General features: G+C 39.1%; 2 protein-coding genes across 2 annotated transcripts; one reads left to right on the forward strand and one right to left on the reverse strand.

Moving 5' to 3' along the window:
• Nucleotides 1–13,070: 13,070 nt before the first annotated feature.
• LOC104230702 (kirola-like) lies at nt 13,071–14,506 on the reverse strand. Its single transcript, XM_009783567.2, has 2 exons — nt 14,274–14,506; nt 13,071–13,675 (listed from the first exon to the last, which is right to left on the reverse strand). The coding sequence occupies exons 1-2, from the start codon at nt 14,458–14,460 to the stop codon at nt 13,416–13,418; spliced, it is 447 nt and encodes a 148-aa protein (XP_009781869.1). The 5' UTR covers nt 14,461–14,506; the 3' UTR covers nt 13,071–13,415.
• A 43,002-nt stretch (nt 14,507–57,508) lies between these two features.
• LOC138889408 (uncharacterized) lies at nt 57,509–58,198 on the forward strand. The gene has a single exon (XM_070172713.1). The coding sequence runs from the start codon at nt 57,509–57,511 to the stop codon at nt 58,196–58,198; it is 690 nt and encodes a 229-aa protein (XP_070028814.1).
• Nucleotides 58,199–72,089: the final 13,891 nt, after the last annotated feature.

Here is a 72,089-nt window from a genome sequence, read left to right on the forward strand (position 1 = left end):
AACACTCAACTGTGGTGGGGCGGCAGCGTCCTCAGCATCCTCACCATCATCATCATCATCATCAACCACCACTACCGGTTCTCTCCCAACTATGATTTTGCTAGCTCGAAATGGGGCTTTCTATGGCAATTTCCCATCTACTTTGGGATTTTCAGGAACTCGTGCAGCACGACACAACTTGGTAACTAGATAGGGGAAGTAAAACCCTTTGAGTACTTCTGGGGAGCTAATGAACATCTCATCGTGAAGGAGCTTGGCCACATCAAAGTCATGGTGGGTCATAAAATAGTAGATAGCCAATGCTTGTGGCCCATTGACATCAGTAGTGTTGCTGGAGGGTAGCAAACGACTGTTGATAATTGTGAGCCAACACTTAGCTTCCCAATTGAGAGACTAGGAGTTCAGTGTAATTCGATGCTTTATCCATATTGGCTCTCTGTTAGTCACACATATTGCTTCAAGGATCGTTGGCCACCAAACAGTAGGGAGGTGATAAGCCTGGTAATAATCTCTCTCCCCAGTAAATACTGGCAGCCGGTACACTCGGCGTATGGCCTCAAGGGACGCATTCACCCGGGTGTTTCGTACTGTGACCACCTTATCAACATGCTCCGGGCAGTTTGCATAAAACTCCCTTACCATCACTACATTCGCCTCCTTTGGTTCATCAAAGAAGATGTCCAGTTGACAACTCCCCAACTCTGCAAAGATACTTAGGCACTCCGCTTGCAAGGCCTACCGGTCAATGTGAACTTCATGTAACAACTTCTTGGATGCCTTAGTGTTAAACCTGTCCTCAGTTTCTTTGTAGACAAACCTAGCGCGGTCAAACTGTTTCGCACTAGCTTGACCTTGAGATCTAGAAGAACTGCCCAGTCCACTAGCGGAGGACCCTGTAGTACGTCTCTTCATTGATTTATGCATTGTACATGCCAAAAAATAGAGGTTCCTATTAGTGAGGGTTTGAATAGTGTGAACCCTGGGTGGCTACTCAGACTTCACCACCACATGGACACATTGGCCATTACAAATCTATTGGGGCAATTTTACAAACACCTTGTGAGCATGGTCTCTAATCTAACACACCTAACCCTATGGAAGCATAAACTCTTCCCCCAAATCAACCATTCTCACTTCACCATTCCACCCCAGCACAATGAACTTTACACAACAAAACTACACTCTTATCTATAGCATTTTTCACATAACCCACTAAAAAGCAGAAAATAAAACCAAAACAAAATCTAATTGTAAATACAACACACTTCCAAAATGAAAATTGCAAAATAAAGAAGTACAAGAAGGGAGAGGAGAAGTTTGACATACCTGGGCTTGTAGAAATTGAGATTGATGGACGATAGAGTCTTGTAGAGGTGTGTGTGTGTGAGAGAGAGAGATAAAGGATAGATGTCTTGGAGAGAAGAAGAAGGAGTAAGAGATATTGGGTTAGGGTTTGTAGAGAGAGAGAGTAATAGGGAAAGTGAGGGTGGGCGGGTGTATGTTGGTGTTTAAGAGGAGAAGAAAAATAAATAATAATTTTTTTTTTAAAAAACATGACTTACCTGGGTGACAGACGCTTCGCGAATCACCGCGGTCGACCGTGGTCCCACCGCGGCCGCGGTGAGTAAAGGGGCATGAAACAGAATGATCTTGTTTTATCGCGGTCTCACTGCAGTTGCGGTAGATCGAGAAATCCTAAGACAGAATACTCATCATTTACTACGGTCGCGTTGTGGTCCCACCACGTTCGCGGTCACGAGCATTTTTTATAAGGATGTTAGTTTCCTATACATCTGGTATAACATTAAACAAAACAAAAGAAAACAAAAGAAATCATGGGTTGCCTCCCACGCAACACCTGATTTAACGTCACGACACGACTCAGATGAGCGCATTTAAGGCTTGCTCGGCCTCTAAGGTTCAGTCAGATGGATCACTAACACTTCTTTAGGTTCATCCATGCTCACATATAGTTTCAAACTTTGCCCATTGACTCTAAATGTATGAGAGTATTTCTCTGAGGCAATCTCTATGGCACCTAAAGGGAACACTTCGACCACTCGAAATGGTCCAGATCATCGTGACTTGAGTTTACCCGGAAGTAGCCTTAATCTTGAGTTATAATGCAACACCATGTCTCCGGGATTGAAATTTCGCTTAACAATGTTCTTGTCATGCAACCTCTTCATTCTTTCCTTGTACAATCTCGTGCTCTCAAAAGCAAGTAATCGAAACTCGTCTAGCTCATGCAATTCTGTGACTCTATTTGTTCTCGCAGCTTCCATGTCCAGATTGAGTTGTTTCATTGCCCACCAAGCTCTATGTTCTAGTTCCACTTGCAAGTGAAAGGCCTTCCCGAACACCAACTTGTATGGTGACATACCAATTGGTGTTTTGAAAGCAGTTATATAGGCCCAGAGTGCATCATCTAGATTTTTTTCCCAATCAGTTCTTGTGGCATTCACAATCTTGGTTAGCACACTCTTTATATCTCTATTAGATACTTCGACCTATCTACTGGTCTAAGGATGATATGGTGTTGCCACCTTGTGGCGCACATCATACTTTGCTAGCGATTTCTCGAAGGCTCGATTGCAGAAGTGAGTGCCTCCGTCATTGATAATAGCTCTTGGGGTCCCGAAACAGGTGAATATATTCTTCTTCAAAACTCCCACCACCACCCTTGGATCATTGGTGGGAAGTGTTGCAGCTTCCACCCATTTGGACACGTAATCTACACCAACAAGTATATACTTATTGCCAAAAGAGCTGAAGAAGGGACCCATGAAGTCTATCCGTCATACATCGAATACTTCAACCTCTTGAATTGGGTTCATGGGCATCTCATGGTGACGGGAAACTTTCCCGGTTCGCTAACATTCATTACAGCCCTTCACCCATTAATGTGCATTCTTAAACACTGTTGGTCAGTAGAACCCGGCTTCTAGTACTTTTGTTGCCATCCTGACTCCTCCAAATGCCCGCCATACACCGATACGTGACATGCCTACAAAACAGAAGATTATTTTATCTCAGGGACACACCTCTAGATCATATTGTCAACACATATTCAAAATAGATATGGTCCATCCCAGTAATACATGCAATAGTCACGATAAAACTTTTTCTTCTGCACCTAGGAAAGGTCATAGGGAACTATACCACTTGCCAAGTAATTTGCAAAGTCTGCATACCATGGCACTTCCTCAAGGCTTGTAGCGAGTAGCTGATCGTCTGGAAAGGTTTCCCGAATATCCTCTACCTCAACTGAGTTTTCAGCTCCTTCAAGTCTTGATAGATGATCAACGACTTGATTTTCTGTGCCCTTACGGTCACGAATCTCCAGGTCGAACTCTTGCAGTAACAACACCCATTGAATCAGGCGCGATTTGGACTCCTTCTTCTCAATCAAGTGCCTGAGAGCTACATGATCAGTATATACAATTACCTTAGAGCCAATCAGGTATGATCTGAACTTGTCGAATGCAAACACTACGGCCAGCATCTCCTTTTCAGTCATAGTGTAGTTCAGCTGGGCTCTACTCAACATTCTACTGGCATAGTAAATTGTGTGCATTACCTTGTATTTCCGCTATCCCAACACTGCCCCCACTTCATAGTCACTGGCGTCACACATGAGTTTGAATGGTTGCTCCTAGTCGGGGCAACAATGATGGGTGTTGTGACTAGCCTCTTTTTCAACTCCTCGAATGCTACCCTGCAATCATCAAAAAACAAGAAAAGGTGATCTTTTTCTAACAACTTACAGAGAGGGTTGGCAATTTTTGAGAAGTCTTTTATGAATCTCCGGTAGAAACCGTTATACCCGAGGAAGCTCCTGATTGCCTTGACTGAAGTGGGGGTGGAAGCTTTGCTATCATGTCAAATTTAGCACGATCCACCTCGATTCCCTTGCTTGATACTTGGTGTCCCAACAATATGCCCTCTTGTACCATAAAATGGCACTTTTCCCAATTAAGTACCAGGTTAGTCTCAATACATCTTTTCAATACTCGGGTCAGATTTATAAGGTACTCATCAAATGAGTTTCCCACCACTGAGAAATCATCCATGAACACCTCAATTATGTCTTCGACCATGTCGGTGAATATGGCCATCATGCACCTTTGGAATGTGGCGGGTGCATTGCATAGGTCAAAGGGCATCCTCCGAAAAGTATAAATTCCATATGGGCATGTGAAGGAGGTCTTCTCTCTATCCTCTGGTGCAATGGAGATTTGATTGTACCCTGAGTACCGATCCAGAAAATAGAAGTGGGACCTCCCTGCCAATCTGTCAAGCATCTGATCAATGAAGGGAAGTGAGAAGTGGTCTTTCCAGGTGGCCAGATTTAATTTCCTATAGTCCATACAAATTCTCCAGCCTTGTAGAGATCAGCTCATTGTTATCATTTTTGACCACCATCATACCACCCTTCTTAGGAACACATTGCACCGGGCTAACCTAGTTGTTGTCAGAGATGGGGTAAATGATTCCGCATCCAACCACTTAATCACCTCTTTCTTCACCACTTCCTTCATATTGGGGTTCAACCTTCTTTGGTGCTCCCTGGAAGGTTTGTGCCCCTCTTCCAGCAGAATTTTATGCATACAACATGCCGGGATGATCCCTTTAATGTCTGCCATGGTCCACCCAATTGCAGTCTTGCACTCCTTGAGTACCTGCAAAAGTTGTTGTGCCTGCACATCTCACAAACTAGATGAGATAATAACAGGTAATATGGAGTTAGGTCCTAGGAACTCATACTTGAGATGGGCGGGCAGTGGCTTCAACTCCAGCTTTGGTGGTTCATCTATGGATGGTGTGGCTGGAGGAGTTTCTTTGTTTTCTAAATGCAGGGGCTCGAATTCAAGTGTTCTATCCCAAAACCCTCTGCCCTCTAAAGCGAGCACCCATTTTGCCAATTCTTCTGCATTCACCTCATCTAAATTTACAAGACAAGCAACAAGAGGGTCCTCAATAGTCAACGTCTCATCATCTGTTTCTACAATTACATCCACGACATCAATAAGAGAGTAACTGGAGAATTCATTTGGGCACCTCATAGATTTCTGCACATTGAATGTTATCTCCTCATCGTTCAACCTCATCTTGAGCTCCCCAGTTTCACAATCAATGAGAACTCTCCCTGTGGCCAAGAACGACCTTCCCAAAATTATGGGAATTTCTTCATCCACCTTGCAATCCAGAATCACAAAATCTGCAGGGAACACAAATTTTCCTACCTGAATCAACACGTCATCCAAGATACCAGAAGGTCTTTTCACGGTCCTTTCAGCTAGCTGCAACAATATAGATATGGATATAGCTCTTCAAAACCCCAACCTCTTATAGATCGCCAGGGGCATAAGATTTATGCTAGCCCCCAAATCATAAAGTGCCTTGGCAAAAGCAAAGTTACCAATAGAGCAGGGAATTGTGAAACTCCCTGGGTCAGACAACTTCTCAGCAACTAGTCTAGTCACCACAGCACTGCAGGTCTGAGTTAGAGTCACTGTGGCCAAGTCTTGGAAATCGAATTTTCGGGACATCAAGTCCTTCATCATTTTTTCCTAACCAGGCATCTCCTTGAAAGCATCAATCAATGGAATATTTACCTGGATTTGTTTCAGCATCTTTAAAAAATTCGTGTATTGTTCCTCTTTCTGGTATTTGAACAACCTCTGTGGGAATAGTGCTGGAGGTCTCTTCTTCCCAATGATTTGTGTTTTGTCTTTGTCAGACACAACCTCAACTACTGGTACCTGGGCTACCTCAGCTTCTTTCTCAGCCTCAATCTGTGTGTTGGGTTCTTCTTGGGCAGGCTGTATTGTCACCTCTGTCAGTTTCGTTGAATCATCTAGCTCAATAGGCACTGGTACAAGTGTCTCAGCCTGTCTTCTTTCTCGAGCCCTCTCTTGATCCAAGTCTAAGTCTCTTCCATTACGTAGACTCACTGCCATCAGCTTCTTCGGGCCTTGATCTTTTGGATTTACCTACGTGTCTGCAGGCAATGTCCCATGAGGATGATTATTCAAAGATATCGAAATCTGGCTCATATGCACTTCAATATTCTTTATAGCTGACTCATGTACATCTACCCTTTCACTCATTTTTGCATTTGAACCAATAACCTGTTGCATCATTGCCTCGAGTCTAGCAAACCCATCTTCCTGTCTCCCACTATGTTGTTGCCGAGGAGAATGATAACCCTGCTGCTGATGTTGATTGTTGTATCCTTGTAGCCTTTGGTAGGGCGCCACATTATTGTGAGGTTGCATGCCTCCCATATTTCCATTGTTGAGTTGTGGCTAGACTGGCCTGTATAGTTGATTCTGTTGGCCCCAATTTTGACCACCTTATCTCTGGCCCCCATACTTAGATACATAATTCATGTCCTCAAGGTAGTAATGATGATCACTTTCTGCATTCCATTGGTTACCAATTGGCTGACTAATGCAAGATGTGCATAAGCCCCCATTGGTAGTATCTACAATGTGTACCTGCTGCTTCTGCCCTAACTCTTCCACTTTTTTGGTGAGTATACCCATCTGTGTCATTAAGGTGGCCATGTTTTCAGCAAGAGTGTTGGACGGATCTAAGAGTACTGAATGAATTACTGGAGTGATATGTGCATTCTTGGTTGTCCACCCCGAATTCTGTGCCATCTTGTCAAGCATGCTCTGGCTTTCTCTCCTTGTTTTGCTCAAGTATGCTCCACCAGCTGAATTATCAACATTAGCCTTCACATTATCTGTCAACCCCATGTAAAACCGCTGCCCCAACATCTGATCTGGAATACCGTGGTGCAGACATATAACCAATATCCCTTTGAATCGTTCCCATATGTTTCTTGTAATGTCTATTGATTTCTGTTTGAAGCTCAAAATTTCATCAATTTGTTGAGCAGTATTGTTGGGTGGATGAAACTTATTCACAAATTGCTTGACTAACTCCTCCCAAGTCGTGATGGAATTAATGGGTAGTGAGTTTAGCCAGGTCTGGGCAGCTCCTGTCATTGAGAATGGAAACAAAACCAGCTTTATTGCTTCCTGAGTTACATTGGGTTGCCTTTGAGTTTTGCAGATGGATAGAAAATTCTTTAAGTGCTGCTGAGGATCTTCAATGTATGACCCCGAAAATAGTCCTTTATTTTGCAACAAGTGCAGCATGTTGTTCGTTATATGAAAAGATTCGGCCTGTTCTACGAGACTAATATCGATGTGGCCAAATTATCTACTGTGGGTTGTGCCCAGTCATATAGAGAAGCCTCTGGCACAAGAGGTGCTACTGGCGCAGCTGGGTCTAACACGCTATCCCCCACGTCTGGTTCGAGTTGTTCAGTTGATTGTTGTTGTTTGTTTTCCAGTTGGCCCGATTCAAGGCCTTGAAAACTTTCTCGGGATCTGATAATGCTTCAAATACTTCACTAGTTCTCGATGAGTTTCTAGGCATGCACTTGTACAAACAAGTCAACAAACGTTAAAATTTCAATGTATAGATTGAAAATAAAGAAAACTGACTACACTAAGAATTTTTATATTTCTTTCAACTGTAATTGATAACACCGTTAATTCCCCGGTAACGGAGCCAAAATTTGATCACGCCCAACTATGCCTTACAAAAATGAAAGCGGTCGTTACAAATATAATCCGAATATTTATCCCAGAGGTGAATTCCACAGGGAATTAACCTACCAATTACTCTTGTCAGACTCACTGAATTATTCGTAATCAACTTTCCAGATATTTTGAATAATAATTGGTGATATTTTTACTAACTATAATTGAATGAAAGTAAGTAAACTAAGAGCTAACTATGACTGGGTTGTAAACAAATAAGAGAAGGATCTAAGGTTGTGATTTCCCCTATTGATGGAATCCCTTCCTGTTATGTTTCTCATAGATTTGCCTAATTGTCTCTATCGATCATGAGCACTCTTATTGTCGTAAATCTCTCCCGAGTAATTACGACAATTTACTAGACGCATTCTCCCGAGTTACGCTAGCTGGCTTTTATTACAACTCACTTAGATCGCATTCAAGGTTTCGTTATCCCTAATCCCACCTTTAAACCCTCTGTTATTGATTCCTCATATACCTTTGGAGTGATTTTGTTCAACAATTACATAAATATGAACTCTCTCCCGAGTAATACATACTAAATAGGCACAGCTAATTGAGGATCCTATCAATTAACTACAACAAGAACGTAGTTGAACAAATAAAGATTAAACTGGGCAAAATATATTAACATAACACGAAGTTCATCCTTCAACAAGTTCCATCAAAACCCTAGACTAAGTAATTAGCTACTCATAGCAAAACAAGATAAAATCACAAAAGTATTCATAATTTGCAAATAAAACTAACAAAGAGAAGATTGAAAAACTCTAACGGTTGCTTGATCTTCTCTCACTTGTTCTTGCCTCCAATTAAGTATAAAAATAAGCTTAACCTTTGCTTGGGCGAGTTTGTTGAGTTTATAAAGGGTTAGGATAAGTTTTCCCCGATTTACACTTTAGTCCCCAAGTTTATAGGCGATTACACAGTCGACCGCGGCCGTGGCAGAACGCGGTAGGGGTGGGCGATCGGTATTTTGGTTCGGTATGTAAGAATTTTCGGTTCGGTATGTAAGAATTTACGATTTCGGTACGGTTTCGGTTTAACAATCAATGAATAATCAATGCTAAGTGCTAACAGTGCACATGCACAATTGAAATTTTCACTCTAAAAGAATATGTTTTCCGATATATAACAGTGCACAACTGCACAATGTGCACATAGCTGAAACAATAATAACATATTATATTCTCTTAATTGTGGCTGAAACCTGAAACCCCTGTGATGTGAATCTGTGATAACCAATTCACAATTTCACATGGCTTAAGAATAATTGAAAAGCAAAAGCTGAACAAGACAACAACTTCTTTACAATCTGGCAATCTGCAGTTGCAAACTTGCACGCCAGTATACTCAATACTATATGTCATATTATACAATATTACAATCTGCAGTTCTGCACAATGCACAATGAATCTGGCGTATACTGTAGTTGGCAAAAGCTGGCCAACTGCACAATGCACATTACACAACTATATTAAAAAACTTAAACACAGTTAAACACTTAACACAGTCCAACAAGTCCAACAACTTAAACACAGTTAAACAAGTTAAACACAATCCAACAAAAACAGTCTTAAGTATTAACACTTAAATACAGTGCAACACAAATAAGAGCTTGCACACATTTAGGAGTCAATGAACTCCTAAATGAATCAAGAATACGACCACCAGTGCTAAACGCGCATTCCGACGCCACATTAGAAATTGGAATTGCCAACACATCACGAGCCAACTCCGAAAGAATAGGAAATCTAGGAGTAGTCATGCCATCAACCTCATCCATAATCAGAACAGTCTTCTGATGGTGAAATCTACAATCATCAACATGGATTATGGCATATCATACTTCTGATACAAACATTCAAGAAAGCAGAGGTTTACCTGCCAATATTAGCACCTAGGGATTCATTGCTAACAAGTTCTTTTATGGAATTTGCAGTACTACCACCAATTCCTTTCTCAATTTTTGAATCAGCCTTTCCATGACTATCACTAGCATTTACCTAAAAATAAATAAAGGTATTGTTATATTAATCCAACATCCAACAGAAAGAAAGAGTAAGTGAAAAATGATTAGATTACAGTCCGAGAATTTTCACCATTTAAAATGCGCATTCGGTTGAATACTTTTTTAGATACTCTCCAAATAAAGAATTCATAGAAGCATACACCTCAGCATTTATTTTTTTCCCTTTTTCCTCCCCAAAAAGTTCTTCAAGTGCTCCCTAAACATATTCAAATTTGTTACGTGGATCCAAGACGGAAGCAATAAAAATCATTTTATTCATCTTTTTAGGCTCACCCCAATACTTCTTGAAAGGCTATAACGAATTAACAATATCTTTCCAACAGATGCAACAACAGTCTAATACTCTAATGTAACTGCAGTCTGCAGCTAAGCAAAAGCTAAAAAGGCTAAACAAGCCATTAATATTTAACAATATCCTTTTCTAGCCATCTATAAATAAATAAAAAACCATGGCCATTACTACTCAAGTGACAAGTCCACACTCCACAATTATTTAAATCTTTCCAAACCAGCAACCATAAGAATGTCACAACAAAGAAGACTAACAGTGAATTCACTCAACTGTCATCATCCTAAAGTGTCTATCACAAGAAAAATGCAAGGAAAGTTCTAAAAATCAGACCTAAACAAAGTAATCATATGGTAAGACTAACACATAGTCGTGTACTCACAACTGTTATTATACAAGCAAATGAATTAAACAGCATGAACGTGATACAGATGATATTTTCCTACTAAAGGGAAAAGCTCGGAACAACAGTTCATTCAATCAGCAGTACAACCAAAAGAAAGCGAAACATACCTTTGAAATTGAAATTGAATCGAGCTCGGAACACTAGAACATGACAGCAGCGTCTTCGACACTTCGTTTGCCCAGAATTTGTGAGGAGTGAGGAATCGAATCGAGTTGGAAATCGCCGCCTATAACCCTAAATTAGTTTGATGCAGAAAATCGAGCTGGGATGAGAATGAGATGAGATGAGACTTACAAAACTTACAAAAGTAGTGAAGTTAACCGGTGAAGATGAGATGAGACTCGAGCTCGACTGTCGACTGGTCGTAACTCGTAAGTCGTAACTCGTAGACTGATATCCTAAGCAGTCGATTCTCGTCTAGACTCGGCACTCGCAGACTGATATCCTAGACTCGCAGTCGATTCTCGTCTTCTTCTTCTCGATGATATCCTTCCTAAGCAGTAAGCCCTAATGGGTAATGGCTAATGGCTGCCCTACATTGATGAGAATGCCTAATTTGATTCTCGACTTGGGTCTTGGGTATACTATTAACTGACTTGGGTCTTGGGTAATTGATTGGGATTGGGATTGGGCTTGGGAGTTAGAGGAGTTGGGCCTGGGTGGGTGGGACGCCGGGAGACGGTATGGGATTATGGGGCATGGGCTATTAAATAGGTAATTGAGCTTAGAACTTAGATATAGTCATATATATTATATAGGTTCACCAAAATTTCGGTATTTCGGTGTACCGAAATTGTAAAATTATAATACCGAAAACCGAACCGAAATACCAAAATACCGAATATCCTGTACCGAATTAAATCGAAATACCGAAAAAACCGAAATCGAAATACCAAATTAATTTGGTTCGGTTCAGAATTCGGTTTTTCGGATTTTATGCCCACCCCTAGAACGCGGCGCGACCGCGGTGAAATGCAACCATTCTGCCTCAATCGTTTGGCCTACCATGTTCTAGCCGCGGTCGTGGTGGCCTCTTGTCCAATCCTCCTTTGCCTCTTTCTTGCGTATTTTTGTTCGGGTTCTTCTTGATTGGCCGTATATCCATATTATTTACTCCAAAACACTCCATAGTCCTTTCCTAACTTGGATTAGTTCCTGCAAAGAAAAAGAACACCAATTAGAGTATTTTGATATCATTTTGTATTTAAAACAACAGTAAAGTATGGTTCATTTAGAGTGTAAATCACATCTATATAGCCTATTATCAGTAACCCTCGCTCCTAATTTCTCTTCTCTCAAACACCAATTTTACTACAGATTCAGTTAAGCATTCACTCAAACATATAATCTGCATACCAGTTTTGTCTTCTCCATTGTAAACACAAAATTAGTTTCTCAAAACAAAAGTTATTCTCTATTTCCAAAAACCAAAACACTGAAACAAGTATTGAATTGTGAATGAAGCATTTGGGCCAGTTCACAATAAAAGTAAGACAATTAATTTGGATGGAGGAGTAAATTTACTTATCGAGAAACACATAAGAAACTTGATTAAGATATGGCAACATAAATAGGAATTTGTTCAATTTCCTTTCCATGATAGAGAAGGAATCTTAGAGGAAACTTACAACTTCAATTTCATTGGAGAAGAGTACGAATACAAGTTTGATGGCGGAGGGGGAGAAGTGGCATCCCGAACTTAGAGTTTCAAGTTCAAAAGCTAAGGACATGTAGTCATGAAGTCCTGAAGTTAAGTTCAAAAGTTAAGGACAATAGGTCCTGAAGTCCCGAACTTCGAATAACAAGTTCAAAAGTGAAAGACAATAGGTCCTGAACTTAGGCTAAGAAGCCCAAAAGTTAAGGACAATAGGTCCTCAATTTACAGTTACACGTTCAAAAGTTAAGGACAATAGGTCCTGAAGTCCTGAACTTAGACTAACAAGCTCAAAAGTTAAGGACAATAGGTCCTGAACTTAAGCTAAGAAACCCAAAAGTTAAGGACAATAGGTCCTAAACTTAGACTAACAAGCTCAAAAGTTAAGGACACTTGGTCCTGAACTTACAGTTACAAGTTCAAAAGTTAAGGACATGTAGTCTTGAAGTCCTGAAGATAAGTTCAAAAGTTAAGGATATGAGCAGAAGGGTATTTTCGTCCGGGCAGTTAACGTTTATTAAAGCAGTGACTAAAAATTAAATACATTTTAAACAGTGACTTAAAAGTAAATATATGTTTTATTAGTGGCTAACCGTGCACTTCCCCCCTACCAGCCGCTACTTTCCAGCAAGCCTCAATCCGTTGGTTTTTTGTCGAAAACCCAGTTTCCCTAGAAAAAGCAGTATATATTATTTTTAGTAGTGTTTGTCGTCTCATCCAGATCGTTTATTCTAAGGCAAAGTGGCAGTAAAAAACATATAAGTGAACTCGCAACTCTTGAAAACTGATCATATAATGTTGAGGCATTTCAATTATGTTTTTATGAGTATTGTCCGATTTTATTCTTTTTTGGAAGAAAAAGGAATAAGAATCCACAGATGGCTATGAATAGTGTTAGTTTATCAGTTTATCTAAGATAAGATGAAGTGTACTAATCTAACTAACTAACATATTTGAGTTTATCTTAATAATTATAAGTGTTAATTCCCATCTTAGAACTAGCGAGAGAAACCGAAAAAAAAACAAAGGAAAAAAGAAAAAGGTGGCTGAAAAAGAATGAAAACATATAACACACTGAACAAACAGTTAGTTTGCAAAAATCCATAATACTGACATTTGGAAATACATCCATAGAAACATAAGTAGAGCGATTTATTTTTCAACACAACATTATTATTTAGTCTATATTCTAGGACTAGCTAATATTGTCCAACACAGCATTATCATACACGGCACACTGAACAAACATATTGTATTAATTAACATCTTATAATAGATTGACATTTGGACATTATTATTTTTCAACACACCATTATTATTTATTTCACATTCAATTACTAGCCAATATTGTCCAATACTCATATCACAAACACACATATTTTGATCAGCCATATCAAATAGCGCGTATTCTTCTATTTCTCGACATGGTGAGCCTCTATATCTTTAGTTAGATCAGTGACATATCCAAAGAAAGTTAGAGGCTCGGGGGTGTCTTCAGTCTTCTTCTCATACACAAGTGTCCATGTAATCCAATGTTGATCGCATGAAATGTTAACAGTGAAAGTGTTATACGCTTCCAAGAGATCTCCTCCTATCACTTTCCATGTGATTGATTTCTTTTCATCATCAATGACTTCGTCAATGACACACTTAGCAATCTTCTCATTTCCATCTACAATCATTATAAAAAGAGATCCAAAAATATAAAGAGATGTAAACCCTAGCTCAACGTCCATTTACTCGCAAAAGATATGGACTTTTACAACAACAAAAAAACTAGTATTTGATTTCTAAGTTCATTTTCTATTACACAAGGGAAATTAGGGGAGGGTAGACAACAAGATTCCTCTACATACTTATTGCTCCTATGTGAGAGACTTTCATCGGTATTATTAGGGTGTGAGTCTTGATAATCGTTATTTCATTTATTATGTTTGTTCTCACTTTTTATATTTTGTTTTTCTCTAGAAGTTATGAGAAATTCAGTATAAATGGACTTTATGTAGCTGGATCCTTTTAAAATGTTGTTGCACCTTTGTCATATGCTCCAAAAATAAATAATTTTTAAAAGATCCAACACAAAACTCATAACATTGAAGAATTCCAGTAACAGAGACTGAAATTGCATTATTTCATAGAAGTCTTTTTCAAGCACCTAATGTGAGGCAATATTGCAACATGCGGATATTACAGGAAAAAGAACGGAATTTCATTTATGTTTAAAATTCATCAAATTGAATCACATAGAGCGAATAGGTTTTTGTTCTTACCATCCTTATATTTCCAGGTAACTACAGAACCAACCTCGCAAATCCCACCTTCATGAAGATCAAAACCTGTGACCTTATCAGGGCTTATGTTGGATAGATGATGCGGTTTAGTTTGATAAAGGTCATGAAACAAGTAACCTCCACATTTCACCTCCACTGAAACAACCAACTTGCCTTTCAAACCCATATTTTCTTCTTCGGAATAGTAAGAGATAGTGATAAGAAAGCAAATCTGTTAGAAAATATTCAGAACTTGTAGCCTTTATATAGAATTAATTAGCCGTCAAAAGCTTCTAAATAAAATTGGACAAAGACATATATTTGACAAAGGGATTTTTTCTTATTTTTTACCAACGATTTCTTTGTTCATTAACCTATGAGAGTTACTATCATAATTTCTAGGAATAATGTGTTTGCATTCACAAATGCGATACGAACGTAAATGGGGTGGGCATTTGGAGGATTAATTTCACACATGGTCACTAAATTTTATTGTTTTGGTATCAATAAAGTCACAAAACATATAAATTATCTCATTCAAGGTAACTAGTAGGGGTATTCAAACCAAAATCGCACCAAATCGATTAACGATCCGATTAGGTTTGGTTTGATTTAGTTGAGTATTGAGTAAAAAAAATCCGAACCAAATCGACATATAAATATATAATTTTATATATATTTTTATAACTCTATATAAAATTTTCTATAAGAAAATATCTAGAAATATTTGGGATCCTGTCATGAGATATAATATATCAGAGAACTATGAAGTGTATTCATTTTTATTTTGCTTTAACTAATTGTTGTATCACTTTATTATCAAGAGTTATTGAAATGAGTCAATCATCTCTTTGTTCTTCCTTATTCATATATCAAGATGTCTTATATCTTTTTTCAAATTTGAAATCGTATAACAATAATAACAGATCCAGTATATTCCCACTTATATTTAAAATTTGAAATGATATTTTGATAATCTAAAATTAAATAGAATATATCATTATTTTGGTATCATATTGATTTTTATGTTTAATTATTAAATTCGGTTAACCTTGAAAGCAAACATCAATAAAAAAAAAATATTGTTAGACGACTAAGAAAATAACTATCATGTGTTCTAAAAAAATTTTCCCATAAGAATAGATTAATAGATCATATGTTTGTCAATTTCTTCAATTTTTACTAAATATATATTCACTTATCAAAACTTTATCTATAACTTTAATAAAGTAAGATTGAAATAATATTCATACAATAAAAAATTCTAAAAACCTGATAAAATCGAACCAATCCAAATCGATATAGTTAGTTTGGTTTTGATAAAAATCGAACTAACCCGGTCCATGTACATTCCTAGTAACTAGTATTGTAAAATTTATTATTACTAAATATAAAATAATTTTACTCTTTTGAGATTGACTAAGAAGGAAAGTATATCACATAAACTATAAACTGCGACGGAGAATATATTGTAGTGTATGAACCCAGACTTCGCTTGTCAACAGATTATTACATAACAGTTGATGGATTTATTTTAAAGTGACAGCAATTAAGCGTAATTGTAAAGTCGTATGTTTTAAATATATTAATTGAGGGTGCCCAAGGCTATTTACAGCTTGTTTGGATGGTTGTTACATATCGTTTCATAATATATCGTATCGTATTGTATTATACTGTACTGTATCGTTTGATGAATACAATGTTTGGAATCATTTTGCCGTCATTACATGGTATCACGCACCAGTAATATAATGAATAAACTTGCAATATTATAAAGAAAAGTTATGATATGGTATATAAAAAGATAGAGTAAATGATAAAATAAAATTATTGAATAATAATAAAGGGTGAGATTGAGAGAAAAATACAAGGAAACGACGCGACCACACCAAATTGGTCGTTACATAAAGTGGCACATTTTGTCGTTACGTAACGATGAATTTAACGGTACGATACAATAAAATTTAAATAACAATTAAAACAAACATTATATTTAAAGTAATAAAACGATAAGTAACAGCCATTCAAACAAGCTGTTATAGAAGCGGCAGCAACGTAAGGAACGTAATTCAGACCTTTTTATGTGCTATTTCTTGGTCATTTAGAGGGTGCAAAGAATAATGGCCTTTCCTACATTATAGGCACGTTCTGGCACTTTAAATCATTAATTGGAATAACAAAATAGTCAAAACACGTGTTTTAGGTGTAGCTTACTGTTAAGATGTTCCATTTTGTAAAATTAATCTTGAGAGAATGAAAAACCCAACCTTTCTTTTAGCTTAGTTCTTTACTGAAGAGTTGTGTCTTAATATACTATGTGAGTAGACCCAAAAATATGTGAAAAAGCCATAGGGACTGCAAAGTGGGAATTAACAAATTAACAGAATTGCTTATGCAACTTTTTTCCTTTTTTTTTTTCCATATAGGGCAACGTAATTTTTCAAGACGACCCTTTTTATTATATTGATGTAATTACATTTGAAAATTCCACGTAAAAGAACATTTTGGCTTGCAGGGATGCAATGATATCGGATGCTCTCTTAACAATTTGAATAGATAAGAAAATATCTTACAAAGATCACCCTATTATTTTTACAGATCTCTTATGTTATTTTTAGTGATTTTATGTGAAATAACCCAAATATTTATCTATAAGAACTACATGATTTTACATTCTTGAATAAGAAGGCTTAATTAGCTGGGGCAGCCAATATTTGGACTGCTTGTTAATATTTAGCCACCATTTAAAATGTTAAGAAATAGCCATTTGTAAGGTGAAAATAATATTTTAACAAAAATACCCGTAGCTAAACACGAAACAACTCTAACGCCTCAGTTTTTTTTGTAAGATAGTTTGTTATTGGCAAGTTGGAAGTTGGATTCTTCCCACATCGGAAGAAAGAAGTTCCGTGCCTGTCATGTGAAACACTCCCGGGACCGACCTTACTCGTACCGTGCCTGTTAGACTCGGAACTGATCATTATGAAATAGCACATAACAGGCACGAGATTGTCTCAACAGGCACGAGACTGACTCAACAGGCACGAGATTGTCTCAATAGGCACGAGACTGACTCAACAGGCACGAGATTGTCTCAACAGGCACGAGATTGTCTCAACAGGCACACGACTGACTCAACAGGCACGAGATTAACTCAACAGGCACGAGATCCTAGAGTTAATTATTTATTTGAATTTTAAATTCAAAATTCGAATAAATAGTCGTGTCTGTTTGTGAAACAAGACATCTTTTCTGAAAGGGTCTATTAGTTGCATATAAATACACAAGAATTCCAACGAAGTGGATATAGAAATTCACAAGTGTTACTGCAGGCTTTGTTGTATCCTGAAGAGAATCGTTTTGTATTTTCCCTAAATTAGTATAAAGGCGATAACTCTTTAAGGACAGTCGATTTTCACGCCTCAAAGCCAGTTTTGATTATTATTTTTCTAACAATCTTAAAGAGTTATTCTGCTATGGAGAAATTGATGTCTGTTGTTGAGAATCCGAAGGAGTTCATCAAACTTGATCGCTTTGATGGAACGAACTTTACCCGTTGGAGAGACAAGATGATATTCTTGTTGTCCGCTCTCAATATCTACTATGTTCTTGATTCTGCCTTGCCTCTGATGCCTGAGCCCACAGCAGAAGATTCTGACGTAGTCAAGGAAGAAAGGAAGAAACGAGAACATGATGAACTGTTGTGTCGCGGCCATATTCTGAATACTTTGACAGATCGACTCTATGATCTTTACTGCAATCTGAAGTCGCCAAGAGAGATTTGGACTGCTCTACAAACTGCATACCAGAATGAAAAACGAGGTATTGACAAATTCCTGGCTCTGCAGTACTTTGAATTTAAAATATTTGATACTAGGCCTATAATGGATCAGATTCATGAACTGCAAATCTTAGTATCAAAACTAAGTGATCTTGAAGTTAAAATTCCTGATGCACTTCAAATAGGTGCTATTCTTTCGAAATTGCCTTCCTCTTGGAATGACTATAGAAAGAAAATCCTACATTCTATGGATAAAATGACTGTGGAACAATTTCGTACTCACATTCAAATTGAAAGTGAGACTCGTGCTCGTGATGCTATTAGTCAGCCTTCGAGTTCCGCAGTCAATTTTGTCAGTCAGAATGATTCAGGAAGTGGGAACAAACATCTGAAAGTTTCCAAAAAGTCTTCTTCTAAAAAGAGAAAGAACTTTAGTTGTCATCATTGTGGAAAGAAAGGCCATATGATTCGGGACTGCAGATATAGAAAGGCAGGAATAAATTTCAATGCAGGCAAAACCGAAAAGTCTGGAAAGATTAAAAAATCTGGAAATTCTGAAAAGGCAAACTTAGTGGAAAATTCTGCCCAAGGACTAGTTGCCATGGTTTCCGCAATGCAAATTGGTATGGTCACAGAGTTGAATGTGGCTACCGCTGCTACAAATACTCAAGACTGGTGGCTAGATTCGGGTGCTACTATTCATGTCTGTTATGACAAGAAGATGTTCAAGACATATGCAGAAGTGCAGGATTCTGAACAAGTCTTGATGGGAAACCATGTTGCGGCAGATGTTGCTGGAAAAGGAAGTATTGAGATTAACTTCACATCTGGCCAGAAGTTGACATTACTGAATGTGTATCATGTTCCTGATATGAAGAAAAACTTAATGTCCGCTGCTTTGCTGTCAAAGAAAGGCTTCAAGATAGTTATTGAGTCTGATCATGTAATAGTGTCTAAGAATGGTGTTTTTGTTGGAAAAGGCTATAACTGTAACGGCATGTTCAAATTGAGTATTAATGAAATAAATTATGTTTCTGCTTACATCGTTGAGTCTGATTCTTGTTTATGACATGCTAGACTAGGACATTTAAATTTTGGCTCCTTGAATTATATGTCCAAAAATGGTTATATCTCATGTAAAACTCAACATATAAAATGTGAAATTTGCATACAAGCAAAGATGACAAAGAAACCATTTCGTAAAGTTGAAAGATCCACAGAACTATTAGATTTAATACATTCAGACTTGTGTGAATTAAATGGAGAATTAACTAGAGGAGGCAAAAGATATTTTATTACTTTTATAGACGACTTCTCTAGATTTACATATGTTTACCTACTTAGAACTAAGGACGAAGCTTTTCAAAAGTTTAAAGAATACAAGTCTGTTGTGGAAAATCAAAGGAGTAGGAAAATTAAAATTATTCGAAGTGATAGAGGCGGAGAATATTTTCCTAACGAATTTAATAAGTTCTGTGAAGAGCATGGCCTAATACATCAAATGAGTGCCCCTTATACTCCTCAACAAAATGGGTTAGCGGAAAGAAAAAATAGAACTTTGGTGGATATGGTTAATGCTATGTTACTTAATGCACATTTGCCACATAATTTATGGGGTGAAGCACTACTAACTGCATGTTATATTTTAAATAGAGTGCCTTCAAAGAGTATGCATATTTCGCCTTATGAGCTTTGGAATGGTAGAAAACCAAATTTAAATTATTTTAAAGTGTGGGGGTGTATATCCTATTATAGAGTACCTGACCATCAAAGAACAAAATTGGGTCCTAGAGGAATTAAAAGTGTTTTTGTAGGATATGCACAACACTCCAAAGCTTATAGACTGCTAGATCTAGAATCTAATGTCATTATAGAATCTATACATGTTGAATTTATTGAAAATAGATTTATAAATGACAATGTTGATGAAATGACTGAAATAAATGGAAAACGTATCGATGCTAATAAATTGTCGCTTTCTGAAATTATTAAAACTAAGGAAAGAAGTGATGATATGCAAATAGAACCAAGGAAAAGTCAAAGAATAAGAAAAGAAAAACATCTTGGTTCTGATTTTATTTCTTCACAATCTATAGTATTTCTTATTGAAGGAGATAGGACCAACGTTTGTAATCAAATTCCTATTGTATTAAATGTTGAAGAAGACCCAAAGACGTTTCAAGAAGCAATGTCTTCTAGAGACGCTGCCTTTTGGAAAGAGGCCATTAATGATGAAATGGACTCAATTATATCCAACAACACTTGGGTTTTGGTTGATCTTCCTCTTGGATCAAAACCTATAGGTTGTAAGTGGGTCTTTAGGAGAAAGTACAATACAGATGGTTCTGTCCAAACCTTCAAAGCAAGATTAGTTGCAAAAGGTTTCACTCAAAAGGAAGGCATAGACTATTTTGATACATATGCTCCTGTTGCAAGAATAACATCCATTAGAGTCCTTTTATCCTTGGCCTCTATCTATGATCTTTACGTACATCAAATGGATGTTAAAACAGCCTTTTTAAATGGGAACCTTAGTGAAGAAATATATATGCAACAACCTGAAGGTTTTGTTCTTCCGGGAAACGAGAAGAAAGTTTGTAAATTGATAAAGTCTCTTTATGGTCTTAAACAAGCGCCTAAACAGTGGCATGAAAGATTTGATAGTGTAATACTATCAACCGGATTCGTACATAATAATGCAGACAAGTGCATTTACTCTAAATTTACAAAAGAATATGGAGTAATAATTTGTTTATATGTCGATGACATGCTGATTTTTGGTACGAATCTACAAGGAATTACCGAGACCAAGAAGTATCTAACCTCAGTTTTTAAAATGAAGGATTTAAATGAAGTTGATACTATTTTGGGAATCAAGGTCAAAAGAGATAACAAGCAAGTGACTTTGTCACAAGCACATTATATAGATAAAATCCTTACTAAATTCAGTCATTTAGGAATAAAGGGGTATAATACTCCTTATGATTCTAGTGTTAAGCTAACTGCAAATACTGGAAGAGCAATAGCACAGTTGGAGTATGCAAGTGCGATAGGTAGTATGATGTATGCAATGCATTACACTAGACCCGACATTGCATTTGTTGTTTGTAAACTTTCAAGGTTTACTAGTAATCCAGGTAATGATCATTGGAAAGCAATAAGTAGAGTACTTGGATATTTAAAATATACAAAGCACTTAGGCATTTGCTCTAATGGTTTTCCTAATGTATTAGAGGGATATTCTGATGCAAGTTGGATTACAAGTGTTAATGATAATAAATCCACATTAGGATGGATATTTACTCTAGGCGGTGGAGCCATTAGTTGGGCATACAAGAAACAAACATGTATTTCCCATTCTACTATAGAATCTGAATATATTGCATTAGCAGCTGCTGGAAAAGAAGCAGAATGGCTGAGGAATATGTTACTTGATATAAAGTTGTGGCCACAACCTATGCCATCCATTTCCATATTCTGTGATAGTGAGACTACAATGTGTGTTGCTCACAATAAAATTTATAATGGGAAATCGAGACATATAAGCTTGAGACATGCTTATATAAGAGAATTAATTACAAATGGAGCTATAGCTATAATATATGTGAGATCAAATAAGAATTTGGCTGATCCACTTACGAAGCCATTAGGTAGAGATGTAGTACAACAAACTTGTGGAGGGATGGGGCTGAGACCCTTAAATTAAATACAAGGAATAGGAACCCCACTTTGAGTTAGTATACACTCTAACAATATAAGTTCAATGGGTAATAACAAGTTACTTGTATTGTTTAAGCACTGATCTCCTCTTTAGGAGCCCTAATTCTATTGTACTACTTACTGTTATATGAGGAGTTAAGGAGTTGTTAAATGCTTGTTATAACAGGGGCATAAAGACAAACTCCAAAGTGCATACTGTTACATGAAGAGGTTGATTAATCTTAATGGAATTATTAATGTCTGGAGTAACAGGGACATAGTAACTAATTCCACCTATATGAATATTGAAGTGGTGCCGCTTCTAGCAAGATTTAAAGGGTTGATCTTGTAAATATTCATGAATTCAGGATGAGCACATGGCCGTAAACGTGCTAAAGCGAATACTGGATTTTCTAAGCTACTAGATAACGCTGTGTGTGTGGTATTTTCGGTTTTGGCACAAGGATTTGTGGTTCAAATCTTAAGATACCATTAACTTCGTCAAAACTTTAATATACTTACACTAAAGGAAAGTTCAAATCTGTAAAAGATACTTTCAATTATTCACAAGTGTTATGAAGTGAAATAACAAACTAGTGGGGGATTGTAAGATAGTTTGTTATTGGCAAGTTGGAAGTTGGATTCTTCCCACATCGGAAGAAAGAAGTTCCGTGCCCGTCATGTGAAACACTCCCGGGACCGACCTTACTCGTACCATGCCTGTTAGACTCGGAACTGATCATTATGAAATAGCACATAACAGGCACGAGATTGTCTCAACAGGCACGAGATTGTCTCAATAGGCACGAGACTGACTCAACAGGCACGAGATTGTCTCAACAGGCACGAGACTGACTCAACAGGCACGAGATTAACTCAACGGGCATGAGATCCTAGAGTTAATTATTTATTTGAATTTTAAATTCAAAATTCGAATAAATAGTCATGTCTGTTTGTGAAACAAGACATCTTTTCTGAAAGGGTCTATTGGTTGCCTATAAATACACAAGAATTCCAACGAAGTGGATATAGAAATTCACAAGTGTTACTGCAGGCTTTGTTGTATCCTGAAGAGAATCGTTTTGTATTTTCCCTAAATTAGTATAAAGGCGATAACTCTTTAAGGACAGTCGATTTTCACGCCTCAAAGCCAGTTTTGATTATTATTTTTCTAACATTTTTTTCCTTACCCATTGCAGTACCCTACAGAAGCTTTAGGGAGATAACAAAGCGTAGGCCAAGCATGAGTTTTACAAATAATAGATCGGCTTGGGACAGAGAAATCCGGATGAATATCATGGAGGGGGGAGGTCACACAGTTTTTACAAAAAGTATGTGCCTACAATTGAGCTGTTTGACCTTTTGTTGATGCTCGATGGATTAAAAAATATTTCTAAATATTGTGGGGTTAAACTAAAGGTAAGTAAATCATATAAATATCCTTTGTATAATACGTCTTAAATATGTCATGTCATTTCTAAAAGGATTGTTGTTACGGGTAAAAGGGGAATATTGTGAGAATTAAGAATTTACTAAATATAAAAGTATGGTATTGACAAATAAAAAAGAAAAGTAAAATACAATAAATAAAAATGGATTTGACCATATTCCTGTAAAATATTTCAAATTTTACGTTCAGTAGCTTTTCATTCTCGTTTTTTCCTTATATTGTTCCTTTCTCCGCAGAAAATGCCAATTTAACGACATTACATAAAATGTAACAAATTGCTAAATTTTCTCCAATCTATAGTTAGACTTCTCCAATAAATGGATTTGACCATATTCCTGTAAAATATTTCAAATTTTACGTTCAGTAGCTTTTCATTCTCGTTTTTTCCTTATATTGTTCCTTTCTCCGCAGAAAATGCCAATTTAACGACATTACATGAAATGTAACAAATTGCTAAATTTTGTCCAATCTATAGTTAGACTTCTCCAATAATGCTGGCGTCAAAGGATTTCATAAGACCCAACTTGAAATACAATCTCCACTATATTTGATTTCTTTTTCTTTATTACGAAAGCTACTATATATAACGATTTTTTGAAATAATCTGTTTGCGTTCATAAACTCCGTAAACACTTTATTGTTTGGGTGATTGTTCAAAACACTAGCTTCTTAAATTTACTTTTAACTATAATTTGTACTATATATTTGAGTCATTTATTGTAGTTTTCATTCTTTTATCTATATATTTGTTTTAATCTATCTCTTAAATTTACTTTTATTTTTAAAATAATTTTGTAAAAATTTTCGTGGAGTTTACATTCGGCGCATTGTAGGTGAAACGTCACACTTTGACATAAATACACTTAAGGACCCCTAATTGGTGTAAGTTTTTCACGTTTATTTTGAAGGCAGTGGCGGCTAAATCTAATATGTGGTCTAAAGCCAAAACTTAAAAGAAGCCTTAAATTCTTTTAATAAAAGTTTTATATATTATATTTGATGTTTATTCTTATAGCTTCTTAAAATGCGAGGAAGTTCATTATATTTGGATAATCATTTTTTTTTCATATAAAGATATGGCCATTACGGGTAATTATCATGAAACATTGTTGATCTTAACTTAGATCTTATTAATTTTTCTTTACAAACTTTTTTTTCAATTGAGGGAACTGTTAGAGAAAATATTAAAATTATTCTATAAGTGTGATGACCCGAAAGGTCATCTTGTGTTTTAGTACTTAATTTTGAGCTTTTAAGCCTTGAAAATGTCATTGTACCCTCTTCGATTTACGTGCGCAATCCAGGCATATTTCTGGAAAGCTTTTATGTTAAAAGTTGATGAAAATAAGAAATTTTACCTAAAAACTTTCTTTGAGTTGACTTCAGTCAATATTTTTGACAAAACGGACCCGAATTCGTGATTTGACAGTCCCGATGGGTCCGTATCGTGATTTGGGACTTAGACGTATGTCCGGAATCGAAATCAGAAGTCCCTAGCCCGAGATATCGGACTTTGTTGAAATTTGAAAGTTAAAGGCTTATTGAATTGAAAGTGTTTGACCAAGGTTTGACTTTTTGGATATCGGGTCCGTATTTTGGTTCCGGAACCCGGTATAGGTCCAATATCACATTTATGAGTTGTCTGTGAAATTTGATGAAAAATGAAATTGGTTTGATGTGATTCGACGTCCGGTTGAGAAATTAGAAGTTTCAAAGCTTTCTTGAAATTTTTATTTGATCTAGTGCTAAATTTGTAGTTCTAGGTGTTATTTCGACAATTTGATCGCGCGACCAAGTTCATATGATCTTTTAAGACTTGTGTGCATATTTGGTTTGGAGCCCCGAGGGCTCGGGTGAGTTTCAAATAGGCTACGGAGTGATTTGAACTTGGAAAAAAATTTGTTGTTGTAACTGATCTTGTTGCAGGCCTCTGAACTCGCATTTACGAGATCAGACATCACAATTGCGACCTCTCAAGTTTCCGCATCTGTGAGCTTCTCATCGCAATTGCAAAGCATAGCTGGTCTATACAATCCTCGCAATTGCGAAGAATTCCTCGCGTTTGCGAAGTAAAGCTGGGAAGGGCAGTGATCGCAAATGCAATCACTTTGTCGCATTTGCGAACTTATCTTCGCGATTGCGAAGGCAGCAGAGGTGCGGAGGACCTCGCATTTGCGATTGTCCCTTTGCATTTGCAAAGCTCAGGTCGCAAATGCGACATCTGCAGCTGTGTAAAAATGACTTAGACGGGATTTTCTCCCATTCTTCAAATTTTCAAAACCTAAAACACAAGAGACGATTTTTCAAAGAACGTTTCTTCCCCAAAACATTGGTAAGTGATTCTAAACTAGTTTATTTCAATATTTCACTTCATTTTACAAGATTTCAACTTAAATCTAAGGTTTTCATGGTGGAATTGGTGATTTTTTGGTAGAAACTATGAGTTTCGAAATTTGGGGATTTAGACCTCAAATTAAAGTCGGATTCCAAAATCAATTGTATATCCGGGCTCGGGGTGAATGGGTAATCGGGTTTTGGTTCGAATTTCAGGTTTGGACCAAGCGGTTCTAGGTGTTGACTTTTGTTGACTTTTTCAATAATGACGTAAATCTCATTTTTTGTTATTGTGGGTGATTCCTAATGCTTATTTTGAATCGTTTGGTTGGTAATTTGCTAGATATTATTGGTTCGGAGGCTAGTTTAAAAGGCAAAGCCGTGGTTGCACATTGAGTGGTCCTTAAAGCGAGGTATGTGTTGTGTCTAACCTTGACTTGAGGAAATTAGGCACCCTCATACTATTTGCTATGTGATTCTCATGTGAGCGACATATATGAGATGTGACGAGTGCTTATACGCCGCCAAATTATCTGTTTTTCCCTGAATTACTGTTTTCCCTTAACTGTTTCCTTCCCTGTCTTAATTGTTATATGCTCTAAATGCTTTCCATGCTTAACTACTACGTGTTAATTAATATCTTCTTCTGTTAGCCATGTTAGCTCCTTTCATAGTTCCCCTAATCCATGTTATTTGCTTAATTTAACTTGTTTGCACCTTATAATTGTAAACTACTGGGTTAGTCTCGCTGTGTAGTATTATTTGTGTAGGTTCAATATTGAACAAGGTTTCCTTTTCCTGGTTCAGTTTGGTATTTATTCATTGTAAAGGCCTTGTGATTTAGATTGTTGATTTGATATTGAGTGTTTGGTATTTATATGGTGAGATCGGGCTACACGCCACAACAGGTATAATAAGGGAGGATGGATATGGTGCAATAAGGGCGAATATGTTTATATGGCGGGATCGGGTTACACGCCGCAATATGAGGAATAAGAGTGGATTGATATGGTGAAATAAGGGTGAATTATTGATATTGATATATGGTGGGATCGGGTTGCGAGCCACAACAAATATGTATAATATTTACTATTATTGATATTGTTACGGTATAATAAGGGAGGATTATATGTTGTCTGGTGGGATTGGGTTGCGCACTAAAACAACCTATAGGTTTCCATTCCCTAAGTTGCGTTGTTTCTCAGTATTATTATTTGAATTGGTAAAGATTGGTAATTCTGGACGACACTGGTGTATTTTCGAAGCTGTGGTTATTAATTTTTGTTGGCCGTTTAAATTCTGTTCAGTATTTCCATTATTCTGCCATTATTATATACTGTGCACCGGTTATAGTGTAGGTGACCCGTCTTAGCCTCGTCACTACTTCGTCGAGGTTAGGATCGGCACTTACCAGTACATGAGATCAGTTGTACTGATACTACTCTCTACACACTATGCAGATTTTGGAGTCGATCCCAGCGGCGGTTATTAGAGTGGCCGGATTGGACATCGGCGGAGATTTGAGGTATGGCTGTACAACATCCCCAGCTCCTGGAGTCCCCATCCTATTTTCTTTTTAGCTGTATAACTTCATTCAGACAACTTTGTACTTATTTCAAACCTTTATGTGTATTACTTTAGAAGCTCGTGCACTTGTGACACTAGGTTCAGGGAATTATAATAGACGTTTGGTAGTTTTATCTTCCGCGTTGATATTTTAGTTATTCCAGTTATCTCTCATTATTTAATTCAATTGTTAACAATGGATAAATTATTCTAACGTTGGTTTACTTAGCAAGTAAAATGTTAGGCGCCATCACGGCCCCCACAGTGGGAATTCCGGGTCGCGACAAGTTGGTATCAGAGCACTAGGTTACATAGGTCTCACGAGTCACGAGCAAACTTAGTAGAGTCTGTAGGATCGGTACGGAGACGTCTGTACTTATCTTCTAGAGGCTATGAAGTTAGGAACAGTTTCACTTCTATTCTTCTCTGTCGTGTGATTTTTATTATATCATTGCTGATTGAATCCTTCTATTCTATTCTCTCGCAGATGGAGAGAACATGCACCGCATCTTCAGCCGAGCAGCAACCAGAGCCCCCAGTGGTAGCTCCTACGAGGGGCAGAGGATGAGGTCGAGGCCATGCTAGAGGCCGAGGCAGGGACGGGGCTCAGCCCAGAGCTCGAGTAGCAGCACCAGCGCTAGAGCCTTAGAAGGAGTTTGACGATGAGGCTCCGGCCCAGACCGTTCCAATAGGACCAGCTCAGGTCCCAGAGGGGTTTATCGCCACCCCGGTACTTCGGGATGCTTTGGTCCGTCTAGAGGGCCTCATAGAGAGTGTGGCACAAACTGGCACCTTTCCTATAACACCAGCCGTCTTTCAGACTGGGGAGGAGCACGGACTCCCGCTACTCACACTCTGGAGCAGATGGCTTCCTAGTTTCAGACTCCAACAGCTCAGCCCGCTAGGGTAGTTCAGCCAGGTGTTGCAGCATAGACTGGTGATGGATCAGCTATGTTTGTTTGTGGAGATTGGATAGGTTTACCAAGCTTTTCCCATTTCACTATAGCGGTGCATCTTCAAAAGATCACCAGGACTATCTGGACAGTTGTCATGAGGTGTTGCGAAACATGGGGATAGTGGAGACCAATGGGATCGACTTTGCTGCATTTTATTTGTCGGGTTCCGCAAAGAAGTGGTGGAGGAATGATATGTTGACCAGACCAGCTAGATCGCCTGCTCTCATTTGGGACCAGTTCTCTAAGCTATTTTCTTGAGAAGTTCTTTCCTATCACTCGTTGACTTAGAGAAAGCATATGACAAGGTTCCTAGGGAAGTTCTTTGGAGATGCTTAGAGGTAAAAGGTGTATTGGTTCCCTACATTATGGTGATTAAAGATAAGTATGATGGGGCTAAGACTCGGGTAAGGATAGTAGGAGGTGATTCTCAGCATTTTCTGGTTATTTTTGGGGTTACACCAAAGCTCTGCGCTTAGTCCGTTCTTATTCGCCCTGGTGATGGACGCGCTAACACACCATATTCAAGGGGAGGTGACATGGTCCATGCTATTCGCCGATGACATAGTTCTGATTGATGAGTCGTGTACCGGTGTTAACGAGAGGCTGAAGGTTTAGAGACATGCTCTTGAGTCTAAGGGTTTCAAGTTGAGCAGGACGAAGACGGAATACATGGAGTATAAGTTCAGCGCTGAGCCGGTAGAAATGGAAGTGGATGTGAGGCTTGACTTACAGGTCATCCCAAGTAGATGCAGCTTCAAGTACCTTAGGTCGGTTATCCGGGGGGGGGGGGGGAGATCGGCAAAGATGTTATACACCGTATTGGGGTAGGATGGATATTGTGGAGGTTAGCATCTGAAGTCCTGTGTGACAAGCGAGTGCAACCGATACTCAAAGGTAAGCTTTATAAAGCGGTAGTTAGACTGGCCATGATGTTCGGGGCTGAGTGTTGTCCTATTAAGAACTCACATATCCAGAAGATGAAAGTAGCTGAAATGAGGATGTTGAGGTGGATTTGCGGGCATACTAGGATGGACAAGATTAGGAATGATGATATTCAGGGGAAGGTACACGTGGCTCCTATTGATGACAAGATGCGGGAAGTGAGGCTCAGATGGTTCAGGCATATATAAAGGAGAATCCCAGATGCTCCGGTAAGGGGGTGTGAGTGGTTAGTTGTGGAGGGCATGAGAAGAGATAGAGGGAGGCCTAAGAAGTATTGGGGAGAGGTGATCAAGCAGGACATGACGAGGCTTCAGATTTTCGAGGACATGACACTTGATAGGAAGATGTGGAGGTCGAGTATTAGGGCTGTAAGTTAGGAGGTAGTTGGGTCTTACATTAGTTCATTTCGTTGCTAGAGTAGTTTTGTAGTGTTTTGTCTAGGTAACGGGTAGGAATGTCGTGTCTTTCTATTTATTCTTAGTGCGGGACCTATTTACTAGTTATCGCTTTTGTTTTGTAGCTTTCTTCTGGATTTTATATTGTTTCCATTTTTCTTATATTTTCTTATAATTTCTGTGATGATACTGATATTGTCCCCTCTTGTCTTTATGTCTTCTTGAGCCGAGGGTCTTTCGAAAACAGCCTCTCATCCCTTCCGGTAGGGGTAAGGCTTGCGTACATACTACCCTCCCCAGACTCCATTAGTGAGATTTCACTAGGTTGTTGTTGTTCCTTCCTATCTCTCAGAGAGAGGACTATCGAAGGCAGCTCGAGCATCTACAGCAAGGTTCTATGACTGTCACTCAGTACGAGACTCGATTTATGGATCTGGACCATCATGTTATTCTTTTGCTTCCTACCGAGAGAGAGAGAGAGAGAGAGAGAGGGTGAGGAGGTTTATTGAGGGACTTGCTCAGCTTATTAGATTGCAAATGGTTAAGGAGACTGGGAGTGGGATTTCTTTTCAGACGACTGCCAATATTGCCAGGCAAGTCAAGATGGTTCTAGCTTAAGGGAGTGGTCAGGGATCTGACCAGAGACCTTGTTATTTAGGTGGTTTTATGGTGCCTCGTCTGGAGGTAGGGTTACTTTTGGTAGGGGCCAACGTCCCAGGCCATATCATTCAGCGCTTCAGGCATCCCATAGTGCTTCAAGGAGACCTGGCCCTTTTGAGCTTCATTCTGGGCAGCCAGCCTACAATACACCGCTAGCTCCTATCAGTGCACCTCCTATTCAAAGTTATTACCGTGGCTATTCGACCCGTCCGGGTCAGTCTAAGTTTCAGCAGTCATAGCACCAGGATGGATGTTTTGAGTGGGTTGTTTTGGGCATATCAAGAGGACCTGTCCGAGATTATTTGGAGGTACTCCACATTAGAGTTCTCATGCCATGATTCCGACACTAGTTGCATCACCACCCGCTCAGTCAGCTAGAGGTAGGGGTCAGGGAGCTAGAGGTAGAGGTCATGCCACTAGAGGTGGAGGCCAGCCAACAGGAGGCCGTCCTAGAGATATGGTTCAGGTTGGTGGGGACCATCCTCGATGCTATGCTTTTCCAGCCAGGCTTGAGGCTGAGTCATCTGACGCAGTTATCATAGGTATGGTTTCAATTTGTAGTAGAGATGCCTCAGCTCTATTTGATTCGGGTTCTACTTAATCCTACGTGTCATCCTATTTTGCTTCATATTTGGTTGTGCCTCGTGATTCTTTGAGTACTCCCATGTATGTGTCCACCCTTGTGGGAGATGCTATTGTTGTAGATCGCGTTTATTATTCGTGTGTTGTTACCATTGGGAGTCTTGAGACTCGTGTAGATCTCTTACTTCTCGATATAGTCGATTTTAATGTCATTTTGGGGATAGATTGGCTGTCATTTTATCATTTTATATTGGACTGTCATGCCAAGACAGAGACCTTAGCCTTTCTAGGGTTTTCTCAATTGGAGTGAAGAGGGACTCCAGGCCATTCTACCAGCAAGGTTATCTCTTATGTGAAGGCTTGGCATATGGTCGAGAAGGGGTGTCTAGCTTATTTGGCTTGTGTCCGCGATTCCAGTGTGGAGGTTCCTTCTATAGATTTTGTGCTAGTTATTCATGAGTTCCCAGAGGTGTTTCCTGCAGACCTACCGAGGATGCCACTCGACAGAGATATCGACTTCTGTATTGATTTGGCTCCGAGCACTCAGCCCATTTCTATTCTGCCATACCGTATGGCCCCGCAAGAGTTAAAAGAATTGAAGGAGCAGTTGCAAGACTTGCTTGATAAGGGCTTCATTAGACCTAGTGTCTCGCCCTGGGATGCGCCCGTGTTGTTTGTGAAGAAAAAGGATGGATCGATGAGAATGTGCATAGATTATCGCTAGTTGAACAAAGTCACCATCAAGAACAAGTATTCATTGCCAAGGATTGATGACTTATTTGATCAACTTCAAGGTGCCAAGGTATTTTCAAAGATTTATTTGAGGTCTGGCTACAATCAGTTGAGGATTATGGCATCTGATGTCCCTAAGACATCTTTTCTGACTCGGTATGAACATTATGAGTTTCTAGTGATGTCATTGGGCTGACAAATGCCCCAACAACATTTATGGATTTGATGAACCGGGTGTTCAAGCTATATCTGGATTCCTTGTGATTGTGTTTATTGAAGACATCTTGATCTACTCCCTCAGTTGAGAAGAGCATGAGCAACATTTTTGGATCGTTCTCTAGACTCTGAGAGACAACAGTTATATGCTAAGTTTTCAAAATGCGAGTTTTGGTTGAGCTCAGTCGCCTTCTTGAGGCATATTGTATCAGTAAAGGGTATTCAGGTCGATCCTAAGAAGATTGAGGCTGTCAAGAACTGGCCTAGACCCACATCAACTACAGAGATCCAGAGTTTCTTGGGATTGGTGGGTTATTACCACCAGTTTATAGAGGAGTTCTCATCTATAGCAGCTTTATTGACCAGGTTGACCCAGAAGGGCGCCCCATTCAGAGTGTGAGGCGAGCTTCAAAAGCTCAAGACTGCTTTGACTACGGCGTTGGTGTTGGTGTTGCCCACAGGTTCAGGTCCTTATACAGTTTTTTGTGACGCATCTTGTATTAGGCTTGGTGCGATATTGATGAAGGGTGGCAAGGTAATTGCATGTGCTTCACGACAGCTGAAGGTTCATGAGAAGAACTACCATGGTCATGACTTAGAGCTTGCAGCCATTGTTCATGCGCTGAAGATTTGGAGGCACTATCTTTATGGCGTTTCGTGTGAGGTGTTTAAGGATCATCGGAGTTTGCAGTATTTGTTCAAGTAAAAGGAGCTCAATTTGAGGTAGAGGAGGTGGTTAGAACTATTGAAAGACTATGATATCACTATCTTGTCTCATTCCGGGAAGGCCAATGTGGTAACCGATGCTTTGAGTAGGAAGTCGGTGAGTATGGGCAGCCTTGCATACATCCTAATCGGTGAGAGACCGTTTGCATTAGATATTCAGGCCTTGGCCAATCAGTTCGTGAGGTTGGATGTTTCTGAGCCCAGTCGTGCTCTAGCCTGTACGGTCGCTCGGTCTTCATTATTTAAGCGCATCAAAGAGCGATAGTATGATGACCCTCATTTGCTTTTCCTTAGGGATACACTGTGGCACGGTGATGCCAAGCAAGTTCTGGTTGGAGATGATGGAGTTTTGAGAATGCAGGGTCGTGTTTGTGTGCCTAATGTGGATGGACTTCGTGAGTTGGTTCTAGAGTAGACCCACAGTTCCCGGTATTCTATTCATCTGGGCGCCGCCAAGATGTATCAGGACTTGCGGCAGCATTATTGGTGGAGGATAATGAAGAAAGATATATTAGCACATGTGGCTCGGTGTCTAATTTGTCAGCAAGTAAAGTATGAGCATTAGAGACCTGGTGGTTTGCTTCAGAAGATACAAATTCCTGAGTGGAAGTGGGAGCGTATCACTATGGATTTCATTGTTGGACTCCCATAGACTCAGAAGAAGTTCGATGAAGTTTGGGTTATTGTGGATAGACTGACCAAGTTAGCACATTTCATCCATGTGGTAGTTACCTATTCTTCAGAGCGGTTAGCAAAGATTTATATCCGCAAGATCGTTCGTATTCACGGTGTGCCCGTGTCTATCATTTGTGATCGAGGTGTGTAGGTTACCTCGTATTTCTGGAGGGTAGTGCAATGTGAGTTGGGCATGCAGGTTGAGCTGAGCACATCATTTCATCCTCAGACGGACGGGCAGTCCGAGCGCACTACTCAAATATTGGAGGATATGCTCCGTGTATGTGTTATTGACTTTAGAGGTTCATGGGATTAATTCTTGCCACTTGCAGAGTTCGCTTCCAACGACAGCTATCAGTCGATCATCTAGATGGCTCAATACGAGGCATTATATGGTGGACGGTATCGATCACCGGTTGGATGGTTTGAGCCAAGGAAGGCTCGATTATTGGGTACAGATTTGATACAGGATGCCTTGGAATAAGTCAAGATCATTCAGGATAGACTTCGCTCAGCTCAGTCCAGGAAGAAGAGTTATGCCGACCGTAAGGTCCGTGATGTTGCATTCATGGTCGGAGAGAGAGTGTTGCTCCATGTGTCACCCATGAAGGGTGTAATGAGGTTTGGAAAGAAGGGCAAGTTGAGCCCCAGATTCATCGGGCCTTTTGAGATTCTTGAGCGAGTGTGATAGGTGGCTTACAGACTTGCGTTGCCACTTGGTTTATCAGCGGTCCATCCAGTATTCCATGTGTCCATGCTTCGGAAGTATCACAACGATCCATCCTACATGTTAGACTTCAGTACTGTCCAGCTGGACAAGGATATGAGGAGGAGCTGGTAGCTATTCTAGGCTGGAAGATTCGTCAGTTGAGATCGAAGAGTTATCCTTCAGCTCGAGTGAATTGGAGAGGTTAGCCCGTTGAGGTAGCTACCTGGGAGTCCGAGTCTGATATGCGTAGTAGATATCCCAACCTTTTCACCAGCTCATGTACTTTTCTATGCCTGTTCGAGGACGAATGGTTATTTTAGACGTGGAGAATGTGATGACCCGAAAGGTCATCTGTGTTTTAGAACTAAACTCTCTGCTTTTAAGACTAAAAAAATTCCATTTTACCCTTCTTGATTTGCGTGTGCAGTTCGGGCATGTTTCCGAAAAGCTTTTATGTTAAACAGAATTTGTTTGGCTATTTGAATATCGGGTCCGTATTTTGGTTCCGGAACCCGATATAGGTCCAATATCACATTTATAACTTGTCTATAAAATTTGATGAGAAACGAAATTGGTTTGAAATTGTGAAGAAAAGCTCACAATTGTTGAACTAACAGGCTTAGGGAATTTTTCGCAAATGTGAAGATAGGTTTCCAAATGCGAATCCTGTTCCCCTCGCAAAAGAGACAAAGTTTTCGGAAATATGAAGCCCATCCCCAAGTCAACATCGCAAACGCAACCCAGGGATCGCAATTGAGATACCTCTGATCCCTGCTAATGTCGTAACTGTGACCCTGGTGTTAGCAAATGCGACGCCAGAGGCACCAGCACACCAGATTCTATCTTACTATCCAAAACATTCTAAGACATGTCTGAACATCTGAGCCCTCGGGGCTCCAAACCAAATATCCACAAAAGTCTAAAAATATCATACGAACTCCCTCATGTGATCCAAACACAACAATAACTGTAGAACTACGAATTGGACACCAAAACGCATGAATTTCAAAGAAAATGCCAAGAACTTCTAGAATTGCAACTAAGCATCTGAATCCTATCAATTCAACTCCAAATGATACCAAAATTTTCATACAAGTTCTAAATAGAATAACATACCTATTACAACACCCAAAATCAAATTATGGACCCAATAGCCAAAAGTCAACCTATGGTTAATCTTTTGAACCTCAAATTGCCAATTTTCGGCAAAACAACACAAATCAACCTACAGACTTCTGAATTCGACTATGGTATATGCCCAAGTTCAAAATCACAATACAAAGCTATTTGAGCTATCAAAACATTGTTCTAGGGCCGTTCTCACAAAAGTCAAAGTTTGGTAAACATTCCTAACTTAAGCTTTTAAGTCAAGAACCACATGGTCTAAATCAACCAAAAATCTTCCCAGAACGAAAAAACCTGAAGGTCATAACACACATGTATGAAGCATCAAAAGGAAAACGAGGTGCAATTACATAAAATGATCGGTCGGGTCGTTACTTTCTCTCCTTCTTAAAACAAACGTTCATCCGCGAATGTGCATAAGACATACCTTAAGTGAGGAAAAAATGAGCATAACGACTCCGCATAATGTGATCGGTCTCCAGATTACCTCCTCGACTGGATGACCCCTCCATTGAACCTTCATCGAAGCAATGTTGTTTGATCTCAACTTCTAAACCTGTCAGTCCAAGATAGCCACTGACTCCTCAACATAAGTCAAATCCTTATCTAGTTAGACTGAGCTGAAATCAAATACATGGGACAAATCACCATAATAAATTCCAGAGCATAGAATCATGGAACACCAACAGATAAGCTAGGTGGCAATGCAATCTTATAGGCCACCTCACCAACCCTCTCAAGGATCTCACAAAGTCTGATATACCTAGGGCTCAACTTGCCCTTCTTCCCAAACCTCATCACACCTTCATGGGTAGAACCCAAAGCAAAACCTGCTCTCCAACCATAAATGCTACATCACGAACCTTCCGATCAGCATAACTCTTCTGTCTAGACTAGGCTGTACATAGCCAATCCTGAATCAACTTGAGTTTTTCCAAGTCATCTCTAACCAAATATGTGACCAATAACTTATCTTTTCCCGTCTCAAACCAACCAACTAGAGAACAACACCGTCTCCCATATAGGGCCTCAAAAGGAGCCATCCGAATACTCAATTGGTAGTTATTATTGTAGGAAAACTCTGCAAGTGGCAAGAACGGATCCCAAGAACCCTCAAAATCCAAAACATAGGCACGAAGCATATCCTCCAATATCTAAATGGTGCGCTCGGACTGCCCGTTTTTCTGGAGATGAAATGTTGTACTTAACTCAATCTGTGTGCCTAACTCATACCGTACGGCCCTCCAGAAGTGCAATATAAACTTTGTGCCCCGATAAAAGATAATGGATATAGGCACGCCATGAAGTCGGATAATCGTTTAGATATAGATTTGAGCCAACTACTATGAAGAATAGGTAGTCACCACTAAAATTAAATGAGCTGACTTGGTCAACCTATATACAATCACCCATACTGCATCAAATTTATTCTAAGCCTATGGGAGCCCAACCACAAAGTCCATAGTAACACGCTCCCACTTCCACTCGGGAATCTCAAGTCTCTAAAGAAAACTTCCCGGCCTCTGATGCTCATACTTCACTTTCTGAAAATTAGGGAACTGAGCTACATACTCCACTATGTCTTTCTTCATTCTCCTCAACTAATAATGTTACCTCAAATCCCGATACATCTTAGCGGAACCCGGTTGAATGGAGTACCGCGAACTATGGGCCTCCTAAAGGATCACCTAACGCAGCCCATCCACATTGGGCACATACAATCGGCCCTGCATTCAAAACACACCATCATCTCTGATAGAAACCTCCTTGGCATTGTCGTGGTGAACTGTGTCCTTAAGGACAAGCTAACGGGGGTCATCATACTGACTCTCTCTGATGCGGTCATATAAGGAAGACCGAGAAACCACGCAAGCAAGAACCTAGTTGGTCTCCAAAACATCCAATCCTAACAGTGTGATTGGCCAAGGCCTGACATCTATGGCTAGTGGCCTCTCTGCTGTCGGTAGATATGCCAAACTAACCATAATCTCCGCCTTTGGATTGAAGGAATCGGCCACCATATTGACCTTTTCGGGATGATATAAAATAGTGATATCATAGTCTCTAAGAAACTCTAACAACCTCCGCTGCCGCAAATTAAGATCTTTCTGCTTGAACAAATTATGTAGACTACGGTGGTCGGTATAGACATCACATGGGACACCGTACAAATAGTTCCACGAAATCTTCAATACATGAAAAATAATTGCCAATTCAATGCCGTGGATCGGATAATTATTCTCATGGACCTTCAACTACCTAGACATGTAGGCAATCACCCTAATGTCTTGCATCAACACCACGCCAAGGCCAACACGTGATGCATCATAGTACACAGTGTAGGACCCCGAACTCGTAGGCAACACCAACACTGGGCCTATAGTCAAAGTAGCCTTGAGATTTTAAAAGATCACCTCACACTCCTCGGACCATCTGAATGGAGTACCCTTCTGGGTCAATCTGGTCATAGGTGCAGCAATGGATGAGAAACCCTTTATGAAACGGCAATAATACCCGGCCAAACCAAGGAAACTCCAAATCTCAGTAGCTGAAGACGATCTGGGCCAAGTCTGAACTACTTCAATCTTCTTCATATCTACTTTGATCCTCTCACTCGACAAAACATGACTCAAAAATTTCACTAAATCAAGCCAGAATTTACACTTAGAGAATTTTGCATACATCTTCTTCTCCCTCAAGGTCTGGAGCACGATCCTCAGATGCTGCGCATGATCCTCCCGACTATGGAAGTACACCAAGATGACGTTAATAAACACAATTAGAAATGAATCAAGATATAGCTGGAATACAACTATAAGCATGCGCATAGAACTATCCTTCTTTGTTACATCTCGCATTTTTCGTACATTAAAGTTTCATATTTAGTTAATTGATGTAGGCTCGAGGATGAGATTTTCTTGAGATTATAAGCATTTATGCTATTTATATCAAGCAATAAGTAAGTGTTGCGAAAGATAAAGGGTAAACGAATCAAAGAAAATGAGTTTCGTTGAAGATTGTCGATTTGGGATAAAATACGGTCCAAGCGATAATACCCGATATTTATGGACTAGTACCATACAAGGTACCATCTGACCATGATAGTATGATGTATAATGTGTATTAAAAATAAGTAGTATTTTAAGTAATTTAAGATAATTTTTAATTATGTGTGTAATTGGTTAATTATAGGTTTAATGGGATATTAACCATGGAATTAATAATTTGTGGATAATTGTAGGTGGGGACAAGTTCCCCTCCCCATCCCCCCCACGTTGCAGAAAATAGAGTAACACTTAAATAACTCTTGCCGTTAGACAAACTACTTAGTAGGCACATGGGCAACAATCTTAAGGCAAATAAACGTAAGAAGTGAAATTATTCTAGTCATCTATAACTTATCTTCAAAAGATATCAAATTCATTTTTTGGCAAGGAATTATACAGAAAGGAAAAACAAGGAATGAAAGTGAGGGAATTTTTGAAGTTCATATGAGACCTCATGTTACTATAGTGACGGTAGTCTTAGATTTGTAAAGCAATTCATATGAAATTGCACTGCGTAATAACAACAGGACTTTGCAACTCTAACGGAGTACGGTGCAATCCTTCTCAAGAATATCATACAGATTTTTTCCTACTCCAGGTATGTTAAGGCTAAGCCCTTCCTTCATTTTGGCATGATCTCGTAATTATACGAGTTTGATAACGAGGTATAACGAGAAATTCATACCCCTAAATTTATGTATATTTCCTAGTCTCATAAGTTACAGTATTCTCCCTTATCGGGACTTCATATTCATTGGAGTATTGTCTTATTCCAGGCAATAGAGTAGGGAGTCTATATATATATAGTATTACAGTATTTTCATTACAATCGAGCTATAATCGATGGGCAGGCCCCTATTGGGCAACCTCTGAGCAGATGGTAAGTTATATACCGAGCCTACTATGGCCGAGAGCCTATGAGTGAGCCTAGTTGGCCGAGATACAGAGCCTAGTATGGCCGAGTGCCTATGAGCGAGCCTACTACGACAGAGCAGTTATACACATATACCGAGCCTTATAGGGTTGGAAAACTATTTTACTTACTATATTGAGAGAGTTGAGTCAGTATCAGCACGTAAGCATATCTTTAGATTATCTTTGACTTCAGTTACTTTCAGTTATTATATTATCAATTCAGTTTCAGCTTTTAGTTATATTATTGCCTCGCATACTCGGTACATTATTTTATATTGACTTTTTTCTTGGGGACGCTGCATTTCATGTATGCAAGTTTAAACAGACAGACGGGTAGACCTCCTTAGTAGGTATTGTACGAGTTCAGCTTTATCAGTAAGCTCCACGTCCTTTGGAGTTGTCGGGTTTAGAGTTCTGTATACATTTTGTGTATATATGTATATAGGTTTGTCACACCCCTTTTTACACATCACTAAACACTCTTAAATAAATAAAAGAGATGTGAAGCTCAAAAGAGGTTTCAGTTAGAAAGTAACAAAATTGTGTTCAAAAGGAAATAACTCAGAGTCGCTCCTGACATTGGTTTCAGTGGATAGGAATGGACCTTAATCTGTAGAATGAAATTTATGAATTCCAAAATCGATAGTCGAACAAAACATAGAAAATCAGAGATCTCAAATAGCACCTCGTTGACTCAAATATGGATGGGAACAGCAGGCCACGAACCTCGAACAACGAACTAATCATCAGAATCTCCACGGTGCTTCAATGAAATTCCATGACGGAAAATCGCAACAAAAACTAAAAATAAATTTTTTTGTTTTTGTATTTCGAATTTGAAGTCCAAGGCTAGGGATTTTTAGTTCACACCCCGTCGCAACAGTAATAGTAGCTGTCGTTGGTGGTCAACTCTGGCGGACAGCGGAGAGGACGCAGAGAGCAAGGGAGCTAGCCATTCTTCTCTAAGATTCCACTGTTTGGTTTTTAGAAGAGATCATACGGCTGTTGGTTTGATGGCGTGAAGAAGAAGATGAGGTGGGATGGTGAGCAGCTCTTTGGAGATGAGGAGGTCTGGTGGAGATGATAGCGGCGGCGACTGGCTTTTCGCGGGGAGATGGCATTAAGGAGATGGGTTTTTCGCTGGGTTGTGGAGTGTGCTTAGGTTTTAGGTCTTGTCTTGGTTCATTGGAGAAGATGAAGACTTAGGGTTTTATGGGTTTAGGGTGTTGTCTAACTTGGGCCTCTTGCAAGAATTTAGTTGGGCTAAAAAAATTCTACAAAATTGGGCTAAGAAAAGGTTAAAAATTCAATTTAAATACCAATAAAACTATAAAAACTTTTAATTGATTTTTATAAATTATTAAAATTAAAAATAAAAACTAAAAATTAAAGTTGAAACTATTTTGGTATTTTCAAGGATTATATTAGAATAAAAATAGGATAAAAGTAATATATCCTTCTAAAATATCTAATACGTGAATTAAGTAGAGAAATATGGAACTATTTTTGTAATTTTCAATTTTTGTTCTTAAAATAAAATAAAATAGTTAAAACTAGCTAAAATAGCGATATTAGGTTTAAACTAAATATCTAAAAGCTAAAATGAGTATCTTGGGGAGGGTCAAAAATTACATGTCTACAAGGTTATGGGTAGGTCGGAGCCCTGTTCCGATCACAGTACATCCATCAGTAGAGGCTTGTAGACATAACCTGTCAGTTAGTGTTGTATGTTGGGCCATAGTTCATTTTTCAACTATAGTTGTTATGACGGCCTTGCCGGCCTAGCTTTATATTGATGTTTAGCCAGTGGTAGTTTACGTTCGGTTTTATATTTGGTTTCGCAAATTATCTTGCAATATGTGGCCCCATGGCAAAAAAATGACATTATATGTTCAGAGTCCCTTATTCACAAGTTGATACGCAAGGATAGATGACGCACCGGGTGCCAGTCTCGCCACGCAGGTTCGAGGCGTGATATTCTTCTTCCCAAACATTACCGGAGAACCCCAAGGCTACACACTAGGCCAAATGAAATACTTATCAAGAAACTCTTGCAACTTCTCCTTTAACTCCTTCAACTCTACTATGGCCATATGATATGGTGGAATAAAATGGGCTGAGTGCCCGACAACAAGTTAATACCAAAATCGATGTCCCTATCGTGCGGCATGCCTAGAAGGTTTACTGGAAATAGATCTGGGAAGTCTCTCGCTACCATAACTGACTCAACGGTAGGAGTACCAACACTAACACAACCCTGCTAGGAACATAATCTAATGTGCCCTTCCACTGTAACCGCGGAAAACCTGGTATAGCCAGCGTCACAATCTTGGCATGACAATTCATAATAGCATGATAGGGCGACAACCAATCCATGCCCAAGATAACATCAAAGTATACCATATTGAGAAACAATAGATCATTGGTCTCAAAACAACCAATAAAACTAAACATGACCGGTACAGACGCTCTATAATAATAAATCTCCCATAGGCATGAACACATAAACAGGAGAACTCAAAGAATCATGAGATATATCCAGATACAAAGCAAAGTAAGATGACACATATGAATAAGTGGATCCAGGATCAAATAAGACTGATGCATCTCTATGACAAACCAAAACCATACCTGCAATGACTGCATCTGAAGCAACTGCCTCCGCTTTACCCAAAAAAGCATATAATCTAGCCTGACCTCCACTTCTAGGGCGGCCTCTACCCACTTGTCCCCCACCCCTAGCTGGCTGTGCGGATGGAGCAGCAACTGGAGCATCAACCATGCACTGTGATGTCTGTGGACCTGGTTGAATCCGTAGAGCCTGAGTAGTCTATAGTGGTGCACTCTTCCTGAGTCTAGGGCATCCCCTTACCATATGTTGGGTATCACTATACTCATAGAAATCTCTCGGTAGGCATGGCTTCTGGGACTGGCTCAGGCTTGGTCAGTTGGACTTACGCTAAAGTCATCCTGTGTAAGAGGTGCACTAGAGAGTGGTTGAGCAAATTGTGCAACTTGAGGCCTCGCGATAGCTAGAGCACCAATAGAAGCTGGAAGTGCTGAATGAATTGGATGGTTCACATAGCCTCTACCATGATGGGTTGTAGCTGTTGCGTGGCCACTACAAAACCCTCTATTACTTCGAGGCATTTTGGCTTCCCTATCCTCTCTCTCACGGCCCTGCATAACCTCCAACCTCCGTGCGATCTCTACCACCTACTGATATGGGGTATCTATCTCCAACTCTAGAGCCATGCTGAATCTAATACCATAGTTGAGCCCTCGATTAATCGGCAGACTCGCTTTCTGAATATAGGTACCAAGGCAGGTGAATGTATGGACAAATCACTGAATCTGATAGCATACTCTAGCAGCGTCATAGTAGCTTGGCGTAGCTGCTCAAACTTCGCGCGCCATACATCCCGAAGGCTTTGGGGAACAAAGTCTCTCAAGAACATCTCTGAGAACTAAGTCCATGTAAGTGAAGTTGCATCGGCTGGGCTTCGCTTCACGTAAGCCTACCGCTGCTGATACATTGCTCCTGACAGTTGGAAGGTAGTAAAAGCAACTTCGTTCGCCTCCCAATACGCATGATGTGGAGAGTATGATGGCACTTCTCTAGAAAACCTTATGCACCTGACCACTAAAAGTAGGAGGCTGATACTTCTTGAACCTCTCAAGTCTAAGCTTCTCCTTATCAGATGCTACTGCCCTAACCTCGGGCTAAATCGGAACAAGAGGCTTCACTAGCATAACCTCTAGGACCTGATCATCATGGACCCACTGATTTAGAGTACGAGCCGCAGGAGTCTAAGCTCCTCCCCTAGCTTGAGATGTATCTAGAGTAAGTAGAATCAACCCTGCCCGAGCTAGAGTACCGAACATGCTCAAGAAGTGTGCTAGGATCTCCTGAAGTGCAGGGATGACAATAGGCACCTTGGGTGCCTGACCCCCAACTGGAGCTACTGGCGGCTACTCTGTCGGAGCTTGGTAAGGTACTCTATCTGCACCACGTGCCCCTCCTCTACCTCTACCCATTCTCTCACGGCTCTAGCTGGGGCGCGACTGTCTGATCATCTGATCCAGCATTGCGTGTCCTCACCATTCGTGAAAGAATAGAAAGTTAAAGATTTATATTTTGATGTCAACCAATTCGCACGATAATGAATCAAAGAAGTGGAGTTTTCTTAACATTTGTGTAGCCTCTCAAAGATAAGTATAGATGTCTCCATACCGATCCGCAAGATAATACAAAACCTGCTTATGACTCGTAACACCTATGAACCTAAAGTTCTGATGCCAACTTGTTACAATCTCAATTTTCCACTTTAGGATGTCGTAATGGCACCTAGTCTCTAAGACTAGGTAACCCTAAAATTCAATAATTACTTGACAGATATAATCAACAGAAATACTAAAGCAATACTTATAAACTCATGTAAACTTCCATAAAAAAGATCTCAACAACACTCTTCCCAAAATTGGTGGAACTGAGTCATAAGCTCTATTGAAGGAAATAACTTCAACTAGGCATATAAGAGCAAAACAACAAGTAAGAGATAGAATAAGTGTTAAAAAAGTCAAATAAGGCATGTAAGGATAGATTAACACAAGTAAGAGTAGATTGATAAAAGAGAATTAAAACATGATATGACAATTCAATTAAAGGCAATGAAAGAGTCCAAATAACCTAAACTGGTCAAATGCCACATATAACCCGTATACCCCACTCGTCACCTTGCGTACACGACTTTCAAATAACTGGAATAACACAATCAAGAGGGGTATTTCCCCCACCTAAAGTTAGGCAAGATACTTAACTCAACTAGGCCAATTCAACCCTCGAAAATAGCTTTTTCCCTAAAATTCGCCTCCATACAGCTCAAATCTAACCAAATTTTAAATTAATATCATCAAACAATGCAAGGGGAAACAATTATAATAGATAAAGCTATGATCTTTATACACTTAACAAAGTCAACAAAACTTAACTCGGGGCCCATCCTATCAAAACCTGGGTCCAAGGGCAGATTCCAACTACTTAACCCAACGAGTCCATATATATTATTAGATTCAAAATCCGAGGCCAAATTGACCCTCAAAAGTCAATTTGATTTTTCAAAAACTTGCCAAAATTTCCCAATGTTTCTTCTTTGATTCACATAAATTTGATGTTAAATCTAAGATATAATCATGAAATATAGTTGGAAATTGATTAGAATTACATATCCAGTGTTTGTAGATGAAAATCCCCTCGCTAAATTGCCTCCTATAGAGTCTTGGGTTCTAAAATGAGAGAAGTGAGACTAAATCCCGAATTTTCTAACCTTTTGTACAATTGCAATTGTCGCAATTGTGACACGGGTTCACAATTGCGAAGAAAAGCTCGCAATTGCGGCACTGACATACTTAGGGAATTTATCGTAAATGCAAAAATGGGTTCACAAATGCAAAACCTTATTCCCCTCGGAAAAGTTACAAAGTTGTCACAAATGCGAACCTAGACCTGCCCCAATTCAACATCTCAAATGCGACCGAGGAATCCCAATTGTGATAACTGTGATCCCCTTCTAAGGTCGCAATTGTGACCCTGGTGTTCATAAATGCGACACCAGAGGAACCAACACACCAGATTCTGTTTTTCAGTCCAAAATATTCCGAGACATGTTCGAAACTCATCCGATCCCTCAGGGCTCCAAACCAAACATCCACAAAAGTCGAAATATATCATACAAACTCGCTTACATGATCAGAACACAAAAATAACGTCTAGAACTACGAATCGGACACCAAAACACATGAATTTCAAAGTAAATTTCAAGAACTTCTAGATTTACAACTAAGCATCTAAATCATATCAACTCAATTCCAAATGATACCAAAATTTGCACACAAGTCCTAAATAGCTTAACAGATATATCTAAAAGTCAAACTACGGTCAAACTTCTAAACCTCAAATTGCCAATTTTCGGCAAAATAACACAAATCAACCTACGAACTTCCGAATTCGATTCCGGGCATACTCCCAAGTCCAAAATTGCGATACGAAGCTATCGAATCCATTAAAACACCGTTCCCGGGTCGTTTTCACAAAATTCAATGTTTGGTCAATATTTCTAACATAAACTTCGAAGTCAAGAACAAAATGGACTAAATCAACCCGAAATGTTTTTGGAACGAATCAAACCAACCCCGAACATTGTAAAATCATAAAAACACATGTGTGAAGCATCAAAAGGGCAAACGGGGCGCAAGATCACCTGATTCCAACTATTAAACATTCCAAAAGTCGGGATATTCATCATTTTTCACCATTTTCAAGTCTGAGCTCGGCGTAGAGGCGGTTTTGAAGAGGTTTTTCATCTCAACTTCATTGGTTAGTAAAATTTAACTTATTTTTACTACATTTCCATAAACACCCACTAATTTTAACCTTTCATCTAGGATGTTTTACGGTAGAAATTATTGATTAAGGTAATAATTGGAGATTTTGAGAAATTGAGATTTACGCTTCAAATTGAGGTTAGATTTCGAAATAAAACACATAACCAAGCTTAGGGGTGAATGGGTAATTTTTGTCCGAATCTCCATGCCATGACTCAAAATCCTACTAGCCGTGATGGCACATAATCAAACTCGCTAGGTAAGCCAGTTAACAATAAACCAGAGCAAATGATGTTTATTAAGAGAAGAAATGACAATACAACTGAACTATTATTCAAAGAATTTCCAAGGACTGGTAGTACAAATCATGAGCTTCTAAGATTTAGATTTTTACAAGATTAGATTGAAATAATTATAACATCTATTTGAAATGTAAATGAACAGAATACGAATATAATGCTACCAAGGACAAGTGATAACCATAACTAGAATGTACGTACATTTTCAAACTCAGCTTGTGCCGTACGCAATATCATCAGCATCCAACATCTGCATGCAAGGTGCAGAAGTGTAGTATGAGTACAACCGACCCTATGTACTCAATAAGTAACAAACCTAACCTTAGGTTGAAAGTAGTGACGAGCTGGGACAAGGGCCAGAGTCCAACTCCAATAACCAGCCACGGTTGATAACAGTATAATAAAAATGTTACAAGAAGATAACTCAGAGATAAGATGCTCAACTCATTCAAAGTTATGGAAAATAGGCATGATTTTCAAGTATTATAGTATATCCCAAATCCTTCACAGAAAACACGAAAAACACTTGAGTAAGTTTGAAAACTGTGATTTTCTGAAAACCTATCAACAATAACTAGGCTGTTTTCATTTCTCATATAGCATAAGGAAAGTACATCTCTATTCCTACGTGTCAATATGCAGGTCAAATCACAAATGTCACCAAAAATGGGTAGCGTGAGGAAATGCACTTCTATGCCTGTATCTCAAGTACGCATGTCAAATGCAATGCATCTCAGTGATGAATTCATGTACTCAGACTCTCAGAGTACTTAATCTCACTGTCTCGTATTCTCATTCACCATGCTCGACTATTACGACCCAGATTTTCCACCCTCGGGAGTCGTGATGGCACTTACTCATGAAAGCTAGGCAAGCTGAGAGTTACAAATTTTATTACCCTTTTTCCATAGCCTTTTAACAATTAAAAATTAACATATGATCAACAACGGAATAATAATAAAATAGATGCGAAAGATGAAATCTAATAAATTAACTTAATACTGGTACGCAACCCAAAATAAAACTCCACCCAGAACTGGTGTCACAATGACACGGACTATCTAAGAATACTACAAATAGGATATGAACAAAGAAAAATACATGTCTATCTCTGAAACAAGTAAGAACATAAGGAAATAAGATATAAGGGGACGCTAAGGCCTACAAATGTTTGCAGGACTACCTCGGGTCTCCGCTGGACTGAAGGCAGCAACCTCACTGTGGTCCAAATTCTCCAGCACCGGGATCTTCACACAATGAAGAGTGTAGTATTAACATAACCGACCGTATGTGCTGGTAAGTGTCGAGCCTAACCTCGGCGAAGTAGTGAAGAGGCTAGGACAAGACCACCAAATAAATCTGTGTCGTTAAATCATATACGATAAAAAATGATAACATAAACTAATAGTTAAAGATGGGAAGGGGGAACATGCTGCGGAGAATATCAAGTACTAACCGAATTTTAGTAAAGAAGAATAAAGAACACCATAACTTCATATCAGTAAGAATAAGGAAAATAGTAACAAGTGCACGACATCACCCTTCGTGCTTTTACTCTCATTCCCATAAGAATCAATATTCACTTTTATTCTCTCTTGTTGCAGCGTTCAACCTGATCCCAATCATATAATACTGTTGCAGCGTGCAAATTTCCGAAAACGCGCCCGGACTGCACACGCAAATTGAGGTGAGACAAAAAGAGGTTTTCAAGGCCTCGGGACGCAGATTTGACTTCTAAAACAAAAGATGACCTTTAGGATCATCACATCAACACATAGAACACTCAATCACTCAATACACTGTACACGGCAGATCCAGTCCAAAATTAACAGAAACTCACATTTAATCACTCATTACTGTATATAGGGCAAATCCATCGCAAGGTCGATCCAGCCCAAGCGCTTTAATAAGACAATCCTGCCATGAATCAACAAAACCTATTGTGGCGTGTAGCCCGATCCCATAAATATCACTCACAATAGGCCCTCGGCCCCACTCACTCGTCAATCTTTCCAAAGTCTCAGCCTCACAACACTCATGCTAAGCAGCCCTAATCAATGATATGAGATGTGATAATATACAATAATAGTGACATAGATATAATATATAATGATGAATGCAACTAAGTACATAACTGCAACTAGGCAAATAACTCAACAACAAAGAATGACCACGGTGGGTCCCAATAGTACCAACATATAGCCTAAACATGATTTCTAGCATAAATTATAGCTCAAGTGCTCTAACACATAAAGTACAACAAAATGTTCAAATAAGATAGCTACACAGTTCCATGGAATCAACTAAATCATAATTCATACGGTGCATTCTCACATGCCTGTCACCTAGCATACTCGTCACCTCAACAACAACACATAACACGTAATTCGGGATTTCATACTCTCAGCTACATTTTAGAAGTGTTACTTACCTCGAACAAGCCAAATCCAATACCGAGCAAGCCAAACGATAGTCTAAAAATGTCATCTCGCATGTACCGACCTCTGAACGGCTCAAAACTAGGCAAAAGCAACTCAAATACATCAAATAAAGCCAAAGGAAATAATTCTAAATGATAAAGGTCGAATCTTCAATCAAAATCTCAAAATAGACCAAAAGGTCAAACCTAGGCCCGCACCTCGAAACCCGACGAAACTTATAAATCCGATAACCCATTCAATTACGAGTCAGTTCATACTACAATCATTCAATTCCGACCCCAAATAGATGTTCAAAACTTAAAAATTCACTCTATCAAACTTTAGGCCAAAACCCCCCCAATATCTCTCTTGAAACCCTCAATAAAATGCCAAAAACAAAGATAGATTCATGACATAAAATTAAAATTGAGTAGGGAACACTTACCCAATCCACATGGTGAAACTCGCCTAAGCAATCGGTCCAATCCGATTCCATAGTTCCAAATATGACCAAATGAAGACCCTCGATATTAAATATGTATGCCTAGTTGTTCTGCCTCGTTTCCTAAGCCAAATGATCCTAAAAGTATCTTTTGATGCCTCCAATGGATTTCTTATGAAATTCCAATCAAGTTAGGCTTTTGAATCACTCCATTTGACCTTATAATGAAGGAGATAGTGCATATTTTTAAATACGAGTTCAGTGGCAAGCTCGTGTTTTCATAAGAAATCCCATCCGAACATACCAACAAGTTCCATAACATAACATGGGCTTACTCGAGGCCTTACAAATAACAACATCAAAACCACGAATCGCACATCAAATTGAACTTAATGAACTTTGACTGATTCAACTTTCAAAACTCGTGTCGAACCTTATCAAATCAACTCGGTATGAACTCGAATTTTGCACACAAGTCCCAAATAAAATAACAAAGCTATTTTAAACCCCAGAAAAATAATTCAAACCCGATTTCATCAAAGTCAACTCCCGGTCAAACTTATGAACTTTCCAAACCATTAAAATTTCAACTTTTGCCAAATAGTGCTGATACCTTCTAGAAATATCCAAATGCCAATCCGGGCATACACCCGAGTCCAAAATCTCCATCCAGACCTAAGGGAACCATACAAACTCCATTCCGAGATCAAATACTCAAAAGTCAAACTTGGTCAACTCTTCCATCTTAAAGCTTCAAACATGAAATTCATTTTTCCAAATCACTTTTGAATAACCTGAAAACGAAATCCGATGATTCACACAAGTTATAATACATTATACAGAGATACTCGTGCCCTCAAACTACCAAGGGGAGTGAAAATGCTCAAAATAACCTATCGGGTCCTTACACTCGAGTTTTGACCAAGCGAGCTCGGGGTTGACTTTTGTTGACTTTTTCCAAAATCATTAAATATTAAATCTTTTTCACTCGTGGGTAGTTTATAAAGCCTATTTTGAATTATTTGAACTATATTTGAATAGATTTGATAGGTTTGGAGGCTAATTCTACCGGAAAAATCGTGATTGAGCATTGATTTTGTTACTGAGTGAGGTAAGTGATGTATCTAACATTACTTGAGGGAATTATGACTTGTTGAATTAATTGTTATGTGAATTATGTGGGAAAATATCATATATGCGAAGTGACAAGTGTATATACTCCGCCATGGGATTTAGCCTGCGGGATTTGGATATTTATTTCCATGTTTTCGATTATTCCATGATATTTCTTGTTATACGTTTTAATTGTTACGTGTTTTTACTTGACTTCCATATTATATTTGTTACTTGTCATTTAACTGCTACTTTACTTTAATTTGTTCATTCCTCACATGATTTCTGCTTGTTTGTTACATGTTTTTAATTACTTTAACGAAATATTTAAATTGTCACATGTTTTATCTATTTTATTGTTCTTATATTATTTGATACAATCTAAAATATTATTTTTCCGATTATTCTGTGGTTCTCTACTGACTTGTACGTTCACCTTCTTGATGTTGAAGTTTTGTAAATATTGTTGTTGAATTGTTTATGTTGATGAATTGAAGATTATTTGGGAGCGGGTTGCATGCCACAACTAAATTGAATAGTATTGAAATGATATGAAGGAATAAGGATGGATTATGATATGAACAGTTGATGATATGGTGGGATCAGGTTACGCGCCACTACGGATTTGATATGTTGTAATTGTTTGCGATTGTTGAGTTATCCTTGGTGTTGTGATATGAGGCTTGAGACTTTATTATTTTGGGCTCTATGGTAGATCACCTTCGGGTCCGTTTGTATAAGTTGTTGTTTTATTTTTATCCCTGTTTATCTATTGTTATTATCTCGTACATGTTATTTGTGAGTGACTTGCCATAGCCTCGTCACTACTTTGTCGAGGTTAGGCTCGGTACTTATAGAATACATGGGATCGGTTGTACTCATATAACACTTCTGAACTTCTTGTGAAGATATCGGAGTTGATCCTAGCGGCAAGTAGTGATACTACTCAGATTCAGCTACTTGTGGAGACTTGAGGTATATCTACATGGCGTCCGCAGCCCTGAAGTTCCCTTACACTCTATCATTACTATTTATTTAGCTTCAAAACAGTTGTATTTTATTCAAACTTTATCTGTATCACTCTATATACTCATGTAATTAGAGGAAACATGCCAATATGTTGATCATTAACATGTAAATAGCCAAATCCGGAGGGGGAAATGGCCAACTCTATTTGTTTTGCAGAAATGAGGCACTAAGTCCCCAAGTTCGGCATGGTTCAAAATATCCCACCTTTGTTGCTGGATTGGTAGGAAAATCTCTCACCAAGTGACAAAAATCATGTGGAAAGAGTCTTAGTAAATTTACCCTCCTTGTTAGACATTCAGCCAAACAATGCATTAATTGAGGCCGCCACCATGTTTTGGGATGAGAAAAGAGCCTTCTTCCATTTTGGTGACATAGAAATGACTCCCCTTTTAGAAGAAATAGGAGGCTTCGAAGGGCTCCCATGGGATAGCCCTGGTTTGTTGGTACCAGAAAACCACACTTCTCGAGGTTTCTTGAAAATGATGAGCTAGTCTGTCTGAAGAAGTCTTATATACCATTCGATTTCCTTTATGAGCATTATGGGAACAACAAGTCATATCGCCTTTATCATGATAAGTTTGTCATCATTTCTTTGGGTTGGACTCACCGCCGAGTTTTTGTATTCATTTTCTATTTTCTGGGGATGCTGGTATTTCCAATACAGGGAGAAAGGACCTACACTCTCTTAGCTATAGTCACTAAGACCTTAATGGAGGGGATTGAGGGGAAAACTTATACTGTTGTCGCTATGATTTTGGTTGAGATGTACCGGGATTTATACCGTTGCAAAAAAGAGTATAGGCATTTCGAGGGATGCAATTTGTTGCTGCAAATATGGTTGTTGGAAAACCTTTAGAGAGGAGAATAATGTCAAAAACTTCTACGACGACCATGGAATGACCACATAGCCTATCACCATCCGAAGAGAATAACTTTTATCCTAAATACGTTTGCACAACTAGAAAACACTGTGAGTTGGGCACATTTCTTTAATAATTTGACTGATGACTAGGTACATTGGATGTTTGAGTGGTTCCCTAGCAGTGAATTCATCATCAGGTCAAGAGATGTTCCTCATCTAGTGCTAATTGGATTGATGGGGATCTATCTTTATGACCTTATCAGGGTTATGAGGCAAGCTGGAACAAAGCAGACTTCCAGGGGAACGCCATTCCATTCAAGTTCGAGGCATAGCATATGTGGCATCAGCAGATCATTGTGGAAAAAGATACCATCAAGCTAGATCGGTATCATGCCGACCATGTGTACATCTATCAATCATGGATGGTAGATGATATAGCAGGAGATGTCAAGCCACAAATTAATCTGAAAAATAGGGTTATAGATGACGCTGCTGAAGCACAAGTCAAATACAGGATGTTGCGCAAAAGGGTTTTCGAATACGAAGCCAAGCATTTGGAACAACATAAAGTGGGCATGGAAGCAATCAACGAGTGGAAAGAAATCACTTCTAAATCAACAGAGATGTTGGAATATTTATAGCAGGGGTTGATAGAACATTAGGGAAAGATGAGGAAAGGATCTCGAACTGACAGAATGCAGAGTTCAACAAAGAAGGGCATCTAGCAAGGGCGTATCTGCTGCTGGACATGCGCGACCTGGGGAATCTGATTGATGGAGACAAGAAGGCCAAACATGGAGAAGGTCCCTCTAGGACCAAATAGATTAGGAACGATATTTTACTTGTTTTCTAGACTTGTTTTAGACTTTGGTTGTAATACGGCAAATGCCATTAGTGACTCTTTATAATTATTGTCGTTTTAGTAAAGATTTGGTTCATTTATCATATTAATGAAATGATGCAGTTATTGGCATTGATTTTCTCCAAATCTGTATATCTCTTAGGCCTACCTCAGGCACAATGATGTCCCCAAACTAGGACGCGAATTTATAACCCCGCAATATGTGTTTAAATACCTCAAGTATCCCTTTAATACTCCTTATTGACTTGTTTACCTTCTTTACTTTCTTATTTTCTTTGTTTATTCCCATCCCCAAAGGTTGGTTTGTGCATACTGACATCATCAGCATATCGTACCAAATCTATAGGTCCTCCAACTCCTCTTCCTCTAAATGATCCTAAAATTAAGGGAAAAGCCAAAATGGAAAGACAACTCTACGCATGCAGAGAATGTCGAGACTTCGGATGGTCGGAGAACTCCGACACAGAATAACTTGGTTTTACGTTTAGAACAGAAGATATTGGAGTTACAAGGGGAACTTGAGTAGGTCTGAATCTTGGCAAATCTTTCCCTTACCCTGACGTCCCCGACGTCAACCAACAAAACACCCAAAACCCAGTACCTCCCCAAAAGACACAAAACCAACAAAATCCTCCCGCACCTCATTAGTATGCCACACCTCCTCAAAATCCTAATCCTTCGCCAATACCAACCCTTCCACAACATCATCACCATTCGACCCAGTATCCACAAACCACCACCTACCACACTCCTCAGAACGCACCACAACCTACCCCTAATACCCAAAAATCAACTAACGACCACCACTATGCCCAAATTCCTAGATAACATCAAATCAACCCTATATACGTGGAAACCTTACCCCACACTCTAGAACAGACCCTGTACACAACAGAGTCCACCGAGAAGGACCTGCTCATTAAGAACATAGCAGAGAAGCTTAAGACTAGTCGAGTCCAAGGTGTTAAAGACGATAAAGGCATCAGAGGTTTCAATTTTGAGGATTTGTGTATTTAGCCAAACATAGAACTACCAAAGGGTTACAAATCTCCTAAGTTCAAAATGTTCGATGGGACAGGTGATCCGAAGGTACACTTGAGAACATATTGTGACAAGTTCGTAGGGGTTGGTAAAGATTAAAGAATCCGAATGAAGTTGTTCATGAGGAGCCTCATTGGAGACGCCCTATCCTGGTACATCAATCAAAACCCGAAGAAATAGGTTAACTGGGTAAGCATGGCATCAGATTTTATGGATTGGTTCAGGTTCAATACAGAAAATGCGCCAGACGTCTTCTATATTCAGAATCATAAAAAGAAGCCAATAAAAACTTTTCACGAGGATGCTACTCGGTGGAGAATAGAAGTTGCAAAAGTAAGGTTAGCACTGGAAGAAGAACAGATGAATAAGTTCCTTGTCTGAGCTCAGGATCCGCAATATTACGAGAGGTTAATGGTTATTAAAAACCATAAATTTTCCGACATCATCAAATTGGGAGAAAGAATAGAAGTGAGAATTAAAAGCAAAATAGTAGTAAATATTGAGGCACTCCAGGCTACAAACAAAGCCTTGCAGTCGGGTGGTATTTCTTATAAGAAGAAATTAGGGGCAGAGATGGTAGCCCAATGTCCAAAGTCTCCCCTCACATACCAAACAAAACCACCCACATATCAGCCTTCACCTCCCAGTGACTAACAACCCGCCACCACTTACCATACTTATAACACTCATCCAACATACTGCCACTCATCACCAGCCCGCCAAAATTACCAATAATCCAAACCAAATTTCGAACGTAGACTGCCCGGACAATACACTCCTATTGCTGAACCCATTGACCAGTTGTATGAGAGACTAAATTTTGTCGGGTATGTCACTCTCATTCCTGCCATTGCCATGGAAAACTCCTCTCAGTAGGTCAATCCAAACAAGACATGTGCCTACCACTCAGGCATAAAAGGTCATACTATCGATGAATATCAGACTTTAAAGGATAAGATCCAGACAATGATTGACACCAAGGTTATACAAGCATAAGAGGCCACACCTAATGTCCTCAACAATCCTCTCCGCGTTCACAGGGGTGATGAGGTAAATGTGATAGAAACTAATGAATAATGGGATCCAGAAGGATCAATCGGGCTCATTAGTGAAGGGGATGAACCTAAAATACCTCCAGTCATTCTTACACCTATTGTGGTGCAGATTCAGTCACCAATTTATGTTGAAGTAACCGTACCAACCCCATTTGAGGTTGAAGTAACAATGCCCTCAGCTACGCCAACTCCGTTTGAGGTGGAAGTAACCACACCCTTCACTGTGACAGTAGCACCTACACCGTCCTTTAAGTCCAATGCCATACCTTGGGACTATATTTCAGAGGCGAGAAGGAAAGGAAAAGGGAAAATTGAGGAAACTGGTACAACACAAGGCATGACTAGAAGTGGTAGGGTTTAGACGCCCGAGCATTTAGGAGGAACAAGAAAAGAAGCCGCTCCCAAGCCACCTATCATTGAAACTGGCCCGGATGATCTTTGGAGAAAGAATTCTGAGGCAGATAGGTACGCATTGATTAAAGTGTTGAACAAAGCCTACGTACCCAACAACATCACTAGCAGAGAAATGGACAACATGGTAGGACAAGTGTTGGAAAGCCACAAGATCACTTTTCACGAAGATGAGCTACCACTTTAAAGACTGAATCACAATAGGGCGCTACATATCACAGTGCCGTTTGAGGACAAATTTATCACCAGGATCCTGATAGATAGGGATTCAAGTCTCAACATTTGTACATTGACTACTTTGAAGAGGTAGGGTAAAGGTCTGCAGGAGATATGAGTAGGAACTATGAACGTGAAAGCATTCGATGGGTCCCAAAAGGACACGATTAGGGAAATCAAGCTCTGCTTGTAGATGAGCCCAACTTGATTTGACGTTGAAGTATTGGACATATCTGCCACGTACAATCTGCTGTTGGGATGACCTTTGATACATGCTGCTAGGGCCGTAGCCGCCGCTCTACACTTGGCCATAAATTTTGAATGGAATCATTAGGAAGTAATCATCCATGGGGAGGGAATCAATCCTATTTACACCAATCAGACTATTCTGGTTGTCGAGAATAGAAGGAAGTTGGGTGAAGAAACGTACTATCATATCGAGCACGTCAATGCAATTGCGAAATACAAATTGTGGAGTAACAAGATTGAAAGCACATTGTTATCGATAGGGTATGAACCCGACAAGGGTCTCGGTAAGAATCTCTAAGGGATTACCAAGCCGGTATAGTCAAAGCCCCATGGTACGAATTTTGGACTTGGATATCAATACACCTGGCAGGATAATAATGATTGGTTGTTGCTATGGCGTGGTCCTTATTACCCTGTTGAACATCCAACACCGCATTTGCACCAGACATTTCAACAAACTGACATGATAAGGGGATCTGAAGAAGATGAAGCTTTAGCTGGCCTTAGGAACCTATTTCTAGATGATGAAGACATGGATTGTAGTGCAACAGTTGAGGAGGAGGAGGAGGAAGACCTTACAATTTATACAGTGGGAAAAAGAGCTATTCTCAAGAACTGGACCGTTGCACTGTCCCGAGCCCGTCGAGTTCCTGGGTAGCCTGGGAATTAGCACGATTGATTTTTAAAAGCAATTTTAAGCATTTAAGACATTTTCAGTATTTTGTTTTGAACGCATTTTGTTTTGAAATAATTGCTCGAGTCATCGAGCCGTACTTGTTTTAATATTTCAAGATTTATTTAATTCAATGCTATTTTAGTATTCATTATTATCATTTACATTTCTCTATAACATTATTATTAATTATCCTGATGAACCAACAATTGTGACATGTAATGAGACAATGCAACATAAGGATAGTGATTCAGATAAAATAAAAGAAGAAGAAGATATAATACCTGAAGAAATTGTCAGAGAAGTGGAAAATTTTGAGAACAAGCCTAAGTCTAATCCGGACAAAACCGAGATAGTCAATCTGGGAGAGTCTGAAACAGTCAAAAAAACTCGCATAAGCATTCACCTATCACCATCAGAGAAAAAAGAATACACCCGTTTCCTGAAAGAGTATGAAGATATTTTTGCATGGTTTTTTGATGATATGACTGGTTTGAGCACGTCTATAGTGGCTCATAAACTACCCATCAATCCGATGTGTCCTCTTGTAAAGAAGAAGCTCAGAAAGTTCAAGGCAGATATGAGTCTGAAAATCAAAGAGGAAGTCACCAAGAAGATCAAAGCTAAAGTTCTTAGAGTAGTTGAATATCCTACCTGATTGGCTAACATCGTGCCAGTTCCGAAGAAATATAGGAAGGCCAAAGTATGTGTCGACTATCGGGATTTAAACAAAGCAAGTCCCAAAGATGATTTCCCTTATCCAATATACACATACTGATTGACAACTATGCCAAGAATGAACTCCAATCCTTTGTAGATTACTTTGCGGGATATCAGCAGATCTGGATGGATGAAGAAGATGCCGAGAAGATAGACTTTATTACGCCATAGAGAGTGTATTGCTATAAAATGATTCCATTTGGTCTAAAGAATGCTTGGGCCACTTATATGAGAGTCATGACATGATACACAATAAATAGAAGTGTATGTGGACGACGTCATCATCAAACCCAATAAGGGTGCAAATCACATAACAGACTTGAGGAAATTCTTTTATCGACTTCGAAGGTATAATTTGAAACTAAATCCCTCAACATGTGCCTTTCAAGTCCCTACTGGAAATTTGTTAGGATTCATCGTCAGCCGCCGAGAAATTGAGCTAGACCCGTCAAACGTCAAGGCTATCCAGGATTTTCTATGGCCAAACAACAAGAAGGATGTGATGAGCTTCTTGAGGCGTCTCAATTACATCAGCCGCCTCATGGCACGATCGATGGTGATCTGTGAGACGATTTTCAAAATGTTAAAGAAGGATGCTGCAATAAGTTGGACTGAAGACTGCCAGAAAGCTTTTGACAAAATCAAGGAATATTTGTCCACACCACCAAACCTAGTCCCGCCAAAACCTGGGAGACCTCTGCTACTCTATTTGTCCGTACTAGATGAGGCTTTCGGTTGTGTCTTGGGACAACACGCCGAGATAGGGAGAAAATAGCATGCCATATACTATCTGAATACGAAGTTCACACCCTATGAAGCACATTATTCTTTGCCGGAACGCACCTGCTACGCTCTGACGTGGATAGCTCAGAAATTGAGGCACTACTTATGTGCCTACGCTACATATCTCATATCGATGGATCCTCTAAAATACATTTTCTAAAAACCCATGCCTATAGGGAAACTAGAAAAATGGCAGATACTGTTGCGTGAATTTGAAATTGTCTTTGTAACTAAGAAGGCGGTCAAGGGACAGGCATTAGTAGATCATCTTGCAGAAAATCCTGTAGGAGGAGAATACGAACCATTGAAAACATATTTTCCCGATGAAGAAGTATTATTTGTAGGAGATGATATCACTGAAACTTATGACGGTTGGAGAATGTTCTTCGATGGGGCCGCAAACTTCAAAGGAGTGGATATTGGAGCCATTTTGGTATCAGAGACAACTCAGCATTACTCGGTAACCGCAAAACTCATATTTTTGTGCACCAACAATATGGTAGAATATGAGGCTTGCATTTTGGGGCTCAATTTGGTCATTGACATAAATATCCAAGAATTACTGGCAATTGGTGATTCAACATTTCTGGTACATCAGATTCTAGGAGAGTGGGCTACAAATAATACAAAAATACTACCGTACTTGTATCATGTGCAAGAGTTGATGAAGAGGTTCACAAAGATAGAGTTCAAACATGTTCCGAGAATCCAGAATGAGTTCGAAGACGCATTGGACACTTTGTCTTCCATGATACAGCACCCGGATACGAATTTTATCGACCCTATTCTAGTAAGAATCCATAATCAGCCAGCCTATTGCGCTCATGTTAAAGAAGAAACGGATGGGAATCCTTGATTCCATGATATCAAGGAATACTTGGTAAAAAGAGAATACAAGGAGCAGACAAATCATACTAAGAAAGGCACACTCCGAAGGTTATCCAACCATTTCTTCCAAAGTGGAGGAATTCTATACAAAAGGACTCCAGACCTAGGATTATTACGGTGCATTGACGCCAAGGAAGCTTCCAAACTGCTCGAAGAGATACATGCCGGGACTTGCAAACCACACATGAACGGATTTGTTTTAGCCAAGAAGATATTGATGGAGGATATTTTTGGATGAATATGGAAACAAACTGCATAAGGTATGTCCAAACGTGTCACTAGTGTCAAATACATATAGATATGATATGGGTTCCACCAAATGAAATCAATGCAACAAGTGCACCTTGGCCTTTTGCCACTTGGGGAATGGATGTCATCGATCCGATCGAGCCTTCCACTTCGAACGGGAACAGGTTCATTTTAGAAGCCATAGACTACTTCACAAAATGGGTTGAGGTTGCACCTTACAAGGTTGTAACCAAGAAAGTCGTTGCAGATTCTGTTAGGGATCGTATTATTTGCCGATTCGGGGTACTAAAATCCATCATCACCGACAATGCCGCCAACCTCAATAGTGACTTAATGAAATCCATGTGTGAAACCTTCAAAATCAAGCATAAGAATTCCATAGTATACACGCCTCAAATGAATGGAGCTATGGACGCCGCGAACAAGAATATTAAGAAAATATTGAGAAAGATGGTAGACAACCACAAGTAATGGCACGAGAAATTACCATTTTCCTTATTGGGATATCATACCACAGTCCGCACATCAACCGGAGCAACCCGCTACTTGCTGGTCTACGATACTAAAGTTGTAATTCCCACCGAAGTCGAAATTCCTTCTTTAAGAATCATACAATAAGCTAAACTGAGTGATGCAGAATGAATAAGAAATCGCTATGAGCAATTAGCTCTTATTGATGTGAAAAGAATGAATGTGGTATGCCATGTTCAAATTTACCAGAACAGAATATTCAGAGCTTTCAACAAAAGGGTCAAACCTAGACAGTTCACACCGGGGCAGCTGGTGCTGAAGCGGATCTCCCCGCATCAAGATGCAAAAGGAAAATTTTCACCCCATTGGCAAGGGCCCTACATGGTTCACAGAGTACTAACAAAAGGAGCACTTATACTCGCAGAAATTTATAGAGAAATTTTGCAAAAGCCTATCAATTCAGACACAGTAAAAAGATACTATGTTTAGATTGTTTGCCTTTCTTCATCCGATGTAACTGAACTACGCTTGACTTGATTCCCATTTAAGAAGGGATGTGTAGGTAGCCCTGTGGGTTTGGTCATATCAAAATAAAATCTTCATTTTCCCCACGGTCAGAAACTGGGGCAGAATTTTGAGGAGGACCCTCAAAATTCCGGAGCAAGTCCAATCAACTCATCATATGCGAAATGGCCACAGTATCACTTGTAAAACTGGGGCAGAATTTTGAGGAGGACCCTCAAAATTCTAATGCAAAGAAATCGCAATATCTCTAGTGTCACAATCATTGGTTTATCTAATTTACTTGATATTGCATACTACTATGTTTTAAATAACTACATTCATCAAAGGTACACATATTTTTCGAAAACTTTATTTCTATGACAGCCAGATGTTACCTAGGGTAACTCAAACAGAATCTCAAGACAGGAGCGTGGGCAAGTAGAAGACAAAAGCACAAACCAACCTTCCCTGCAAAACTCATGATTTTTCTTTGGATGCAGGCACAATGAACATAACAGGAGTACTCGCAAATACACACATATCAAAATCACTATCTTCATAACGACAAAATTGTCAAAGGCAAACATGTCTCTAGATAAAAATACTCTATTATCACTCATTGTCTTTTCTTTTTATGAGAATAAGCCCTGTATCCTATTTTGCATGAGGCTAAGTATTGCCTCCCTAATCGCATAAGGCGAAGCATTGCCTTTCCTTTCATGAGACTAAGCATTGTCTCCTATTTTTGCATGAGGCTAAGCCCAGCCTCCTCAATTACATAAGGCTAATCATTGCCTTTTCCTGCATGAGACTAAGCACTGTCTCCTAATTGCATGAGACTAAGCCATGTCTCCTAATTTGCATGAGGCTAAGCATTGTCTCCCTACTTACATGAGACTAAGCCCTATCTTCTTTCCTTGCATGAGACTAAGCATTATCTCCTATTTTTGCATGAGGCTAAGCCTTGCCTCCTCAATTGCATAAAGCTAAGCATTGCCTTCCATTGCATAAAACTAAGCATTATCTCCTATTTTGCATGAGGCTAAGCCTTAACTCCTCAATTACCTAAGGCTAATCATTGCCTTTCTCTGCATGAGACTAAGCACCGTCTCCTATTTTGCATGAGGCTAAGCCCTGCCTCCCCAACTGCATAAGGCTAAGCATTGCCTTTCCTTACATGAGACTAAGCACTGTCTCCTAATCGCATGATACTAAGCACTATCTCCTATTTTGTATGAGGCTAAGCCCTCCCTCTCCAACTGCATAAGACTAAGCTATGCCTTTCCTTGCATAATACTGAATGCTATGCTACTTGAAATCTAGCTCTACTTTTTGCTTTCCTGGGGCTAAGCTCTGCCCCAATCTTATGCAAGACTAAGCTATATCTTGTTTCACTTCTTATATGACCCAGCATCATGTCTTTGCATTTCATGGGCTGAAGCATCGTCATTTTGTCCAAAGGCGTCATAGTCCGAAGGCATAATCCTTGCTTGAGGATCTCTCAATATTTCACATCATTATTCAAAGGTGTCATAACTCAGAGGCACAATTTTCATGGCCCGACAACATCATTTCATGGCCTGCGAATCCCTTATCACGTGATTCATAGCCTAAGACATCATGGTCTAAGAACATCATCGTCATCATCCGAAGACAACCTTCATGGTCCAGAGGAAATTTGCATCATGTTTAAATTCTCGTAATAATCTATATATTTGCATGCATCATATTATAAGTTTTACAGGTAATCCAAGAAGTAACCGTTCTTCAAACGGGAGCAATCTTCGCTCCGGTTTCCATTCATAATGTTCACATCCTGCAAATATTTCAAACGTAACCGACCGCCAGTAATTGCCCACCTTTTATTTTATGACCGTTTAGTTATTTGCCCCGTGATACATCCATAACGTCTCAAATTCACAGTCACAACTTTGCATAAATCCATCAAATACTATCCTTCCCAAAAGAACCCTTTCCGAAACATACGACCATTTATATAATAACTCCATCGGTTTCATTCACCGTTGGATACAGAACTATACACGGCCTGATTCCCGTAATACCAGGGATATGTAGACAACTCAAAAACCGGAGTTCGGCCTCCATTTTTTCCAAATCACTCCATTCAGTCAAAATTGGTCATCATTTCTTTACCTGACAACTCTTTCATCATTCCCGAATAAAGAAGGGCAGCTATTGATACCCAATTTTTCCCTCATATTTCTAAAAACATATATATATATATATACTTTCAAAAATAGTATATTTGCATCATCATTTCGTATATAAATATATACAAGCATTTTTCATAATATTTCATAATTTTTAAAGGCTTTAAAATAATTTATTTCTGCATTTTTATTGTATAAATATTCAATAATTATCCTTAAAATTATTTTTATGATGTTTTAATCATCCAAACTTATTATTTACACCAACATGAATATTTTTAAATATTTTATTGCATTTGTTCATAATTACATTTGCATTTTAGGCTAATTGCACATTTTTTTGTAATAATAGCCTATATTCTTATATAATTACATTATTTATGAAAAAAATAACTTTTTATATTCTTATAATGTCAAGTTATTATTTTTAATCATTAAGTATACTAATATATTATTCACTAATTATATTTATAAATTACTTTTGCTAAAATGTTGGGTATTTTAAAACTAGCCTCACATTCTTGAACCCATTTTCGGACCAAGCAATGGCCCAAAACCTAATACACTAGCCCAAATAACCCCCAGCCCAAGCCATTAACCCAACCCCTAAACCCGATTACAGCCCCTTTTTAAATGACTCGCCTCACCCCCTTTCAATCTTGGTCGCTGATCTCAAATGATCAACAACCCATAATAATCCCTCACCCCTCTTTATAACCCCTTAAACCTAACCCTAACTCATTTTCCAAAATTGGCCGCCCCCAAATCCTCTTCTCCTTTCTTCCTCTCTCAATAACCCTAGCCGTCGCCCCCTAAATCCTCTCTTAATCCCATATAATATGGGATTCCATGGCTGCTATTTGCCATATACGACCTCCTCCTAGTGCTGGCTACTCTCCTATAATGCTTGCCTAAACATGGAAACAAATATCATCAAAATCGAACAAAAACGGTTCAAATCCATGATCCTTTGCTATTCTGTCGATATTCATCCTATGTTCTACTGTGAGAACGAATATTTGTTTATTTTTGTTGGTACTTACTTACCTTAAAACTATAGTTTTCAGATCTCTTCAAATAGGTTCGATTCTCTGATTTTGAGTATTATTATGTCCATATTCGTCCTATAGTCTACTATGCATCTGATGTTTTTGTTATATTTTGTCAATATCTACTTTCTCTAAAAACTAGGGTTTACCGGTTTCTTCTCCTAATTCGATTTTAAATTGATTTATGTGTTCTTCTTTCCTTTTTATGGTTTGATTGATTGTATTTTCTTACTTATGTGTTGATTTTACCACTATATTGTCACACCTCCTTTTTACCCGCGCCTGACAAAGGTGTAGAGGAGTTTTTCCAATTAAGGTACAATCGAAACGGGATTTATTACTAAAATTCAGAGTCGCCACTTGGGAGATTTATGGTGTCCCAAGTCACCGGTTTTTATCCCGAATCGAGGAAAAGAAGGACTCTATATTACAATCTGCGTACCAAAAATCCGGATAAGGAATTCTGTTAACCCGGGAGAAGGTGTTAGGCATTCCCGAATTCCGTGGTTCTAGCACAGTCGCTCAACTGTTATATTCGGCTTATTTATCTGATTTTAACAATTATGCACTTGGTGCAAGTTATGACACTTTTACCGCTTTTATTGTTATTATTGTTATTTTAACAAGGAATTGCAACGTTGTGAAAACGTATCTCGAACCTCGTCACAATCAATGTACCCGTGGTTATTGACACGTTTCGACTCCGTTGAGATTTGAATTTGGGTTACATAAATGCACACCCGTATTTAAGGACGTAATTTATTAAAGACGCGTCCTAAAGAGACTAGCATATTGTTATTTTTGGGGAAGGACCATGGAGTTCACTAAGCGGCCGATCACGAAGTCTATCCATTTATTATGTCTTTTTATTGAGGGCCCCACAACTTGTGGTTTCTCTGGCGAGGCACGCCTCATTTTATTTTAAAGTATTGTCCTATAGTAACTATGTTTTTCTATTTCCGTCCGTCTCTAAAATAAAAGAAGAAAAGTACCTAATTTATTTACATGCTTGCGGGTTATTATAGTTAAGTTTCGAATACGATTCGTTAATTCTGAAAATGATGCAATAAGGGCGATCCATTTGCCATTTATGGGCCTAGGTCCAACGTATATGGGGTAAAACTGGACCCGGGCAATCCTTAATCCAATAGGGTCTAGTTAATGGTTTCTACACATATTCATAGCTTGCAAAAAATGGTGTCATTTTGTTAACAGATTTCTGCAAATTTAAAGTGGCATTCTACTGGAATGAAAGAACTTGGAAATCTAATTTTTTATCCTAAACATTTACATGCATGAAATTAACCAATGGTATCTAATTAAACAATGTTCCTACCAGTTCAGAAACAGGCCATTTGTTCAATGAGATAACTATTGAATGTTTAAGAATAATCTAAATGGCCTAACATGCTTTTGATATATACTATTTAACAAATAATACTGAAGTAACAGAACAGGAATAACTATACCATCAATCCTTCTAACTAAGCATACATGGGCAGTTTTCTCACTAAACTACTACAAAAGGCATGTCCAGTTATACATAAACAAACACCTACATGATTCTAATGAAAGAGGTATTCTAATGTATATACAAATAAGTAGACAACTACAATGAATTTAAAACTTCAACTCTTCATTTCTTTGTATTCATGCTTCAAGTTTCAGCCTACAAGAACCAGTGTATCAATTTGTGTACCTGGTATTTGGAAAGCAAAGAGAAGAAGAGGAAGATCAGTGCAGAAAACAACAGTAGCATACACAGCAACACAGCAGTACATCAATAACAAGTAAACCAGTAGCCAACAATAGCAGAAATCCTAGGAAAGATTAAAACCAAGCAGAAAAACCCATGAACTTAATGCAATCAGTACTCCACCAACAGAAACCCAGGAAATACTAAACTGAAACCCAGCAGTACCAAAATGAAACATAGACAGATGCAAGGAAACAGTAGTTTCTGATTTGTCAAACACTCAAGAAAAGCAGCCTGAAACTCTTAATGTAAAAGTTCAGCCTTAACACTCTATCTCTCTCTCGACTGTTCTCTCAATAATCCAGCCATAACACTTAAACTATTTTCTGAACCTTTTAGAATCAAAATCCAGCCTATATGCACTATATTTCTCTGAAAACATTATCTCTGCTCCCTCTCTCCAACTTTTTTTTTCAATTTCGAGCCTCAACACCCTTTTATACAAGTCTGCCTCCCTTCCAACCTACGGCCCGACCCTTTTCTTATTGAAATCTGAATTTTCCACTAAAATCCCACTAAGAAAAGCTTTTCCTTAATTTCAGCCCCCATTCCCTTTTGTTCCCCATTAGTGTATTAATTAATACCCCACTAACAAAGAACTAACACTAAAATATAAACCTAACTGTTTCATTCCCAAATCACCCTGAAACCCCTTAATATTACTGTCTATCAGCTGTATCAACTCATATAAGGAAAAAGTTAATCCTTGATTAAACTAGTTCCCATATGATCACCTAAATTACTACTGCTATAAACCAATTCCAGTTAGTAGTTTTAAGGCAGAAAAATTCATCAAGTACAAGAGTTTCAATGATTCAGAACGATGCTCATAATCAGACAGAATCTGAATTAATCGGATAACTAACAATTGAAAACTATCAACAATAGCATGCCAAATGGTTCAGACTATACGGACGACCTAATCAACGAAGCTTAATAAACCGATTATATATTACAATTGACACTGAACAAATCAGCAACAAAGCAATAGGCAATTAGTGTTATTGATAGAATCATAGACTAACAGGAAATTAATTAATCGATGCAACTTATTAATCGATTACACAATTTATAACACATAATAATTAAAGCAAACATAAGCAAATGACAGAATCAGACCAAATAAAAAGGTCCACTGAAGATGAACAGAATCAATTGACAAAAGAATTAAAGAAAACCCAATAAAACTAAACTAACAAGTAAATAGATATAAACAGACATAAGTGAAAAAAGAAAATACCTCAAAAATATCAGAATTATGTGGACCCAGGTTCGATCTTCGGACTCGAACATTTTGAAGTCGAACAGACTTTAATCGAAGTGTTCTCAACTAAGAACACCTCGATTAAGGTCTATTAGACCCCAACCCTTCATTTAATTGGACAGACCCCAAGGTTCTGGATTTCTAGGGTTCATACAGTCGATTTGGGGTTTGAAGGTTTCTAGTTAGATTCGAACCAAACCAAGCTTGGTTTGGTTACGAGTGATGTTAGGGGAGTAACTGGGGTGAATTAGGGACTGGTTGGGGTATATCTAAGTTGGCTCGAATCTTCAAATGAAGATTCAAGAAGTTCCAGGAAGATTTGAGATGAGCAACCAACAGATCCATAACGAGGGTGGTTAGGGGGTGCCTTGGGGTGAGTTTGGGGTTGGTTGGTGTAGGTTTCCGTTTGGCTCAAATCTTCAAATGAAGATTCGAGAAGATGGGGGAAGATTCGAACCAAACGAGTCGCATATTTGGAACGGGGGTGGTCAGATGGTCTTATGGTGTTAAGGTAGTGGCCGACAGCGTTGTTCCCGCCGGGTTTTAGGCTAAGGGGAGCTAGGGTTTAGGGTCTGTCTCTGAAAGAGACGATGAAGAGGAAAGGGGTGGTGTTTGGTTTGGGGGGGGGGCTGGGGTAGAAGATCAAGTTTATATAGGGGAGGGGTGGATGGATCCTGGCCATTGGATTAGGTGAGATTGATGGCCAGGATTTCTTCACTTAAGGGAACGGTGTCGTTTTGATTTAGTGGGGATTGGGTCGGTATCAGATGGGAGTGGGTCGGGTCATGAGGGAAAGCCTGGGAGCCATTGGATCAAAAGCGATGAACGGTCCTGATCTGATCACCTAAAACGACGTCGTTTTAATTATGCAGGGGCCTAACTGGACCGTTTGATTGAAACAAATCAACGACCCAGATTTGAGACTCAGAAACAACGTCGTTCGAGTCTTCTGAGGGACTGGCTGAAATGGACCGGGTCTTTTGAATGTTTGGGCCTGATTTTTGGGTCTAAAATTTTGGCCCAGATCCGATTTGCCTTATATTTTTAACTCTTTTCATTTTCTTCTTTTAATTAACAATTTAAACACAATTCCTAATTAAATTGTAAAATCAAAAATAAAACTACACAAATAATAATTAACACTTACAACAATTAACACACAAATTAAGACCTTAAAAAAAATCACACAATGACAACAAATAGAATAAAACGCATATTTTTATGATTTTCCTTTTAGAGCCAATTAATGGTTCAATTAATTCTTAAATGCATAATTAAATCGTAGATTTGCATGCAACATGTAATTAATTTTTTTTTATTTTTCAATTAACTACAACAAAGTAAACATTTACGGACAAAAACACAAATAATTATCCAAAAATGCCGCGCAAATCCTAAAAATTGCACACCAAGAGAATTTTGTTTTATTTTTGATTCCTTTTGGAGTAGTTTTTACGTGAAGCAAAAATCACGTGCTCACAACTGCCCCTTTTTGTCCGAAAACACGAAGGGTTTTCGTGCAAAGATAAAGTGAGCGGATACGAGCGATTTTTGCTCGTTGGAACACTCCGTGTGAAGCATTTTTTTGGAAAAGATTTAACCGAACCTTTGCTTCAAAGGTTTCCTACATATCCCTGGCTAGAAGAGAATCAGGTTAATGTAGTTCGGGATGTTTTGGTAGCTGGGACTACCATGGAACTTCAATTTTGTTGTTACTGCTGCTGCATGCTGTTGCTAGTGCTTACCGATCTCCTTATTACACCGTGCCAAAAGAAAACCAGAAGTTAGACTAAACTAGGAATTACAAAATCTTATCTATTTTCCACTTGCTCTAGTTGCCTTGTTTTCTTGTCGGCTTTTGTTTCCTCTGGTGCTTTTCTTTCGAAAACAGCTAGGGATGACACTGGCCTCTTGCTTTTCTGAACACAAGTTTTATTATTCCGCTCTGTCTGCTGGGGACACTGCTTCCTACATTAAAGCTTGTTATGCTGGGGATTTTTTGTTGTAACCCTCCTCATTACTGACTTATGATTTAATCTTGAAATGTATTCCTCTGTTCTGCAGGCGGGCTCCTGCCTCCAACTTGACTATTGAAAGATGACATAACCTCCATTCTACAGGCGGGCTCCTGACCTCAACAGCTTCTTGAAAAATAATTCAGCCTCCTTTTTCCAGGCGGGCTCCTGACTTCTTTTGAATATAACAACCTCCGTTCTACAGGCGGGCTCCTGACTCCAACTTAAAATTTAACAACCTCTGTTCTACAGGCGGGATCCTGACTTCTCCAACTTAAAATTTAACAACCTTCGTTCTACAGGCGGGCTCCTGACTTCTCCAACTTAAAATTTAACAACCCCCGTTCTACAGGCGGGCTCCTGACTTCTCCAACTTAAAATTTGACAACCTCCGTTCTACAGGTGGGCTCCTGACTTCTCCAACTTAAAATTTGACAACCTCCGTTCTACAGGCGGGCTCCTGACTTCTCTAGTGGGCTCCTGACTTCTCCAACTTAAAATTTAACAACCTTTGTTCTACATGCGGGTTCCTGACTTCACCAACTTCTTAAATGTAACACCTCCGTTCTCCAGGTGGGTCCCTGACTTCAACAATTTCTTAAAATTCCAGCCTCCATTCTCCAGGCGGGCTCCTTACTTCAATCAACCTTTTCAAAATAATTTGGCCTCCATTCTCCAAGCGGGTTCCTGACTTCAACAACTTCTTAAAAATAACACCTCCATTCTCCAGGCGGGTTCCTGACTTCAACAACTTTAAAAATAACACCTCCATTCTCCAGGCGGGCTCCTAACTTCAATCAACTTTTCAAAATAATTCGGCCTCCATGCTCCAGGCGGGCTCCTGACTTCAACAACTTCTTAAAAATAACACCTCCATTCTCTAGGCGGGCTCCTGACTTCAGTCAACGTTTCAAAATAATTCGGCCTTCATTCTCCAGGCAGGCTCCTGACTTCAACAACTTCTTAAAAATAACACCTCCATTCTCCAGGCGGGCTCCTGACTTCAACAACTTCTTAAAACTGGTGTTTTATTCCTCTGCGAACTCCTGGGATAACACCGATATTTTATTTCACCAATATGTCATTTTCCTTCTTCCACGACTATTTTTTTTAAAGCTGGTGCTTTCACTCCCCTGAAACTTGCCGGGAATAACACTGCTGGGGAATTAACTTCCTCCCTTTAACAATGGTGGGGATTATATTGATTCAAAGGCCATTACTTTTAAAACTTTGGGTTATCTTGCTTCTTCCAAGATTGATTTTCTTTTAAATCTTGTATCTTCCTTCTCGTATACTGCTGGGGATTTTACTTCCTTCAAAACTTTTGTTATCTTTTCTCTTTCCCAAATGGCTATCTGATTTCAAGAAAATTTTCGTAACGAGAGAAAATTTTCTGCCCCAGTTTAATAATCTTCTTTGTGACCCTGTCTTCCTACTGTCAATAGTATTTCCTTTCCCTGCTTAAAATCAAATATAAATTTGTTAGTTTAAAATGTGGTGAGTGGTCGTGCCACTTCTGCTGGGGATGGTTCCCTTTTCCCTTTCCCTGCTTTGCTACAAAACTTGCTGGGGATGATATTATTTGCTGAGGATGATACTTCTGCTGGGGATGGTTTTTCTTTTCTCTTCCTTCCCCGCTCTGTGTTGTCCAACCATTGTGGAGCTTGGTCGAGAATCTGTCGGTTGTTCCTGTATCTCGCAAATCTGCTGGGGATCCTCTTTGAATTTGATGCATAACTTTTTAACTGTCGTTTTTCCGTTTTTCTCTGACTTCCCATAGAGATTTGGTCCTCTTGGGATCTAGACCCATTCGTCATTTGGTCTTGAGACAAACTTCTTTTCGCTTTGTAGCCTTATCTTTGGCCGGTCCTATTCGCATTTTGCTTTGCACCATTTTGGCCATGGGTAGTAAGCTCTGAAAATCCTTTTCAAAAACAAACTGCTCGGGAAGTAAAGTCTTTAAACCAAGAAATAATAAAGCGATGATTTCAAAAATAGAAAAAAAGAAGTCTTTCTGAACAAATGCTGGGGAAAAAGAAAGAAAAGAACTCATCTGAGATATAACCGATCCCAACGATCATGTCGTGCATTCCGGATTGATCAACTCAGTCTATTCGTATCAATCAATCTTTCGAATGGCCTCATCTTGCTGGGGATAAACAGGCACTCAACTCTTTGCCAAATGCGGATCCTTTCCGCCAATCTTGTCTTGTCGCCTCATAGTGCCCTTCGAGGGGTTTTCACTAATAAGACTCTCTCATTTCTCTCAACTCCCATCGCCTTATGGTGCCTGTGAAGGTTTTCACCAATAAGACTCTCTCATTTTATTTTATTTTTCAGCTGGGGATTGGAGTGCTGCCGATATGACTCTCTCTGCTGGGAAGTCTTTCGGCTGTCAATTCATTTCTAGTTTATGAGCCTCTTCTCTGCTGGGGATCAGAGTGTTATTCCCGACTTCCATTTGCATGACTTTGCACTTCTCGGATACTGATCGGGAGGTCTTTTTGGACATCAATATGGGTTTTTGTGTATGTAAAAAAGAAAAGGGGTATCAAGAGGGTTCAAAATCATTTTGATGGGTAAAACATTACAACTCTTGGAATCGAACTTTCTTCCCAAAATTACAAACACAACTTCTGCCCCAGTTTTCTTGCTTGAGGATTTTTTTTTTGTTACACTGTGACCTAGCCGTGAGGTGCCTACGTATCCTTCTTTAAGGAATCAGGTCAAATGTAGTTCCCAATTCCTTTATTTTTCTTGTGCTTTTTCTTTTGTCTTTATTATCATTATTTTTCTCTTTTTCTTTTTCTTTCATTTTAATTACTGATTCCAAAAGAGGGATATGAAAGAATAATAAGGCTCAACAGGGGAAGCAAAGGATAAAGTGTTTGGATAGAAGAAAGAATTGTCTTCGTCATTTCTTTCTCCGATAAATGCCAACCACAAATAAACAACAATTACAATCAAAAGAAATCATACATAATATATCTTAACTGCGTCAGAATTGATAGCCATGTCGACACATTTCTCGTAGATATCTGTTAAACATAAAATGCCATTGGACAATACTCGGGTTATAATGAACGGTCCTTGCCAATTCGGGGCGAACTTGCCTTTTGCTTCGGCCTAATGTGGCAGGATTCGTTTCAACACCTGCTGCCCCACCTCAAATTTTCTGGGGTGCACCTTCTTGTTGTAGTCTCTTGCCATTCTCTTTTGATATAACTGGCCATGACACACAGCCTCAAGTTCAACTGCTCCAAACGGGTTTTGACCCACTCGTCATTATCAATCTCAGCCTCAGCGACAATCTGAAGGGATGGAATTTCAACTTCTGCCGGTATTACTGCTTCAGTTCCATATACCAACAAATAAGGGGTTTCACCTACTGAAGTCCGGACAGTGGTGCGATAACCCAACAATGCAAATGGTAATTTTTCATGCCATTGTCTGGATCCTTCTACCATCTTCCTCAATATCTTCTTGATGTTCTTGTTGGCTGCTTCAACTGCTGCATTCGCCTTGGGACGATATGGTGTGGAATTACGGTGTGTAATCTTAAACTGTTGACTTACTTCTTTCATCAAATTGCTATTAAGATTAGCACCATTATCCGTGATGATCACTTTTGGGACCCCAAATCTACAGATGATATGGGAGTGAACAAAATCCACCACTGCCTTCTTGGTTACCAACTTGAAAGTTTTAGCTTCAACCCACTTAGTGAAATAGTCGATGGCTACCAGAATGAACCTATGACCTTTGGTAGCTGCCGGCTCAATAGGTCCAATGACATCCATACCCCATGCAACAAATGGCCATGGCGTTTACATTGTATTCAATTCTGTCGGCGGAGAATGAATCAAATCTCCGTGTATCTGACATTGATGGCATTTCCACATGAAACTGATACAATCACGCTCCATAGTGAGCCAATAATAACCTGCTCGAAGAATCTTCTTCACCAATACATATCCTCTCATATGTGACCCACAAACTCCAGCATGTACCTCTGTCATAACTGTCATGGCTTGACTGGCATCTATACATCTCAGCAATCCCAAATTTGGGGTTCTTTTGTACAATACTCCTCCACTGAGGATGAATCCATTTGACAATCCCCGAATGGCTCTTTTTTGATCTCCGGTGGCCTGCTCTGGGTATATCCCCATCCTGAGGTACTCCTTGACGTCATAAAACCAAGGCTCGCCATCCACTTCTTCCTCTACCATGTTGCAATAAGCATGCTGATCACGAACCTGAATGTGCAACGGGTCAACATGAATTTTATCTGGGTGGTGTAACATCGATGCTAAAGTGGCCAATGCATCGGCAACCTCATTGTGAACTCTCGGGATATGTATGAACTCCACTGATCGA

Source organism: Nicotiana sylvestris, chromosome 4 (assembly GCF_000393655.2).
Source record: "Nicotiana sylvestris chromosome 4, ASM39365v2, whole genome shotgun sequence".
NCBI classification, from domain to species: domain Eukaryota; kingdom Viridiplantae; phylum Streptophyta; class Magnoliopsida; order Solanales; family Solanaceae; genus Nicotiana; species Nicotiana sylvestris.

What these genes read in the sequence shown, in the direction of transcription:
- LOC104230702 (XM_009783567.2), bottom strand. Translation starts at nt 14,460, where the DNA reads ATGGGTTTGAAAGGCAAGTTGGTTGTTTCAGTGGAGGTGAAATGTGGA. An exon ending in TACCTGGAAATATAAGGATG is followed by an intron (nt 13,676 to 14,273) that starts GTAAGAACAAAA and finishes TAATGATTGTAG; the next exon opens with ATGGAAATGAGAAGATTGCT.
- LOC138889408 (XM_070172713.1), top strand. Translation starts at nt 57,509, where the DNA reads ATGCCTATAGGGAAACTAGAAAAATGGCAGATACTGTTGCGTGAATTT.